The sequence below is a fragment of the Carex rostrata genome, chromosome 4 (genome assembly GCF_964058835.1).
Source record: "Carex rostrata chromosome 4, lpCarRost1.2, whole genome shotgun sequence".
Classification (NCBI taxonomy): domain Eukaryota; kingdom Viridiplantae; phylum Streptophyta; class Magnoliopsida; order Poales; family Cyperaceae; genus Carex; species Carex rostrata.
The window spans coordinates 11773779-11845867 of record NC_135921.1 but is presented as its reverse complement, the minus strand read 5'-3'; the positions used below and the strand labels follow the sequence as shown (position 1 = coordinate 11845867).

At 34.4% G+C, this 72089-nt stretch overlaps 3 protein-coding genes and 1 pseudogene across 6 annotated transcripts; 1 reads left to right on the top strand and 3 right to left on the bottom strand.

Annotated features, from left to right (window-relative positions):
• Nucleotides 1-21547: 21547 nt before the first annotated feature.
• On the bottom strand, nucleotides 21548-23424 carry LOC144553248 (EPD1-interacting receptor-like cytoplasmic serine/threonine-protein kinase 5A; annotated as a pseudogene).
• A 1404-nt stretch (nucleotides 23425-24828) lies between these two features.
• LOC144553383 (serine/threonine-protein kinase RIPK-like) lies at nucleotides 24829-42168 on the bottom strand. Of its 3 annotated transcripts, none has more exons than XM_078301519.1 (5): nucleotides 41752-42165; nucleotides 26903-27041; nucleotides 26675-26811; nucleotides 25808-25931; nucleotides 24829-25712 (listed from the first exon to the last, which is right to left on the bottom strand). In XM_078301519.1, the coding sequence occupies exons 1-5, from the start codon at nucleotides 42115-42117 to the stop codon at nucleotides 25117-25119; spliced, it is 1362 nt and encodes a 453-aa protein (XP_078157645.1). In that variant the 5' UTR covers nucleotides 42118-42165; the 3' UTR covers nucleotides 24829-25116. The 3 variants fall into 3 exon arrangements, with proteins under 3 accessions (XP_078157645.1, XP_078157646.1, XP_078157647.1); XM_078301520.1 differs by lacking the exon at nucleotides 41752-42165 and adding an exon at nucleotides 27366-27798; XM_078301521.1 differs by lacking the exons at nucleotides 24829-25712; nucleotides 25808-25931; nucleotides 26675-26811; nucleotides 26903-27041 and adding exons at nucleotides 39805-40430; nucleotides 40521-40644; nucleotides 41190-41326; nucleotides 41419-41557 and having other exon boundaries at nucleotides 41752-42168.
• Nucleotides 42169-48204: 6036 nt separating this feature from the next.
• OVA2 (tRNA synthetase class I (I, L, M and V) family protein) lies at nucleotides 48205-58367 on the top strand. Its single transcript, XM_078301508.1, has 21 exons — nucleotides 48205-48602; nucleotides 48775-48929; nucleotides 49305-49406; nucleotides 49491-49560; nucleotides 49654-49766; nucleotides 49910-49978; nucleotides 50102-50209; nucleotides 50368-50518; nucleotides 50802-51039; nucleotides 52693-52979; nucleotides 53518-53654; nucleotides 54015-54162; nucleotides 54266-54397; nucleotides 54482-54610; nucleotides 54721-54848; nucleotides 54954-55118; nucleotides 55204-55329; nucleotides 55755-55828; nucleotides 55919-56168; nucleotides 56881-57060; nucleotides 57979-58367. Exons 1-21 carry the CDS (start codon nucleotides 48329-48331, stop codon nucleotides 58213-58215), a joined length of 3273 nt encoding a protein of 1090 aa, XP_078157634.1. The 5' UTR covers nucleotides 48205-48328; the 3' UTR covers nucleotides 58216-58367.
• A 623-nt stretch (nucleotides 58368-58990) lies between these two features.
• Nucleotides 58991-64447, bottom strand: LOC144553379 (protein FIP1-like). Of its 2 annotated transcripts, none has more exons than XM_078301515.1 (14): nucleotides 64290-64447; nucleotides 63997-64088; nucleotides 63538-63642; nucleotides 62909-62958; nucleotides 62729-62795; nucleotides 62315-62387; nucleotides 61716-61771; nucleotides 61325-61421; nucleotides 61130-61214; nucleotides 60246-60308; nucleotides 60110-60169; nucleotides 59889-59981; nucleotides 59712-59774; nucleotides 58991-59394 (listed from the first exon to the last, which is right to left on the bottom strand). In XM_078301515.1, exons 1-14 carry the CDS (start codon nucleotides 64334-64336, stop codon nucleotides 59320-59322), a joined length of 1026 nt encoding a protein of 341 aa, XP_078157641.1. In that variant the 5' UTR covers nucleotides 64337-64447; the 3' UTR covers nucleotides 58991-59319. The 2 variants fall into 2 exon arrangements, with proteins under 2 accessions (XP_078157641.1, XP_078157642.1); XM_078301516.1 differs by having other exon boundaries at nucleotides 64208-64344.
• Nucleotides 64448-72089: the final 7642 nt, after the last annotated feature.

Sequence of the window (72089 nt, the reverse complement as noted above, 5' to 3'; positions counted from 1 at the left end):
TATATTATACATAAGAAATAGTAATGAAGCACGTGCTTTGTTCTTTATTATTTAGACAAAAGCTTGAGATTGATTTTTCTTTGTTCGAGGAATGATTAATGAATTAAGTTCTAGTGAAGAAGTAGAGATAGATGCATCAAAATATATGAAAAAACTGTCAATGAGAGCGCTAATTTTATTTTATTTTTATTTTAAATTTTTCTATTTTTAGAAAAATATTTATTGCTTTTTAATTGTTTTTCTTTTTTGCTTTCTAGTAACTTCTATTCTAGCTAATCGTACACCTATTGCTTTTTAATTGTTTTTCTTTTTTGCTTTTTACCTCTGTTCCAGAGTTAGAGCTACTACATTCAAAAAATGAGGATCAATTGATCTCCATTTAATTTTTATTATTTTATTTTTATACACGATTTTCTATGTAGTATAGAATAAAATACTATATATATAGTAATATTGACTCTCATTTTCAATATGAAAATTTTATATGATTGATCTCATTTATATTTGATCCTTATAACTTGAAAGTCTGACTCTGCTCCTGTGCTTTTCTATCCATCTCTCTTATTCAGGTAATTGGATACTCCAAAATAAATTAGATAAGCCAGGTGTCATTGTCTCAAGTTAAAGCCATGAAGGCATGAATGTCCCATGAAGCGCCAAAAAAATGGTAAGTTCAGAACCCAATATAAGAGCTTTTTGTATACCAATAATTAAAGCAGCATGCCAGCATACTACTCTTAGTACATAGAGGTCAAATTGACAGCAGAGCGAGAGCGGGTCAATAGGAAATTGGGCTCCTACCAACTTGGCTGTTGATTGCTAAGCTGTATGATTGTGCAGTGCACCCCAACTCGGAGTAAATATTTTAACGAGGACGGTTCAAATGCCTCCATGTTTTTGTGCCTTCATCATGTCTCCATCTCTTTCTATCATTTTCAAAGTTCAAACAGTCGATCCGAACCGCTCAACCTAACATCCATACTAAAATATGTTTGGAGACCAAATTTTATATTTTTAGGAATTTTTTTACTATTTTTTTAGATAGGTACAAAATCAGTAAATCTGAACCATCTAAAAACAGTATTTTTGTATCTATCTAAAAAAATAGTAAAAAAATTCCTAAAAATATAAAATTTGGTCTCCAAACATATTTTAGTATGGAGGTTAGGTTGAGCGGTTCGGATCGACTATTTGAACTTTGAAAATGATGGAGAGAGATGGAGGCACAAAAACATGGAGGCATTTGAACCCTCCTCTATTTTAACAGAGTAGTTTTGGCTTCATGCAGTACAAAGACTATATAATCAAAACGGCACTGTATATGGTTCGTGCGCTGCATGAAGACAAAAATACTCTGTTAAAAGTTTTACCCACATCTCTCTCTCTCTCCCAACAACAAACAAAATAATAATTTTGTCTAATTCAAGATTTATTTTCTTTATTTGGAAATGTACCAACCTAGTAACCTATCCGCTTTTGTCATACTGTACGCAATTAATATATAGCTCAATAATGAATTAATGATATTAGTCTTTTTCAGAGAGAGAGTCAATGAATTTATCATTGAGGAGATCAAATAAAAAAAAATTAATGATGCATTTTGTTTTATTTGAATAAATATTTCATGACATATAATTATACTGATGATCAATTAAATATATTCTATTTAAGAGAATTATGTTTAATAGATACATGATGTCATATAAGCATAAAATCTAGTGCTAAATAACCGAATATAAAAATAAATATCTAGCCAAAATATATATATATAGAGGTAGGCTAAGATCAAAGTGGTATTTCCTGAGCTTTGATGCTACCAATTCGTTTTTCAATTTTCAAAGTTCAAAACGTCGATCCGAACCGTTCAAGTTGATCTCTATATTAAAATGTGCTTGGAGCCTTGGAGACCAAATTTTACATTTTTCTGAATTTTTTTACTATTTATTAAGCCACTTTGAAAATCGCTGATCCAACGGTAGCTTCTGATTTTACTGTTTTGTTAAGCCACCGTTGGATCAGCGATTTTCAAAGTGGCTTAATAAATAGTAAAAAAATTCAGAAAAATGTAAAATTTGGTCTCCAAGGCTCCAAGCACATTTTAATATAGAGATCAACTTGAACGGTTCGGATCGACGTTTTGAACTTTGAAAATTGAAAAACGAATTGGTAGCACCAAAACTCAGGAACTACCCCTTTGATCTTAGCCAACCCCTCTCTCTCTCTCTCTATATATATATAAAGAGAGAGAGAGAGAGAGAGAATGGCTCAGCTCAAATCGTTTGTTCTTGGACTCAGGAACAAACGACTCGGTTCTCCGATTTCTGAAGTTCAAACGGCCGATCCAAACCGTTAGATGTTTAATCTATATTAAAATGTGCTTAGAGACAAAATTTTATATATTTTGAAATTTTTTTACTATTTATTAAGATGGTTTGAAAATCGTTGTTTTTATTAAAATTATGCACCATAAAAAACAACAACTTTCAAACCATCTTAATAAATAGTAAAACAATTCCAAAAAATATAAAATTTTATCTCGAAGTACATTTTAATATAGATTAAACATCTAACGGTTTGGATCGGCCATTTGAACTTCAGAAATCGGAGAACCGAGTCGTTTGTTCCTGAGTCCAGGAACAAACGATTTGAGCTTAGCCATTCTCTCTCTCTCTATATATATATATATAGAGAGAGAGAGAGAGAGAGAGAGTAAAGCTAGGGTGTGACGTGCTCACCAAGAGGGTTTGGTGAGCACAACTCCAAAAGTATATCGGATTGACTTCAAATGCTAAATCTAAACCGTTGAAATCCATGTACTTAATGAGTCATCATGTAGATACAAAATTTTGAATGTTTTGAGTTTATTTGCTACAAGGTCAAGTAGTCAAAGAAATGAACTTTTTATAAATTAATTTATAAGTTGTTTTATATATTTAATTTTTATCATTTATTTGACCGCTTGACCTTCTAGCAAATAAATTCGAAACTTTTAAAATTTTGTATGTACATGTATCACTCATAAAGTACATGAATTTCAACGGTTTGAATTTAACATTTGAAATCGATCTGATATACTTTTGAAGTTGTGCTCACCAAACTCTCTTGATGAGCACGTCACACCCTAGCTTTACTCGAGGAGAATTGAGGTCCGTCTATTTACCATTTTAGCGAAATCGTTTATTATTTGCAAGAATTACGTGTGTTATTACGCCTTGTTAGAAAGCAACAAATAATCATTAATTGCATTTTAATTTTTCAAATTTGTATTCAAGTTTTGGAATCATATAATATTTGTCAATTCAGTGAGCTGTAAGTCAAAACAGTGCTGGTCATATGTTTTATCCAGTTTCAAGCGACACCGTGCAAGAAACTTCGTATTTTGTCTGGTCTGATTAGACATTTAGCGACAGAAAAGAATATGTTTCATTTGTTCGACATTCGTTCATGAGATTGGTTTGTTTACTATTCTTTATTTCTTGGCTGCGGATTTCTGTAAGGCAGCAAGTGTCCGTTTACACCGTGTAACGAGTCGTTAGGTGTAAGCTGACATAATTAATGAGTATAGTGACAAACGAATAGTTCGAATTTGGCGGTATAATTCGATACAACAAAGAAGCAAAAAAAAAAAAAAACCCAAACCTGCCCACCAGAATTTTTTTTATTTTTATTTTTGCTTTTTTCGCGCTTTTCTTGAGAATAATTCGTTATTCACATTTTATTCATGAATAAAACGTATTATACGGTTTTTTATGAAGTTCTGTTCAAAAATATAAAACAAAACAAATAAAACACGAATTATTCGCGAATTAAACCCGTATATTATTACTATGTTAATGAGAGCAGCGTGTAGATAGTGGTCATTAGCTGCATTTTCTTGTTAGCGGCCGGAGAAGATTAATATTTTTAAGAAAGGTGGTTTTTGTTTGTTCTTTCTTTAAAAGAATTATAGTATTCCGTGAAATCATAGTTGTTGAAATTTTATATTTAAGATGAATCATTCATTTATTAAAGAACAAAGTAGTAAAAAAATAATATTGTAGTACTACAAAGCAAATTCTTCCTTTTGTAGTACTGCAAAGCAAATTCTTTCTTTTTGAGTCATTGTTATTAATGTTATACCAAATTTATAAACAAAAAAAAAAGAAATTTGTCAATATTCATTTAAATTTAATAAAAAAGAAGTTTATTCGTATAACTGTTTATCTTTCTAGCGCACACTGATTGATTTTTACAATTACGTACTTACATAAGAGTAACTTTATATAATGATTATGGAGTTTATTAATTATATCTGATTGTAAGAGTGATCCTATGGTACTTTGCAAACCGTTCAATATAGTCTTCATATGAAAAATGTTGTTGGAGATCGGATTTTACTCTCTTTTTTTTTAAGAATTTTTTAGATAAGTTGAAAATCATCACTTTTGGATAGTTTAGAATTTTTAAATTATATAATTTCCTATTTATTTAAAAAAATATAAAATTTAATTATAAGTACATTTTCATATGAAAAATATGTTAAACAGTACATATCAACTGTTTAAACTTTAAAACCAAAAATATAAATATGATATGTGCTATACAAAGTATCATAGCCTCACTCTTGCTTATAATAAGTGGAATTAATTTTTCCACCCACCACACCACTAGGTTTTTTTTATCTCAGCCCGTAGGTACCGAATATTTTATTTCTCATAGGCTAACTCCAAAAGTCCTGTGTAGAGACAGGATCAGATCCAAACTATGCCCTTTCCAAATGGGAACGAAATCCGGTGCTCTTCAATTTTCTACTGTTTTTCTGCTCTTCTTTCTACCTCTCTCCCACGTGATTATTTTTCTCTCTCTCATATTCTTTGAAGAGAGACACAGAGAGAAAAAAATAAGCAGCAAACTACTTTTCTAACTAGAAAAGCAACGGATACGGCCGATCCTTTCCAATGTGCCATAACCAATGTGCTACCAGTGTTGGCCACTAGTTACATATATACAACTATACATGCTGCCTAAAATGTTTCAAATAATATTCGGTACCTAAGTAAATGTTGGTCGCTAAGAAATGAATTTGGCAGCTGTTTTTGCTAATTAATCAGTATACACGAACATTTAATTATGTCTTTTATGTCTGGTCTGTAGTTAAGCAGACTACATTTAATTATGCCTTTTATGGCTTGGACCAATAGATACATAGTGACATGATTCGTGTTTAATTCGCGTATAAAATATTTTTTTTGACGTTTCCGAACATAATTCCAAATAAGACGTAAAAAAAAAGTATAATACGTTTTATTCGCGAATAAAACACGAGTCACGTGTTATTTGCGAAAACAAATCAATTTTTTTTTGGCTTACTTATTGTACCGAATTATTTCCGAATTATACCCGAATTATATCTGAATCACAAATTTTTTAGCTCGTCTAACCGAACCCGAACTTTTCATTTGTCACTATGATAGATACTATAAAATCAATGAATATTGAATGAAAATTCTTTTATTTGAAGTTTAAACTACTGGATAGATTTGTATAGTTGACTTGTATTAGTATGAATTATTCAACGGCGTCAGAAGAACAAACTCTTTTTATGGGAATTTCTTCGAAGAGAAGTAAATTAATCAAACAAAAAAAATAATAGAATTATAAATTAATTATTAAATCGATGAATAATGAACGAAAATTCTTTTATTAGAAATTTACACTACTAGCTAGATTTGTATCATTGACTTGTATTAATTTGAATTATTCAACGCGCCAGAAGAAGTAAATTCTGGGTATTTCTTGTACGAAAAGAAATTAAATTAATCAAGCAAAAATAATAATACAATTTAAATTTAGAAAGTCAACTTTACTCAACGGTTTCATTTAGACACAATTCTCAAATAAAATACCATATACGGAAATATATATATATAGATGAGCTATGGTGAGCTATAGAGTAAAAGGGGTTTTTTACTCCATAGCAAAAAAATTCCATTTTGAAAATTCAAACAACCGATCCAAACCGTTCATCTTGTTCTCCATATTGAAATGTGATTGGAGACCAAAATTTACATTTTTTGGAATTTTTTTACTATTTATTAAGCCACTTTGAAAATCGCCGATCCGGTGGTCCAGAAATTTTTACTGTTCACACGGATTTTCAGATTTTTCAAAGTGGCTTAGTAAATAGTAAAGAAAATTCCAAAAAATATAAAAATTAGTTTCCAAGCATATTTTATTATGGAAATCACATCTAACGGTTTGGATTGACGATTTGGACTTTCAAAATGAAAAAATAGAGTGGAGTACAAATGCGTTTTACTCCGCGTCTCACCGTAGCACATCTCATATATATATATATATATATAGAGGAGGGTTAAAATGCATCCTCCTTTTTGTGCTTCTACTGTGCACCCTCCCCTCATATCTTTATTTTTAAAGTTCAAATAGTCGATTCGAACCTTCTAACGTGTTCTCCATATTAAAATATGCTTGGAGACCAAATTTTATATTTTTTTTTGAATTTTTTTACTATTTTTTCAGAATTTTTGATTTTTGATTAAACTAAACAATAATGAAAAATTCAACAAAGTGATGATTTTCAAAAATTATGAAAAAATAGTAAAAAAATTCCAAAAAAGGTAAAATTTGATCTCTAAGCACATTTTAATATGAAAAACACGTTGGAAGCTTGAATCAACTATTTGAACTTAGAAAATGAAGATATGAGATAGGATCAACTTTTTGCAACATCAAGTTCACTCTTTCGCCCAGAGAGAAAAATCGAGCAAAACCTAGCAGCAGCCGCCTTTCATTACTCCTTCATTTGATCTTTCTTATTTTTTTTTAGATCTCAATCTGACACAATAGTATACTCCCTCTCTCGTCTCTATCTCCTTGAACGGAGAAGACAATGAGAGAGGGGAGACGAGCCAAGCGGAGCCGATAGTGCGGTATTGTCGGAGCTTGGAGCGATGCGGTGAGTTGATCCGTCCGTCGAAGCACTGCGATGGGTAGATCCGACTGTTGGAGCGTGGCGGTGAGTAGATCTAGTCGTTCGAGCATCGTGATGAGTAGATCGAACCATCGGAGTGCGGCGATGAGTAGACCTAACCATCAGAGTGTGGCGATGAGTAGATCCGGCCGTTGGAGTGCGACGGTGAGTAGATTCGGCTGTCGAAGCGCTGTGCTGAGTAGATCGGACCGTCGAGTGCGGCGGCGAGTGTCAAAGCGCGGTGGTGAGTAGATCGGATCGTCGGAGTGCGACGATTATCGGCCAAAAATGAATCAAATTATAGAGAATTAGAGAATAATGTATTAGGGTGTTTAGGAGTGTAAATAATTAGGATTAGATGGTGAGAGTAGTTTAGATAAATTAATGAGAATAAAAGGTTTAGATTTAGAAATTAGAGTCATTTGACTCGTTGTAAATAAGTGTTTTATCAATAAAATTGTTAGTTGACATTTAAAGTTACTAACCTTAAAAAAAAAAGAAAATAAAGATATGAGAGAAGGGTGCACGTTAGGAGCACAAAATAGATGGTGCATTTTTTATATATATAGAGGTAGGCTAATATACAATCGATTGTTCCTGAGGTCCCGTACAACCAAGTTATTTTCTAATTTTTAAAGTTCAAATGATCGATCCAATCCGTTCATCTTGTTCTCCATATTAATATGTACTTGGAGACCAAATTTTACATTTTTATGAATTTTTGTACTATTTATTAAGCCGTTTTGAAAATCGCTGATCCAACGGTGGCTTCTGATTTTACTATTTTGTTAAGCCACCGTTGGATCAGCGGTTTTCAAAGTGGCTTAATAAATAGTAAAAAAATTTAGAAAAATGTAAAATTTGGTCTCCAAGCACATATTAATATGGAGAACAAGATGAATGGTTTGGATCGATCATTTGGACTTTAAATATTGGAAAATGACTTGGTTGTACGGGACCTCAGGAACAATCGATTGTACAGTCCAATATCTTTTTAAATACTATTTTTAAAAATTAAACCTGCGATTTCTCTGGAAGCTTTACATTATCTTCTTATTTGTGTGTTTATCTAGTCGTCTAATTTTTCTTCCTTGTCACTTAAGAAAAGTGATTATTAAATAGAGAATTAAAAAATGCAGAGTAATTTGTCAGACTTAGAGAATAATAAGATGAAATTTCAATGCACTATATATACTTGCTCGCAATTATTAACCGGAAGAAATGGATGATTTTTTTTTCCGCTATAGTGTAATATTTTTTTTTGGAAGAATACTAAAACAGGTTAGACCTAATAAGACCTTGCTATATTTTTTGTATGAGCTAATTGATCTCAAGGAATGGCTTGGATAAGACAAAAATCAACAATCTATAATTTATAAAGAATATTAGGTATCTTAAGCTCTTAACTATTGCATGTCAACTACCGTTCTATCTGCTCTATTCCCTTTTCAAATGACTTATCTATTTGTTCTTATATTTACTTATTTTGAAGAAATATGTATTTGACGTTCTAATATATAAAAAAAATAGCTCTTAAAGTAATAATAATAAAAAAATTGTCTTCTTTGTAGAAATTTTCACACAACTAATTGTATTGCTTTTAATTATACATATTTTTTTGTATTTCGAAAATGTTTGTGTTTAAAACTTGGAATGCCTTTTCTTTTTTTATAGAGATAATTTCATTAATTTTTTTTTAAAAATATCTTAAGTAAAGTATATTTTTAAAATGAATAAATACTAATGTTAATACCTAAGTGTTAATCATAATTATATAAAGTTTCTTTTTGATGGACTGGTTTTCGTACATACTTATCAGTAAAAGGGGTGGACTTATATACATTGAATGAGGATCAATTAGCCCTTATTTTTTTTAATTTTTTTTTTATATAATTTAGAATAAAATGTCATGGATACTGTAAATTGATTCCTATTCTTAGTATGAAAATTTTATATGATTGAAGTCCATTATACATTTATTCTGACTCTGCTCTTGAATATAAAGGGTAATTTATTTGGAATATGAATATATAAGTACAAAACAAGTTAAGTGTGATTATTAACTTGAGCAACTAACTATAGTATGAATTTTGCACAAGCAATTAATTAATGAGCCCCAACGAGTCTAATTTCCAACAACCAAATTAGACATGTTGTATCAGTCACATGACAGTTATAAATGCTTCCCATTCTCAAGTAGCTCTCAACAAAACTATGCCACACATTATGGAAAAGATTCAGGTGTAGTGTTGTTTTCATCTCTCTTATCAATGACTATTTTTAACAATGATTTTGCAGCTATGCTAATATATATTTAGAAGAATATAGTGCGCGCGCAGTTTTGTGCCACACATTTCAGAAAATATTCATATTGTATTGTTCATTTAATCTCTCTCATGCAATGACTGTTTTTAACAATAATTTTATAGGTATGTTAATATATATGTATTAAGAATGCTGTGCGTAATTTTGTTCTGAAATTTAAGGAGACTTTTCTACTATGCTTTTTTTTTTTCTTCTTAATTTTACTTCTTTATCCTTTGTAATTTGATTTGAATATTAGTGAAAACGCCTACTGGCTTCGAGTAAAAAGAAAAAAAGATGAGTCTGAAACTGACCAGAGAGTAATTGTCCAAGAAGCTGTAATGGTCAAATCCACCATTAGTGTTTATTTTACTAATCTGGTAAAAGTAAACGCAACAGGTAAGAAAAAGTGTACAAAACCAACTAATCGGAGGAAATATTTGAGTTGGTGACAAGCTGGCACCAGCACAACCTTGATCAGTTGATTGTAAAAGCCTTGACAATTGACAATCTCCTTTCCCTTTATTTCTTTTTGAAATCGTATAATTGAAGATGAACCTAATGTTTTGAAGAAATACGATGGAATTCAGTTTGACCAATCGGTAAAAGACAGCACAGCAAGAGTTTATGCGAGCAAGAGTGCTTAGAATGAGTACTGAACCTTTATACAAAGACCGACCGGAACTGCCGCAATTAAAAGAAATAAAAAAGGGGAGAAATGGAAGCTGCTCATGCCTATGCTGCAATACAGAACGAAGGCGCACCTCGCTATGGGCCTCATCTGGCGGTTCAGCAAGGTGAGCAACAATTTCATATGGGCCTTTCTTCCAATAATTCTAACCTGTTGGCCCAATTCATACTCCGCCTCGCTATGGGCCTCATCTTGGAACTCGGCCCAATTTAATCATGTTCTACAATTGGCCCGCTTGTCTCTAGGCCACAATCCCATCGACCGGATTTGTAGAGAAGAAACATCTCCGTTAGGGAACCAGTGTCCGATAATGCAAATCTAACGGATTTGATTTTATCCGATTCTTAGACCCGTTAACCACTAAAATTTCCAATCCCCAATTGTTCAACAGCATGATGGGTCTTGGGTTGTTGATTAGAAGCAAGTAGTTAGATATAATTTGTGGAGTATTTTAATATTGTGTACTCGGAAAGTAATTACGAAGGATGCTTCAGAATTTTGGGAAGTATTTTGTGAAGTCACTAGCTTGAGGAGGAGTTGAAAAAGGCCACCTTAACGATGATGTTTGAAGTCATTAGCTAACTTGAGAAAAAGAGTTAACAAAAAGGTTTTAAATGCAAAGTTCATCTCTGCAAGTCTAATATGAGGGTGAGTGTTGAAGATTATGGTAGACTTTGTTGCGGTTAGCCCAATGAGTAATTTTATCGAACATCTTGCGGGCATACACCAATATCTAACAAAATGGATAAATATGAAAGTTAAACAAGGAGCTCAAACAAGCAATCAAGCATAAAAAATATAAAAGAGAGACACAAGATTTACGTGAAAACCCTTGCGGGAAAAAACCACGGGAGCACACGGTGCAAACTTCACTAGATCAAAAGAGTTTTACAAGTACAAGGAGATTAACAAGCCAATAACACTCTCTAACACTCTCTTACAATATCATACACTAATTTGAGATTTCCTAGTGTATTTAGATGAATTTAATCAAGAGAGCAAGAAACCCTACAAATAAGCTTGGAGAAGAAAAGAAACGGCTTGGGTTCGGTTTTGTTCTCGTTATCACCCTCTCTGTCTCCGCTTTTTGTATTAATTTCCGAAAGAAAATTAATTTCCTCAAGTCATGATATGGGCCGAAGGCCCATAATTTATTTTGGTTTTATACGGCAACAATCTCCCACTTGAAGACAAAGCTCCTACTTGACCTCACAAGTACCACACCGCGCTCCAACATCCGAGTTACTCAACCAACCCGGAACGCCTCCGGCAAAAGACTACCTTATCCGGAGGCACCACCTTCGTGAACATATCTGCAATATTTTCCTTCGTGTGAACCTTTTCCACGATCAATTGCAAACGATCAAGTACATCACGAATGAAGTGGTATCGCACATCTATGTGCTTTGTTCTTGAGTGATATGCCGCATTCTTCGCAAGATGTATGGCACCTTGATTATCACAATGTACCACATACTCATTTTACTTCAATCCAAATTGTCCAAGCAAACCCTTCAACCAAATCATCTCTTTGGCCGCTTCGGTCAATGCAACGTATTCCGCCACGATGGAAGACAAGGCAACAATGTCTTGCAAACGAGACATCCAACTAACGGCTCCACCACCGATAGTAAAATCCCATTGTAGATTTTCTTGTCTTTTTACAACCCGCATGATCGGCATCAACATACCCTTCAATTGCTAAATGAGATCCTCCAAAACAAAGTTCCAAGTTTTTAGTGCCTTTCAAGTACCTAAGTATCCACTTCACCGCTTGCCAATGTTCCCATCCCAGGTTAGACATATACCGAGAGGCAACTCCCACTGCTTGTGTAATGTCCGGCCGTGTGCACACCATAGCATACATCAAGCTACCAACGGCCGATAGATACGAGACATTTTTCATTCTCGTCCTCTCTTCTTTATTCTTTGGAGAATTCTCTTTAGACAATTTAAAATGCCCGGCTAGAGGTGTAGTCACCGGTTTGCAACCGGTCATGTCAAATCTTTCAAGGACTTTCTCAACATACTCCGTTTGACTTAACCAAAGTTTTCCTTTCTCCCGATTCCTTTGAATTCATATACCCAATATTTTCCTTGCTTCACCAAGATCTTTAGTAGCAAACCTTTTGGACATTTCAAGCTTAAGAGATTTGATTTCATTATGATCATTGGTTGCTATCAACATGTCATCAACATAAAGCAATAACAAGGTAAAAGTTTCATTCGCATTTTCTTTCATGTAGACACAATGATCAAAGTCGCTTCTTTTATAACCCTCTTCTTGCATAAAGATATCAAATTTCTTGTACCATTGTCGAGAGGCTTGCTTCAAACCATACAATAACTTTTTCAATCTACACACAAGATTAGGATTTGATTCTTCAACAAAACCCTCCGGTTGTAACATGTAAATCTCTTCATCCAAGTCACCATGCAAGAAAGCGGTTTTAATATCAAGTTGCACAAGCTCCAAATCCAAATTATCCACCAAAGATAAAACAACTCTTATTGAACTATGCTTCACAACAGGAGAAAAAATTTCATTAAGTCAATACCATGTTTTTGTCCATAACCCTTCACTACTAACCTAGTCTTATGCCACTTTGAACCATCGGCTTCATTTTTCAACACAAATACCCACCTATTTTTCAATGCTTTCTTTCCCTTTGGAAGTTCCACCAACTCCCAAGTTTCATTTAGATGCAACGAATTCATTTTATCTCCCATTGCTCCTAGCCACTTGGCTTTATCCGGGCAATTAATAGCCTCATGAAATGAGTCGGGTTCACCCGCATCTGTAAACAAAGCATAATATAGAGAAGGGGAATACCTTTGTATAGGTTGAGGAACTCGATTTGATCTCCTCAACTCTTGCACCAGAGTAATAGTGTGCTCATTTTCGCTTATGCCTTCATCCTCATGCGCCTCCACCGGCTTACTCTCATCCTTATGATTATCACCACCATCTTGAGGACATGTCACCATTCTAGGTGCAACACTTGCATCAACATGCTCCTCCACATGTCGATATTCATTTTGCTCATTTTCATGATTTTCCATGAACATCTCATTTTCACGGAATATGACATCTCGGTTTCTTATTGTCTTCTTTTCAATAGGATCCCAAACCCTATAACCTAAATCATCACCGCCATAACCAACAAATACACACTTCCGTGACTTGACATCAAGCTTATTCCTCTTCACATTTGGAATTTTTACATAAGCTTCACAACCAAAAATTCGCAAGTGATCATAAGAAATTTTCTTACCACTCCACAAAGTTTTCGGTATGCCACCGTCTAATGCCACGCTTGGTGATTGGTTGATTAGATAAACGCAGTGTTGGCCGCCTCGGTCCAAAATGATTTTGGAAGACCCGAGTGAGACAACATACTTCTAATCCGCTCCACAATGATCCAGTTCATTCTTTCAATGACCCCATTTTCTTGCGGTGTATATGGAACCATCTTCACTCTTCGAATGCCATTTCTCGTACAAAAAATTTCAAATTCATTAGAGCAAAATTCACCACCATTATCCGTCTGTAAACATTTGATGGTCTTTTCAATCTCATTTTCAACACGGGTTTTAAACTTTTTAAAAGTTTCAAAAACTTGATCTTTTGAGGCCAAGGGATAAATCCAATACTTTCTAGAAAAATCATCTAAAAAGGTAACAAAATAAGATGCTTCACCAAGAGATTTGACATTAAACGGGCCACACACATCGCAATAAACCAATTCCAATGAGGTGATAGATAGATGGTGAAGTTCCTTAGAGAAAGATCCATGAGTCCTAAGTTCCATCAGACTATTGTGCACATGCTTCTGAGTTCTGACAAGAAAAACGATTTCTTGTAAAATTGGTTGACTAATCGCATTAGCATAGCATAGATATATAAGCCCGTGCTCTCTCTCTCTCTCCCCTTGTGTTGTGTTATATTCTATTCTTTGTTGCCTTTTTCCCCTGTCGTGCATTTTTTGTATTTTTCTCCTTTGGTCTGCTGCTGCTTTTATGTTAAAGCTGTACTGTGGGCCCTCCCCCTGTCATGCCTTTTGTCGTTTCCTCTTTTCATAAGCAGCAGTACGGATTGCAATGCATGCAGTACGGATTGTTCAAATTATTGTATCCATATAATTAAAATTGCGACGCATGGTTACACCTATATATGATTATCTTCCCTAGCTAGGTCTTTTGTTTGACCATATACAGTTCATATACAGTTGCTTGTTATCATATGAACTTTATGATATATATATATATATATATATATATATATATGAGTAAGGCTACACTCTACTTTGTAAATCAAACAGCCCCTTTTGCTTTGCATTTCAGACCATTGGATATGCTTTCAAAATCGTGCAGATCACTCGCTGATGAACAAATTTTTTCGCTGGAATCAGCGTCTAGTGGCTGGAGGTGTCCAGTTTTCCCCTCCAGCCCGTCCCCATCTCTCTCAGTGCTCTCCCCACTCCATAATTCCTGAAAACCAAAAAACTCTCAACCCCGTCCCCTTTTGCTGACCACCCCTTTCCGTCGCTCTCTCATGTCTCGCATAGGACTCAGGATCTTGCACAAGCACTCTCGAACTCTAAACATAGAAGCTTTCCTTCACCCTTTGACCCTTCTCGTGGCATCGGGCGAACATATCTCTCTGTCTCGATCTCGAGACTACAATCAGGTCTCTCTCTCTCTCTCTCCAATTTTAGACAACTTTCTATATATTTTTGAAGAAAGAGGAAAATTGAAATTGGGGGGAACCGGGAGGAATTTCTGATTTGGCCACTGTCAGACACTGTAGCATATGATTCTTGTTGTACAGAAATTTAGAAATTGAAAAAATGCTAAAAATTGAATCAGTGAACCAATTTGGATGAAAATTAAAATTCAGTGATAATAATCACATAAACATGAATGGCCGAAAAAGGAATAGAGAATAAAATTTTGTGGCCTCACATAAAAGTTGTCCTAATTTTGTTGTTGCAATATGTGGATGTGTAGTGGTGGGCTAAGACTGAAACTTGCTGACTGGTACGAACTCTCAAATACCAGTAACATAAATGTAGGCTGTTTATGACTAGTGTATTGTGAATTCTCCTATAATGCTTTTCACATTAATTCCAGCTGATAAAACTTCAACATTATTTGCAAACTTTGCAGCTATATCTCAAGAATAACAAAGTCATTACGTGATTCGTGTGAAGTTGTGAGGAGGAAACATTTGGTATAGAGAGTATTTTCTACATTGATAGAAGAGATAATTTTGTATCGTTATATTTAATTGTTAATTGATTAGAAGATATAGTTTTGTATAGTAATACTAAATTGTATTGAGAATTTATGCTTGTATGAAATGATCAAATTTCTTTATAATTAAATTTGGTGTTTGTCTGATTAAATTTGTTGCTTTTAGTCTTCTTTATCTTCGTTAATTAAGAGACATAATTTCTACATGCTTATTTTATCTTCTTTATCTTCTTTTATTTTGTTCTATTAGCATATCAATATCAAAATGCTTACATCAGAGTCAAATTCCTTGCAACAAAGAGGAGTCACTAGATTGTTAACTTTTATCTTCAATTTTATTCCATTGCAAACTGGACCTGTTATTCACTCTCATTGATTATATAAATTAACCATTTGAACGCATGATAGACTCGGCTCTTCATCCAAAAACTATTCAACTATGATCTGATTAGCTACGAATAAACAACAACTCATGAGACATAATTTGCAATGTACATAGGTTGATCTTAATTAGCAAGGCATTTGCCAGGAAGAACAGGCAACAAATAGCAAGGTATCAATTTTAACAATAGTCCAATGATCAAGAAATAAGAATGTAACAAAATGACATAGTCTAAAGTCTAAACAAAGAACAATTTATAAATGACTTTATCATATTCGTAAATTTCGGCCAGCTTTTGAACACTACTCTCCTCATCATCAACCGCCTTTCGTTTGCCATTTCCATTATTTTTCAGCTATCACAATGAACAAAAACAACAAACTTGTGAGATGCAAAAATATGTAAGCAAAATATAAAAGTAAACAAAATTAAGATAATGAAACAGTGAGCAAAATTATGAATTCAAGCTTACGATATGCTTGTCAAACTTGAGATTATGAAATAGTGAGCTTATGGAACTGTAAAATAAAATCAAGCTTGTCAGATGCATTGAAATTTTAACAGAAAAGCCCTCGAATATTTTCTACAAGCATTTCATTCATAGTTTTTGGGTATTTATGAACAAGCCTAATTCCATTATTCAAAGCCAGGACAAAATAATGAAACCATCGCACTTTCAAAACTGGACTACTTCCTTAATGATTTACTTTAATTTCAAAATTTAACAAACCTAATTCCATTATTCAAAGTCAGTGCGACAATACTCTGATTTGAAGGACTACATTTGAAAAATATAAAAGTCACTTGATGCCCGCACAAGAGAGAGAGAGAGAGAGAGGAGAGAGAGAACTTGCTGGAGAAAGAGAATAGCGACTAGAACGTTGTGTCGAGAGGAAAGGAGCACCGAGAGAAGGTGCCGTCGAAAGTTGCAGTGATTAGGTTTGCGCGACGGAGATATGTCGCGTGAGAGAGAAAGAAGGGTGTCGGGCTAGGATTCGGGGAGAGATTACTCCACTGGACGGGTCCAGTTAATGGACTGCCAAATGCAATGAATTCATTGACGATTTTTAGATCAGATCCGATTGATCTGCACGATTTTGAAAACAAATCGAATGGTCTGATATGCAAAGCAAAAAGGGCTGTTTGCTTTGCAAAGTAGAGTAGCCTTACTCTCTCTCTCTCTATATATATATATGAGGAGGGATCAAGTTACACCTATAAGTAAAAACATAACCTGTTGTAGATTTTCTTGTCTCTTTACAACTCGCATGATCGGCATCAACATACCATTCAATTGCTAAATGAGATCCTCCAAAACAAAGTTGCAAGCTTTTAGTGCCTTTCAAGTACCTAAGTATCCACTTCACCGCTTGCCAATGTTACCATCCCAGGTTAGACATATACCGAGAGACGACTCCCACTGCTTGTGCAATGTCCGGCCATGTGCACACCATAGCATACATCAAGCTACCAACGGCCGATACATACGGGACATTTTTCATTCTCGTCCTCTCTTCTACATTCTTTGGAGAATTCTCTTTAGACAATTTAAAATGCTCGGCTAGAGGTGTAGTCACTGGTTTTTGCAACCGGTTATGTCAAATCTTTCAAGGACTTTCTCAACATACTCCGTTTGACTTAACCAATGGTGGGCCCTCCCTCTATCATGCCTTTTGCCGTTTCCTCTTTTCTCAACATACTCCGTTTGCAACCGGTCATGCCCGGCTAAAGCTGTACTGTGGGCCCTCCCCCCGTCATGCCTTTTGTCGTTTCCTCTTTTCAAAAGCAGTAGTACGGATTGCCATGCATACAGTACGGATTGTTCAAATTATTGTATCCATATAATTAAAATTGCGACGCATGGTTACAATGAACACAAAATTCAAGAGATGAACACTTAAAAGAAGGAATAAAAATTTCATTTTGTAACACTTTCATACCTCTTTTACTTAGATGACCAAGTCGGTTGTGCCACACTTGCATATCCGCATGCTCACTTGTCGTAGCCACAACACTTCTTCGAGATGCTCCATGAAGAATGTACAAACTCCCATTATTTTGCACTTTCATTAATGTCATGCAACCTTTTGATATCTTACATGATCCCTTGCCAAAAGTCACAATAAAACCGTCGTCATCAAGTTGACCCGCTGAGATTAAATTCTTGGTAATTTCAGGTACATGCCTCACATTGCTCAACTTATATCACCTCGCACCGGCTTGCTCAAGTTCAATATCGCCAATTCTGACAATCTTACATGGTCGATCATCACCAAGATAGACATTTCCACCATCTACCTCTTTATAATTGACAAAATAAGAACGATCCGAGCATATGTGGAATGAGGCATGCGAATCCAACACCCAAACATCCATGTTTGAACTTGCGGTACAAGCAACACTTAATGTCACCGCATCTCCTTTTTCATCGGAAACTATACCTGCTTCACAATCATGTTTCTTATCATTTTGCTTGCCTTTCAAGAGATAACAGTCATTTTTCATGTGGCCCTCCTTGCAATGCCAACAAGAATATTTTCGACCTCGAGATTTTGATCTTCCCTTACTTTGAGATGCACCATTTCTACCTGAGAAATTGTCCCTAGTAACCAGCCTCCCCCTTTCACCAACCGTCAATGTCTCACTAGGCTCGGTTTCTAATTGGGTTGTGGCTTTCCTAGTTTCCTCATTCAACAATGAAGCAACAATATCACTCAACTTGAATTTGTTGCCCATTGTGTTCGCAATGGTAGTAACAAGAGTATCCCAACTAGTAGGCAAAGAACTCAAAAGCAATAAGCATAATACCTCTTCATCAAGGTTTACCTTCAAGGACTTCAATTGAGCCGCAATCGAATTGAACTCGCTCACATGCGTTCTCATTGATATGCCATCCTTCATCTTCAAGAGAAATAACTATTTCATAGCATGCATCTTGTTTACACCCGAAAGGTTGCTCATATGATTGCTCCAATGTGGTCCAAAGCTCATGTGCAGTCTTACATTGGCAGACATCAAACAAGATCGATAGTGAAATACACGGCCTTATAGCCGCCAAACATTTCTGATCAAGCAACTCCCATTCATGATCCTCCATATGCATGGGTTGTGCACTACTACCAATCAATGATAAATCCAACTCTCTTGACACCAAGTAATCCTCTATCAATATTTTCCATATAGCCCAATTGCTACCATTCAACTTCTCAAATTCCATAGCCTTCTCCATTCTTCATGTGTAATCACGATACAAGCTCAAATTAAACCAACTCAAGCTTCAATCACTCCTACGCCAAAGCACAACTTTGCTCTGATACCAATTGTTGTGGTTAGCCCAAGGAGTAATTTTATCGAACACCTTGCGGACATACACCAATATCCAACCAAATGGAGAAATATGGAAGTTAAACAAGGAGCCAACTCAAACAAGCAATCAAGCACAAAAAATATAAAAGAGAGACACAAGATTTACGTGAAAACTCTTGCGGGAAAAAACCACGGGAGCACACAGCGCAAACTTCACTAGATCAAAAGAGTTTTACAAGTATAAGGAGATTAACAAGCCAATAATACTCAATCTAACACTCTCTTACAATATCATACACTAATTTGAGATTTCCTAGTGTATTTAGATGGATTTAATCAAGAGAGCAAGAAACCCTAGAAATAAGGTTGGAGAAGAAAAGAAACGGCTTGGGTTCGGTTCTGTTCTCGTTATCACCCTCTCTGTCTCCGTTTCTTGTATTAATTTTCGAAAGGAAATTAATTTCCTCAAGTCACAATATGGACCGAAGGCCCATAATTCATTTTGGCTTCATACGGCAACAAACTTGGAGATACAATATAGTTGGAGACACTTAGCAGCAAATGCTATATGTAATTAATCTTACCAATATTAACTTCAAAGATTATAGTATCAATCACATTAATATCCAATTAATTTGGATCATTCTGCTGGATTAGATTTTGTGTAATAAGAAAGCCTAACCACTATACTAGAATTATCATTAGGAAATATCAATAACTACTAAGTTGTCTATATAAATACTTGCATAGTTGCATCTTGCATGTAATGAAAAATGACAATGAATCAAAAAAATCAATTCAATCTCAAATTCTAACAATAGATTGCCGAGAGCACATGAGTTCTTCTGCAATCATGGTGTTCTGTTGTCTCTTGATCCTTTCAGGTAACCAAATTTCCATCATCTCCCGACATTTTTAAAAATACCCAATTAGCTAAATCTTTTAATAATAATAACCAAGTTTGAGCCAATTTAATAAAAATGTCCAAACCGTGAAAAATTTCCACGGTTTGAGTTTTTTTTTTTTTTTTGTAAAACAGAATTTTTTATTTTTTGTATTGAAATATTAGAAATGTTGAATATATTTCTTTGAAAGTAGATGGAATACAATATAATTTGATTTATTAGAAAGAATGTAACAAATAGCCCAATCAACATTTTTTAGACCGGATTTTTCGCGGCTGTAAGAAAAATTAATATATTTCTTTATGTGTTATTGGAAAAAAATAAAAATGCTTGGATTCCGAGTTTTTGATCCCGGTTCAAAACTCACTTCTAGGTAATACAGAAAATATTGTGATCCTTCTAGTACATTTAATTTCTAAAAAGTTGTATCTATTTTGAGAATTCTTTTTGAATAACAATCATTAAATAACTTAAAGTTTTTGTTTTTTTTTTCAAAAATAGATATAACTTTTTAAATATTAAATGTACTAGAAGGATGACAATATTTTTTGTATTACTTAGAAGTGACTTTTGAACCGGGATCAATAACTTCGAATCTAAGCATTTTTTTTTTCAGTAACACATAAAGAAAAATATTAATTTTTCTTACAGCCGCGAAAAATCCGGTCTGAAAAATGTTGATCGGGTTATTTGTTGCAATCTTTCTAAAAAATCAAATTATATTTATTTCATCTATTTTGAAAGAAATTTATTCAACATTTCTAATATTTCAATACAAAAAATAAAAAATATAAAAAATTTCAGTTTTGCAAAAAAAAAAAAACGGTTTCAATGTAACCGGATGAATTCATTAAAACCGGTTTTGGCAGCTGTTTTTTTTTTTTTTTACAAAATAGAATTTTTTTATTAAAATATTAGAAATTTTTAATATATTTCTTTGAAAATAGATAGAATACAATATAATTTGATTTATTAGAAAGACTGCAACAAATAACCCAATCAACATTTTCCATGCCAGATTTTTCGCGGCTGTAAGAAAAATTAATATATTTCTTTATGTGTTATTGTAAAAAAATAAAAATGCTTGGATTCTAAATTATTGATCCCGATTTAAAAGTCACTTCTAGGTAATACATAAAATATTGTGATCCTTCTAGTACATTTAATTTCTAAAAAGTTGTATCTATTTGAGAATTCTTTTTGAATAACAATAATTAAATAACTTAAAGTTTTTGTTTTTTTTAAAATAGATACAACTTTTTAGAAATTAAATGTATTAGAAGGATCACAATATTTTATGTATTACCTTGAAGTGACTTTTGAACCGGGATCAAGAACTCAGAATCCAAGCATTTTTATTTTTTGCCAATAACACATAAAGAAATATATTAATTTTTCTTACAGCCGCGAAAAATCCGGTCTGAAAAATGTTGATTGGATTATTTGTTACATTCTTTCTAATAAATCAAATTATATTATATTCCATCTACTTTCAAAGAAATATATTCAACATTTCTAATATTTCAATATAAAAAATTAAAAATTTAAAAAATTTCTGTTTTGCAAAAAAAAAAAAAAAACTCAAACCGTGGAAAATTTCTACGGTTTGGAATTAAAATTTCAAGCCGTAAAATTTTTTCATGGTTTGGAAATTTTTATTAAATTGGCTCAAACATCATTATTATTATTAAAAGATTTAGCTAATTGGATATTTTTAAAAATGTCGGCATCATCTCCCTTCATTTTATCACAATCCTCATCTGCCTAGGGTACCATAAAAACAAAAGATCCCATAGGTAAATCTTTTATCTGTAAAAGAGGTTCCAACGCATCAACCACCTCTTTCATCTGAGGTCTCGGTTTCGTTTTGCTACTCAAGCACAAGTAGGCCAATAAGGCTGCCTTTTGTGCAGCCTCTGTGGAGTAACTACCCTGTAGATTTGGGTCCATAATTTTGTGAAACTTGTTGGGTGTATTCAAATAAGGTCTCGCCCAATCAACTAAGTTTTGTTTGTCGGTGCGCCGGTTCCAGTCCATGCAACTTCTATCCGTTAATAGCTCCAACAGAACCATTCCAAAGTTGTACACATCACTTTTAGCCGAGACATGTCCTGAAAATTGTATAGGAATAGTTAAGTTCCAAGTTTTAATAATGTTTGTAGGTAAATTTTCATACCAAACACGATGAACTCAGGAGCACCATAGCCATCGAATCCAAGAAGACATTCGGAGACATATGTAGCATCACCTTGCAGGTCATCTCTTGCCAAACCAAAGTCTAGCTTAGCTGTGTAATCCTGAAAATTGAAGCAAATAAATTTTAGTCAATTGTGATTGTAGTATCTATAATTTCTCCGTTTTCTGTTATAGTGTTATGTGAATCTAATTTTATTCTAGAAGTTGCTAAGTCTGGCCAAAAGTCAAACTTTGTAACTCATAGAAACAAATAAAAGTAGTTATAACAACACTGTTTTTTTTTTTTTGTCAAAAGATGAAATATTGAAATCCAAATAATTGAGTATATATATACTAATAGTAATAACTGAAGAAATTCAGATCGTGATTTTTAATTCTCACCTAGTCCAGCAGTATATATATGAAGGCTTGAAATCACAGTAAATAAGAGGCTTCTCGGCATCATGGAGATAAGCAAGTCCCTTGGCTGCTTCTACTGCTCTTAAGTCTTTGCGACCATGAAAGAGGTTTAATCAGACCTGCACCAATCCCCAAATTAAATTATAACATTCAGAGTTTCAGACATAATTAAATCCAAAATTAACAAAATTATAGAAAATAAATGAATTCCACTTGCTCTCGAATAGATCATTTTCTAAGCTGCCGCGTGGCATGTGTTCATAAAGCAGCATCCTGTGTTGCTCACAGCAATAACCAATTAATTTCACCAAATTGGGATGTCTATATTGAACCAGACATATAACTTCAGCCTTCAAAACAAAATTACAGGAAACACAAATTGGTCACATATATTACATAGGAAAACAGAAGTAAAAAAAGCTATTTAATTAATAAACCAAATATCCCATTCATGATAAAAGTTCATAAGGTTGTATGAATAACTAACTGTATCTCAGGTTATGGTATCATGCAAGTCAAGTCCATACCGGTCCGGTACCAAGTGAATTTCTACCTTTTCTATTTTTGCCTGTGGGGTTATATGTCTAGAATGTTTAATTGATATCAGGCCAGTTGAAGGTACATTTTGCAACAAAGGCATGAAAAATTTCACTCACTGTCCATTCCCTGTGATCTTTTGTTTTATGTATATTTTTGAGGTACTTGACCACCATGTGTTGTGCCTCCAAACCGGGTCTGAGATTTTCAGGCAAGAACCCTTTGTAGACAGGTCCGAACCTGCCAGATCTATGATGTTGCTATTGGACAAGTTGTGGGTAACGGTTTTCATCTTGGCAAAGGTGAATTCGTGAAAGTTTAAAGACAAGTCTTGCGGGGAAAATGGAATGTCAGAAATGGAATTGCTTGAACTGGCGGAGGTTGAGTCCTTGTGCCTTTTCGTTTCCTTATCAATGGAGCTCTGATGAGAATTTCTCGTGCAACCCATGAAACATGACTTCCAGGAACTCATTGCCATGTTCTCTAATCACTTTAAATTACGGTTGTGTGTGTGCACGAGAGGGAGAGACAGAGGGAGGGAGAGAGAAGAAGAGATTCATAATAAACTTAAATTGGCTGAATTTTTCAACGCGCCAAAAGAAATACATTTTATTATGAGCATTTCTTGGAAGAAAAGAAATTGAATCGAATAAAATGATGATATAATTTCGGACCTTCCAATTTTATGAAAAAAAAAATTAAAAACATAAATCATTGATCTGAAAGGTAGATCAAGATCAGGAATTAAAACTCTTTGTTTAAAGTTCATCCAACTATTTTGAAGATTTCAAAATTAAGATCCCAATTTATTTCAGCGAGTCTGAACTCAGAACCTGTACCTGACAAACGGTGTACAAAGGATAATCAAAACGGGCCTTCATAATACACAGTTAAAATGGGCCATCTGCATTTTTCGGCCCATATATTACCAATTTACATCTGCTTTATTCAACCCAAAAACCGGAGCTTGCTTCTGTAATCAGCTTTTACTAATTTCTTTGATTTCCCAGGACCCGGCCCATGGTTTTGAAAGACGGTAAAGTTTGCTGCAGCGCGCGCTCGCGCACGCGCACGCGCACGCGTATATTTAAAAAGTGGCAAAGCTATCAGTTTTATTAGAAATTAATTGTTCAAATCATACCACAATCCAGTACTATAAGGATATTATGTCACACATAATTCCAACTAACATCACCTAACATCAGCATGACATTCAATTGCCCACAAACAACCACAGAATTATAAATACCAAGTCTTAGCAACTGCACACAGGCAATATAAAACACAATGTTACGACCTCTTCCACCAGACAAGACTTACACGTTATATATATATATATGTGAGAACTAAATGCAAATTATGCAAATGTTGATTACCATTAGAACCCCTTGAAGTACATCAATGTTTTACAAGTGAAATAATAGAACCACCTAACCGTTTTACATTGACCTTCTTTAAATATTATCATATTTCTTTCTAACCAAATTGTCAATAAAAATGTTCTTATAATCAATTCATCAGTAATTTTATTATCTTTGAAAGGTGTACACCTATCCAAACCCCAATAACCCCTTACTGTAATGCAATTAAATTGAAAATTATTATAATTAGCTAGCCAAATCCATAAACATTAATAGATAGAGCAATTAACGAACAAAAAATCTATTGTTTCAAGTTATTCCACTTTTAAGTAATTTCTTTTATTGAACCGACCAAAGACAAGTCCTAATTTTTAAAACGAATATCCTTGATAAGTAATTTCTGTGATTGAACCGATCAAAGCCAAGCCCTAATTTTTACACGAATTGGTGCCTACCATGTAACTAAAAATCTGAACTTTTTAACTCCCCTAAACTCAAGACACTAATTCATAATAAGAATGCACAGTAGAAATAAATCTTTCAAATCATAACTGATACTACAATACATATGCACACGGCAATCGTTCCTATCAAACCAACAGTTCTCAACCATGCTATATTAAAATTTTGAAGATATTCTCTGTACAACTGTACCGTGACATACAATAACAGAAAAAAAAGTCAGTCGCACGACAACAGTACATACACTCTCACAAATTTTATTTGACGGACAACTCCCTGACAATATATACACCCTCATACCTATGTACATCCATTTTTTTACCCGAGTTCACAATCATTCTTACAGGCTAAATTGACGTCTCACTTCCCAAACTTTCCCTAGAGCGATGGTGTCTACTACCCCTGTGATGATGTCGTCTCAGAGAATCCTCACTCAAATCCTTTTCTTCTCTTTGAAGGCCACCTTCAGCACGAACTACCGAGTGTACGTGCCTTCTTCTTCTTCTTCTGCGATCATGGCGTTCTCTTCTCTCTTGATCCATTCCGGCAACCAAGTTTTCATCATCGGCCTTCATATTATCACAATCCTCATCCACCTCAGGCACACTAAAAACAAAAGTTCCCATAGGTAACTCTTTTATCCGTAAAAGAGGTTCCAACACATCGACCACCTCTTTCATCCGGGGTCTTGGGTTTGGTTTGTTACTCAAGCACAGGTACGCCACTAAGGCTGCCTTTTGTGCGGCCTCTGTGGAGTAATTATCCTGTAGATTTGGGTCCATAATTTTGTGAAACTTGTCAGGCCTCTTCAAATAAGGTCTCGCCCAATCAACTAAGTTTCGTTCGCGGGCACGCCGGTTCTCGTCTAGGCAACGTCTACCCGTTAACAGCTCCAACAGAACCACTCCAAAGCTATATACATCACTTTTAGCCGTGAGATGTCCTGAAAATAGTATAGGAATAGATAAATTACAAGTCTCCACTAAAAGTATATATACTCAACAGAAAAAGCGAATGTTTGTAGGTGCATTTTCATACCAGTCATGAAGTAGTCAGGAGCAGCATAGCCATGTGTTCCCATAACACGCGTTGAGACATGTGTAGCATCACCTTGCGGGCCATCTTTTGCCAAACCAAAGTCTGAAAGCTTAGCTGTGTAATCCTGCAAATTGAAGCAATAAAGTTTAATCAAATTGTGATTTTGGCATCTATTATTGCTACTTAATTTTTTCATTATGTGAATCTAATTTTATTCTAAAAGTTGCTAAGTCTAGGGGCGGATCAAGTAAGCCAAGGGTGCTTAGCCACCTGGTGATTTTAAAAAAATTAATCATGTATATTGAAATTAATTGAAGTTTTATTTTTATTTTTTATATAGTTCAGCCCTCTTCATTAAAATGTTAAAAAAAAATTGAAAATTTTTTTTATATAGTTCAAACCACCGGTTAGAATTTGTTGAGAATTGATATTGTATCAAGGGTGTTTTGGCAAAAGAGTAATTAGAGAATAGTTAGGGTTCTCTATGTAATATGTACTAACTATATATCCCAATTTGGGAATCAATGAAATTAGGTTTTGAATTACAATTGAATTTCATTTTGTGGTTGTGGAGACTTTAGTTCGAATTCCAGTGGCCACATATACATACTATGCATTTTTATATCTCAGCCTCCCAATCAAAATTTTCTAATTCCACCTCTGATGAAGCCTCATGGCCAAAAGTCAAACTTTATAACTCATAGTAGGTGACGGCTAAAAGGTAAACCTCATAGAAGGAAATACGAGTAGTTATGAGTTATGACAACAATCCATTTTTTCCAAAGATGAATCATGAATATTAAAATCCAAATAATTGAGTATATACTAATAACTGAAGACATTCAGATGGTGATTTATAATTCATACAGAGTCAAGCAGTATATTTGAAGCCTTGAAATCACGGTAAATAAGAGGCTTATCGGCATCATGGAGAAATGCAAGTCCCTTGGCTGCTTCTACTGCAATCTTAAGTCTTTGCAACCATGAAAAAGGTTCAATCAGACCTGCACCAATCCAAACCAAATTAAATTTAGCATTCAGACATAATTAAACCCAAACTTAACAAAACTATATGAAAAAAATGAATCAAGTTACTTTTCATGAATAGATGATTTTCTAAGCTGCCACGTGGCATGTATTCGTATACCAGCATCCTGTGCTTCTTCTCACAGCAATAACCAATTAATTTTACCAAATTGGGATGTCTATATTGACCCAGACATCTAACTTCAGCCTTCAAAACAAAATTAAAAAGAATCACAATTAGTCCCATTTATTACAGAGAAAAACAGTTAGTAAAAAAGCTAAAAAAACCAAAATATCCCGTTCAGGCTAAGTTGAATTCATTTTTTTTCTACTGTTAAATTTGGGTTTAATTATGTAAAAAACAGAAGTATGGTAAATTTCCCGTTGATGGTATATATTTATAAGGTTGAATGAATAACTGTTTCTCAGTTTGTGTTACAACAAGTGGATTTCTTCAATTTTTCCCTTTCTGTCTGTGGGGTTTGATGTCTGGAATGTTTAATTGATGTCAAACATGAAAAATCTCACTCACCATCCATTCCTTGTGACCTTGATTTCCTTCTTGATCAAGGTACTTGATCGCCACGTGTTGCGCCTCCAAACCGGGTCTGAGTTTATCGGGCAAGAACCCTTTATAGACAGGTCCGAACCCGCCTGACCCTAAGAAGTTCCTACTGGAGAAGTACTGGGTAACGGAATTCATTTCGGCAAAGGTGAATTCGTGAAGTTTCGATCGGGCGAGTAAACTTGGATACAAGTCTTGCTGAGGAATTGGAATGTTGGAATTGCTTGGACGGCCGGAGCTTGAGTCCTTGAGCCTTTTCGGATAAAAGTATCCCGTGCAACGCATGAAAAATGACTTCCAGGAACTCATTGCCATGTTCACAAACCGCTTTAGATTACGGCGTGCGCACCAGTCACCATGAGGGAGAGAGGATACTCATTCCGTTTATATAGGGAGAGAAGAAAGATGCTTCACAGCTAGAAAATCCGAAGTCCAAACTCGGGTCTCGTGAAAGAAATGACGGAAGTGCCCCTTGACGGGGCAAAGAAAGAGAAAAGAAATGAAAATAGGGAGGAATGGTCATGGAGGACTCGTATCCTCTGCATTAACTTAAAAAGGAATCTTTTGTATTAATAAATCTGAACCGTCCGATAAGTTCCAAGATTCGTGTAAACTAGATCCACACTAATATTAAAGACTCCTATGTTTTAGGCCGGAGCCGGATGGGCTCCGTTTACAATCAGACGGCCCATATGTATTAACTCAAAAGATACTCTTTTGAGTTAACGCAGACGATGCGGACTAGGTCACGTATGGGTCACCAATCCTCTGAGATATCTCATATTTTGCGTGACTTTTTGGAAAATCTCAACCGTTCCAATACGTTCTGCGAGAATCTCAAAGCTCAAATAATACTGGCCCACTGCGTCACCCCGAATAGACACCGGACACGTCGGTCACGCAAAATATGAGATATCTCAGAGGATACGCACTCTCATTCCGCCGATCCCGGGGGAAGGAAGCTGAAATGAAGAAAGTGCCCCTTGACGGGGCAAAGAAAGAGAGACGAAATGAAACTAGCGATGGGTCATGGGGTCATCCTCCGTGGTGGTGAGGAACAGAGGAAGCTTAAATGAAATGACGAAAGTGCCCGTTAACGGGGGAAAGAAACCGAACTCCTAGAGGGGATGGTGACGAAAGTGCCCATTTTTATTTAAACTGCATAAATCCCTTTTCTTCTCCTTTTTTATTGAAACTGCATAAATGATAAATCCTGTTATTGGTTGGTCAATCTAGTTCCTATTTTTATATATCGGATTGACTTTGATTATGTACAATTTAAACCGCTTGATTTGGGCCCTTGTTTCAGATGAACATTTGGTTGTTTGCCGACATTTTTATTTTTACCCAATTAAAAAATTATTTTAATAATAATAACCAAGGTTTATCAAAAATTTTAAAAATACCCAATCCGTGGAATTTTTCCACGGACCCAACTTTCTTTTTTTAAAAAAAAAAAAAAAAACAGAAATTTGTATTTATTTTTTGTATTGAAATATTAGAAATATTGGATATATTTCTTTGAAAATAGATGGAATACAATATAATTTGATTTATTAGAAAGACTGCAATAAATAACCCGGATCAATATTTTTCAGGTCGGATTTTTCGCGGCTATAAGAAAAATTAATATATTTCTTTATGTATTATTGGAAAAAAAATAAAAATGCTTAGATTCCGAGTTATTGATCCCGGTTCAAAAGTCACTTCTATGTAATCTATAAAATATTATGATCTTTCTAGTACATTTAATTTATTAAAAGTTATATCTATTTTGAAAAAAAAAAAAAAACTTTAATTTATTTAATAATTATTATTCAAAAATAATTCTCAAAATAGATAAAACTTTTAATAAATTAAATGTACTAGAAAGATCATAATATTTTCTAGATTACATAGAAGTGACTTTTGAACCGGGATCAATAACTCGGAATCTAAGCATTTTTATTTTTTTCCAATAACACATAAAGAAATATATTAATTTTTCTTACAGCCGCGAAAAATCCGACCTGAAAAATATTGATCCGGGTTATTTGTTGCAGTCTTTCTAATAAATCAAATTATATTGTATTTCATCTATTTTCAAAGAAATATATCCAATATTTCTAATATTTCAATACAAAAAATAAAAAATAAATACAAATTTCTGTTTTAAAAAAAAAGAAAAAAAAGAAAAAAGTTGGGCCCGTGGAATTTTTCCACGGGTGGGAATTAAAATTCCAACCCGTGAAAAAATTCCACGGGTTGGGTATTTTTAAAATTTTTGATAAACCTTGGTTATTATTATTAAAATAATTTTTTAATTGGGTAAAAATAAAAATGTCGGGTTGTTTGCTTCTTGCTTTAAAATTAAAAAAAACTTGTGTTTACCACTTCCAAATTCCGGCCATTTTTATTAATATCCTTAAAAAAAAATTTAAAAATAACCCTATATTTAATTTTTTTTATTAAAAATGCCCAAACCGCCAGGCCCACAGGCGGCCCAAAACACAAGCGGACCGCCCGTGGCTGGGGCGCTCCATACCAACTAGCGGAGCGCCCCATGGTCTTTTTATTTTTATTTTTTTTATTTTTAGAGATCTTAGTATTTTGATTTGAATAATTTTGTGAAAAAAAGTTTTCTTATTTAGAGTGTATGCCAAACAATAAAATATTTGATATATTTACGAAGCGATGTCGTAAATTTTTATAACTTTGATAATTTCTATTTTTATTTTTTTGGTGAACTTTGATTTTATTTGTCAGTTGGATATCACAAGTCTAAATATAACACTAATAAGGACTTGGCCTTTATTATGGTTTTTATAATATATGTATAACACACACACACACACACACACACACACACACAGACACAGACACAGACACATACACATACATATAGATATACATATACTAGTATTTTGATTTAAATAATTTTGTGAAGAAAAAGTTCTCTTGTTTAGAGTGTATGCCAAAAAATAAAACATTTGGATATATTTATGAAGTGATGTCGTAAATTCATATAATATGCAATAATTTTTTTTCTACGAAATTGATTTGCAGTGGTTCGTATAAAAGTTATACAAATTCAATTAATTTTATGTATAAATATTTTCTTATAATTTTGAACGAAAATTTTAACTGAGAATTTTTATTTTTTATTATGTATGCACACATATGTTGATGAATGTCATTTGGAGATGCAATATGTTGGAGATCTTTAACCAAGAGACATCATGTTATGGATCACATGCATACTCTTTTTTTGATATGTTGGATCTAATACGTCTTAGTTTGTATGAAATTTCGGTCCAAACTAGATCATAACCAAGCATTTTGGCAATTTGAGTCCAACTTTGGGCCAAAGCTTGATCATGTGGTTACTAAGTGGTAAGGATATAACTTTTATACAAACATTGTATTGGATCCTGAGAAGTATATGTTATGTTTAATTACATGAGATTGCATGTACAAAAGGCTTTGTATATATATATGTTGCATGAATTGTAATCTTCTACCTTTTTTTGTTACTAACTAATATCAAATTATAATTGTAGTATGGACCAAATCAAAAGTGTATGTGTATATGTATACTAATATTATTTGTTAGTTGGATATCACAAGTCTAAATATAACACTAATTAAGGACTTGGCCTTTATTCAAAATAGTAGTTTAGAGCTACTAAAATAATGTGTATATATGTAGCTTTGTATATGTATATGTTGGGTTTTGACGGTTCAAACCCATTGATTAAGTTTGTTGGGTTTTGACGGTTCAAACCCAATTTATTTGCTTAAGCTGCGGAAAGAGTAAAACAAAATTTTTTACATCTAACTTAAGCTACGGATTAAATGAATCAAGAAGATCTGTTTAATCCTATTTACAGATCTACTCCATAATTGATTTTCTAAAGCTTTAATCTATTTACCAATTAAATAGATTAATATAACAATTTATACATTGTTTTCAAATCACAGTTGGAATGCAGACCGAGCGAGAAGAGCTACATCGGGAATGACTCGTCTCGGAGCATCAGACGTCTGATGCCTCTATCGGTTATCCACCAGGACTAACCAGAGAGCGGTTTATTTCTTTTGCCAGAAATACTATAAATCACGGAATTCTACAAAAATACTATTCACAGAGAAAAAGACGAAAACCCGTAAACACGAATTTTCGGTTACTCAGTTTCACAACTAAGCAAAACTGACATACCGCGAAATTTGGGAAAACACTGTTCATCAATCCCGTAAATATACTTCACAACAACCCGCAAGATTATACGTCAACTACGTATAACTTTTTTTTCTCAACCAAAACACTATTTGGGAGAGAAACCGAGGAAGAGAGAAAATACCGATTCGTTTCGACACAAAACGATATGAGTGAATTAGTGGTTTTTCTCTCTACATGCACCCCTCTATTTATAGCCTCTAAAATGGTGTGAAAAGACCAAAATACCCCTATGACAAGGCATGCCACCTAGGGGGTGAGGTGTCATGTGGATAGGATTGATGACGTGTCATCTGGATAGGATCGATGACGTGTCATGCGGATAAGGACGAATCTGAAAAGACCCGAATGCCCTCGGCCCGAATACAAATAATATTCGTATAATTATTCTGAACAATTATATTTCTTGCGGTTGTTGTTTCGGTAACTTTTATACAACGTAACGTGTACGTTTATAAATTAACCGTTGTTTCTGCTTGTCATTTTTATATGACATTTATAATTTAATTATATCACGTATAATTAATTATAACCATCTTACTATTGATCATAACCAATTTATAATCAATCACAATAAGATTCTCCGATTAACTCCTATATGGTGTGACCCAATAGGATCTGTGTTATGTTGGTAAATAGAATTAAAACTGTTTTAATTTCTATAATCATGAGCGGCATCTGGCAGTATATATCATGACCATCCAATTACACAGATGATGCTGTACTGTACAATATCACGATCCAGTAAACAATTTACTTGTGTCAGTTCTTCTGTCTCATAGCTATCAGATCAGTTTCAAGGTAGATGTGTGTCATCTTTGCTAACTGAATCTTTTCTTGATCTTGAGCAGATTATCAAATATAATTACTTTTGTAATTATACCGCATGCAGATAATCTAACTCTACCAAAGGGCCCAGTGATGCTATAGCTCGTATAGAGATACGAGGGACAAATAGTATTATTGGTAAACTATCACTTCCTCAGCTAAGCTATACATATGGAAAAGCTACCGATATGACTGCTTTTTACGGACAACGTTAGATAACAATCACACATATATATTTCTCAGTGGGAACGATAAATACCTCATACTTTATAACCAGTCACTGAATGAAAACATAAATGACACGAACACAATTCTATTTAATGTTTCATTCGTGTCAAGTGGTTTGTAAAACTTAACAATCAAATACCATGTTCCTAGAACATGTATCTATGTGATTAAAATGACATCTCGTGTCAAGTGGTTTGTAAAACTTAACCATCTTTTAATCAACATACTAACCTTACAGCGGTAATTAGTGTTCCTGCTAATTACCTTGGTCAGTGACCTTTTAAGAGTATATATCATCTATATTATGGAGTTTCACAATTTCAGTAATGAACTCGAAATGATCCATAAATGCAATAATACTCAAGGCAACAAAATGATATAAACATTCAATTCATGAACAAAGCTTTATGATAATTTATCATATTATTGACTTCTAGATTATTACAAACTAAAAGTATATGTATCTGTGTGTGTGTGTGTGTGTGTGTGTGTGTGTGTGTGTGTTATACATATTTTATAAAAACCATAATAAAGGCCAAGTCCTTATTAGTGTTATATTTAGACTTGTGATATCCAACTGACAAATAAAATCAAAGTTCACCAAAAAAATAAAAAAAAAATCAAAGTTATAAAAATTTACGACATCACTTCGTAAATATATCAAATATTTTATTTTTTGGCATACACTCTAAATAAGAAAACTTTTTTTTTCACAAAATTATTCAAATCAAAATACTAAGATATCTAAAAAAAAAAAAAAAAAGACCATGGGGCGCTCCGCTAGTTGGTATGGAGCGCCCCAGCCACAGGCGGTCTGCTTGTGTTTTGGGCCGCCCGTGGGCCTGGCGGTTGGGACATTTTTAATAAAAAATTAAATGTAAGGTTATTTTTAAAATTAAGTTTTTTTTAAGGATATTAATAAAAATGGCCGTCCAAATTCAGGTGTTTTTGCTAATTAATCAGTATTATCCTGCTTGGGACCAATAGATTCCATTAAATCAATGAACAATGAATGAAATTTCCTTTATTTGAAGCTTAAACTACTAGATAGATTTATATAATTCACTTATATTAGTCTGAATTATTCAACGCGTAATAAGAAATAAATTATGTTTATGGACATTCATGGAAGAAAAGCATCAATCAAACAAAATGATAATACAATTATATATTACAAGTCAAAATCATTAGACGGTTTCTCGACTAAGAATATCATATACGGAAATATTAAATTAATTATATTTATATTTGTCTAAAGTTGTTAGCTTGTTGTTCAATCAAATGTTCACAACTGTAACGTGACTAACAATAAAATTAAATCTGTCACACCACAAGAATATATACACCCTCACATTTTTTTTTTTGGTCAGACAACTCCTCGACAGTAGATACGCCCTCACATCTATATATGTACATCCACTATTTTACCCGGTCGAGTTCACAACATCCACAAGAAAAAGATCTCTTTTTGGCATCTCCAACTCCAAAACATCCTTCCTAATTAACATGAATCAAATTCAAAACACCACATCTCCATCATTCTTACAGGCTAAATTGACGCCTCACTTCCACAACTTTCCCTAGAGCAATGGTGTCTATACCTGTGATGATGCCGTCTCAGAGAATCCTCACTCAAATCCTTTGCTTCTCTACGAAGGCCACCTTCAGCATGGACTGCCGAGTGCACATGCCTTCTTCTTCTGCGATCACGGTGTTCTCTTCTCTCTTGATCCTCCGGTAACCAAGTTTCCATCATGGCCCTTCATATTATCACAATCCTCATCCACCTCAGGCACAGTAAGAACAAAAGTTCCCATAGGTAACTGATCTTTTATCTGTAAAAGAGGTTCCAACACATCGACCACCTCTTTCATCTTCGGTCTTGGTTTTGGTATGCTACTCAAGCACATGTACGCCACTAAGGCTGCCTTTTGTGCAGCCTCTGTGGAGTAATTACCCTGTAGATCTGGGTACATAATTTTGTGAAACTTGTTGGCCCTCTTCAAATTAATAAGGTCTCGCCCAATGAACTAAGTTCCGTTTGCGGGCGCACAGGCTCTTGTCTAGGCAACGTCTACCCGTTAACAGCTCCAACAGAACCACTCCAAAGCTGTATACATCACTTTTAGCCGTGAGATGCCCTGAAATAGTATAGGAGTAGATAAGTTACAACTCTCAACTAAAAGTATATATACTCAACAGAACAAGGGAATGTTTGTAGGTGCATTCTCATACCAGTCATTAAGTAGTCAGGAGCAGCATAGCCGTGTGTTCCCATAGGACATGTTGAGATATGTTCATCACCTTGAGGACCATCTTTTGCCAAACCAAAGTCTGAAAGCTTAGCTGTGTAATCCTGCAAATTGAAGCAATAAAGTTTAGTCAAATTGTGATTTTGGCATCTATAATTGCTACTTAATTTTTTTCCATTATGCAAATCTAATTTTATTCTATAATTTGCTAAGTGTAGGGGCAGATCAAGTAAGCCAGGGCTGCTTAGCCACCCGGTGATTTAAAAAATTTAATCATGTATATTGAAATTTTATTGAAGTATCATTTTTTTCTTTTGAATATTTTTTATATAGGTCAACCCTCTTCAAAAATGTTTAAAAAAAATTGAATTTTTTTTATATAGTTCAAGCCAGTGGTTAGAATTTCATTTTGTGGTTATGGAGACTTCAGTTCGAATTCCAGTGGCCACATATACATACTATGCATTTTATATTTCAGCCTCCCAATCTAAATTTTCTAATTCCACCCCTGATGAAGTCTGATGGCCAAAAGACAAACTTTATAAAGTAAACCTCATAAAAGGAAATAAAAGTAGTGCTTACTTTATAAAGTAAACTTTTCTAATTCTACCCATATGAAGTCTAATGGCCTATATTATGTACATATTTAATTTGATTTTTATCACGAAATAACATCAAATATCTTGTATTTTGAATATAAAGTTAATAGAATACACATATGATCAAGTTACTGCGTTTGTCTGATTTTAACTTGCAGGAAATAAAGAAAAATGAAGAAAATCGAAGAAATATGCTCAGTGCGGACACACGATTTGCGATATGGCCGCACTAAGTGCTTAGATGGATTTATGGATGCGCATCAATTTTAAAAAGGTATAATAAGTTATGCATCAAAATCTGTGCGAATGCACAGATCTTGATACAGCCACACAGAAAAAGTCACTGTAGTAGCCAGTGCTGACGCACTGTAGCCATCAGCCAAAAATGGAGCCTGAACTTAAAATGACCATAACTTTTGACTCGTAACTCCGTCTTGGACATATGACCATTTTTCGGAAAGCTAGCGAGAAGATCTACAACATGATAAACTAAAAAAAGAAATTTTGGATCCAGTGCAGACGCACTCAGTACTTAGACGAATTTTCAACACCTCAACACTTCACAGAAAAAAAAAGTCCGAGCCTAGTGCAGCCCGGGGCATCCGCACTGGACCCGCAGATAGCCAAAAAATGTGTTTTCGACAGTTTTTCTATTTCTGGCGCACCAAGGACGCGTTTTAACAGCCAAATGTGGACAAGACAATCTGGGAAACAATCCAAATATAGCACCCACTAACCCCACCTTCTAGCCTCTAAATTGGACATGGTCTTTGGCTATAAAAGAGGGTTATTTTTCATTCAAGCCAACACACACTTAGCGTAAAATTCTGCAGCCAAGGAAGTTTTTTAAGGAGAGAGAAGAAGAAGATCCGAGCAAGAAGTCGGCAAGATTGAGGGTTTTGATCCAAGAAAGGGTGTAATAATTTCCTTATTTAATTTTTTCTTATTTTTGTCAATTTTTGTAATGGATCTCACCAAAATATATTTAAAGGCATAAAGAGTATAAAATAATCACAATTTCCTATCTCCAAAATACTCATCAAGCTTTTTGGCGCCGTTGCCAGGAGTATAGTTAAATATTAAGCTTTTACTTTATAAATTTATTTCAGATTTTCTTTCACTCTTTGTTTTGGAAACTAAACTTAATTCTTTTTCAGCATTCTATGAGTCTAGGGAGAACTCTTTTTCCCACTATTTTTGAGGACGAAGAAGACGACATTCACAACATGAAAATTCCAGTTGGTGAGCGAACCGCACACATCCACAAACGAGTTATTGAGCTATTTTGCAATGTGCAACGAAAATGAACAGGTTGACATCATGGCGTGGTGGAGGAGGAATCAAAGGGCCTATCCAATGCTGGCAATGATGGCCCGCGACGTATTTGCCCTGCCCGTGTTAACCGTCCCTTCTGAAAGTTGTTTTAGTTCGGCGAACAGGATTCTCTCCGATAAACGCAGTAAGTTAGATGCAAATGTTTTTGAGAGACTTATGTTATTGAAAGATTGGATTGATGTTGATGAGCGCAAGCAACATCGAGATGAAGCATCATTATTCGAAGTCAACACTGAAGAAAGAGGTACCGAGCCGCGGCCAGAGGCTAATTCGGATTTAGACGGTGCGGAAGAGAGCGAACAATGGTATATGAATCCAAACTTCTAGATAGGTAGTGTCGGTATAAATTTCTAACCTCTTTTGATTTTTATAGTTATTTTTAAAATTATAAATTTCTAAATATTTCAATTAGTTTTTAAATTATTAATTTTAAAGAAGAATTACTAACAAAAAAAAAGTTAGAACGCCGCCTATGTTATTTTACATAGCCGGTCCCAAGCCCGGAATAAAGGAGGAGGATAACTTTTATTTTTTAATCTATTGTTTTAAAACAATTCATAATTATTTTTAAAGTAATTGATTTAAGAAATTTTTTATTTATATTTTATTATTTTAAAGTAGTTGATTTAAGATATTTTTTTATTTATATTTTATTTAACCTATTCAAAATAAATGAACGTTTAAAAAATATATTATCAATTTAAAATGAATGTTTAGAAAATATATTATCAATTTAAAATGTAAACTAAAAATTTCGAGATATAAATAAATTATGAAACTATATAATTAGAATGAGAATTTGAAAATAAAATAAAATAACTCGTGTAAAGAAATAAATAAATAGATTTGTACTTAGCTGAATAAATGTACAAATTTTCGCACGAATAATTTTTATATATAAGTTACAAATTTTATTTATTTATATACACTATTTGATATTGAACTATTCAGCTTTTTAAAATCGAATTATAAACACGTAATAATATTCGTACGACACTGTAAAAAAAAAAAAAAAAAAAGGAAAAAAACAGAAACAAAAAAATCAGAAACAAAAAACAGAAACAAAAAACAGAAAAAAAAAAAACGGGTACGGGTATACCCGGACCGGCTTACCCGTGAACCCAGACCGCCGTGCCCCCGAACCCGTGACGGACACGGGTATAAAACGGATTGGGTAGGATTTTTGAAAAAAATACCCGTGATGCCCGGTCCGTTATACCCGTCACCCGCCACGGGTTTGGCCTGGCCCGGCCCACCCTACCCGTTAGCAGAACACTAGATGGAGGGAACAAAGAGAAGAGCAGGAAGGGAAAGAAAATAAGTCCCTGATCGGACCTCATCATAGTTGTTTTCTTGCTCCAGAATAAAAAAAAAAAAAAAAATAGAGGGAACGAAGAGAAACAGAGGGGAGAGAGGGTGAACCACATATATAAAAATAAATGGTTTGTTTACTCTCAAATCAGAATGTCGAGGAGGTGAACGGCTTCTCTTCCTTTACCATTACAATTTTCTTAAAGTTATAAAAGTTTCTTGTGCTTTTCTTTTAAGATTTTCACATGGCTAATAATATTGTTTTTAATTGTACATTTTTTCGTGTTTAAAAAAAAGCGTGTTTAAAATTTCTAATCATAATTTTTTTTACAGAAATTCAGTGTTTTTTTTTCTATAAATAAATTTATTTTCTTAGACAGAGACGGAATACGGAGAACAAAAACAACGTTAATTTTTGTAGTTCATAACTACTCTAAAATAGGTTAGGCATTTCTCGCTTGAATTATGCCCTCAGATGAGGCTGCATCATGCCGTTGAGAAAGGTGTAGGTCCGATGCCCATCGGACCTAGTTTGGTTTTGATGGACAGATATACCGTCTAATTTGCTTCAGGATTTGTGCGCATGAATATTAAAGCAGACGCGGAAGTTCTGACGCGAATCCTAAAGTCAATCTGACAGTGAGTGAACCCGTTGGAACCAAAGTAGGTCCGATGCCCATCGAACCTACTCTGTTTCCCATGCCGTCATATCCTCTCATAGTAATCAAATATAACAATAATTGAAGTATATTTAAAAAATGAATAACATACTAATATGTTAATGCATAAGTTAATTGTTAAAAATCGATACCACAATCCGGTACTACAAGGATATCACACCTACCTGAAATTATTTCTAACAAATTCAAACTAACATCACCTAACGTAACAATTACCAAAATTGCACAACATTCAATTTCCTACGAACAACCACAGAAGTCTTAAAAACTGCAAATAGATAATATAAAACTTAAATTTAAGAGCATCTCCATCCCAACAGCTTTAATTGATTTATAAATAACTGATAATTACTAAACAGAAATCAAGTCTCTCTTAATTTATAAACCTCCACATCACTGAAATTGAAATTAGAGTTGCTATTAAGGTCCCGTCAGCAATTAAAGAAGTCAACAATTTCACCAGCATGAAGTTTATGAAAGTTTATAAACAATTTATTAATAAGAAATTTTTCTGCATAGTTTCTAAATAAGAAATTCTCGTACATTTATGAAATCGAAATAGAAATTGTCACCACAAATTAGAAACTCTAATAATTCCAGAAATAGAGATGTTCTTATAATGTTGTGGCCTCCAGATAGATATTCTCTGCACAACTGTAACGTGACTAACAATAAAAATAAATAGATGTCACACCACAACAATATATACACCCTCACATTTTTTTTTTGTCGGACAACTCCTCGACAATATATTCCCCCTCACATCTATGTACATCCACTATTTTACCCGATCGAGTTCACAACATTCACAAGAAAAAGATTTCTTTTTGGCATCTCCCAACTCCAAAACATCCCGTGTTAACATCTCCATCCTTTTTTTTAATAATTAATACCCTAAACAAGACATGTTAGTTTCTGTGAAGGAATAAGATGGGAGTTACAAGGCCACGGATCAAGTTCAAAACACCACATCTCCATGACCCCATACTTCTTACAGGCTAAATTGACGCCTCACTTCCCCAACTTTCCCTAGAGCAATGGTGTCTATACCTGTGATGATGCTGTCTCAGAGAATCCTCACTCAAATCCTTTGCTTCTCTACAAAGGCCACCTTCAGCATGGACTGCCGAGTGCACATGCCTTCTTCTTCTGTGATCACGGTGTTCTCTTCTCTCTTGATCCTCCGGTAACCAAGTTTCCATCATGGCCCTTCATATTATCACAATCCTCATCCACCTCAGGCACAGTAAGAACAAAAGTTCCCATAGGTAACTCTTTTATCTGCAAAAGAGGTTCCAACACATCGACCACCTCTTTCATCTTGGGTCTCGGTTTTGGTATGCTACTCAAGCACAGGTACGCCACTATGGCTGCTTTTTGTGCAGCCTCTGTGGAGTAATTACCCTGTAGATTTGGGTCCATAATTTTGTGAAACTTGTCGGGCCTCTTCAAATAAGGTCTCGCCCAATCAACTAAGTTCCGTTCGCGGGCGCGCCGGTTCTCGTCTAGGCAACGTCTACCCGTTAACAGCTCCAACAGAACCACTCCAAAGCTGTATACATCACTTTTAGCCGTGAGATGTCCTGAAATATAGGAGTGGATAAGTTACAAGTCTCACTAAAAGTATATATACTCAACAGAAAAAGTGAACGTTTGTAGGTGCATTTTCCTACCAGTCATGAAGTAGTCAGGAGCAGCATAGCCGTGTGTTCCCATAACACGCGTCGATACATGTGTAGCATCACCTTGCGGACCATCTTTTGCCAAACCAAAGTCTGAAAGCTTAGCTGTGTAATCCTGCAAATTGAAGCAATAAAGTTTAATCAATTTGTGATTTTGGCATCCATTATAGCTACTTAATTTTTTCCATTATGCGAATCCAATTTTATTCTATAAGTTGCTAAGTCTAGGGGAGGATCAAGTCAAGCCAGGGTTACTTATGCACCCAGTGATTTTAAATTTTTTAATCATGTATATTGAAATTAAATTGATTTTTTAAATGTTTATATAGTTCAACCCTTTTCATAGAATGTTAAAAAAAATTGAAACTTTTTTTTTTATATAGTTCATGACTTCAAGTCAGTGGTTATAATTTCAAAGACTTCGGTTTGAAGTCTCCCAATCTAAATTTTCTAATTCCAACCCTGACCAAGTCTGATGGCCAAAAGTCAAACTTTATAACTCATAGTAGGTGACGGCCAAAAAGTAAACCTCATATATAGAAGGAAATAATAGTTATAACAACACTCCGTTTTTTCCAAAGTTAGTTGAATATTAAAATCCAAATAATTGAGTATATACTAATAACTGAAGAAATTCAGATGGTGATTTTTGATTCATACCGAGTCAAGCAGTATATTTGAGGCCTTGAAATCACGGTAAATAAGAGGCTTCTCGGCATCATGGAGAAATGCAAGTCCCTTGGCTGCTTCCACCGCAATCTTAAGTCTTTGCAACCATGAAAAAGGTTCAATCAGACCTGAACCAATCCAAACCAAATTAAATTTAGCATTCAGACATAATTAAACCCAAAATTAACAAAACTATAGGGAAAAAATGAATTCAACTTACTCTTCATGAATAGAAGATTTTCTAAGCTACCACCTGGCATGTATTCATAAACAAGCATCCTGTGCTGCTGCTCACAGCAATAACCAATTAATTTTACCAAATTGGGATGTCGATATTGACCCAGACAATTAACTTCAGCCTTCAAAACAAAATGATAAGGAATTGCAATTAGTCACACATATATTATATTGAATTTCTTCACCGGTCCGGTACCAAGTGAATTTCTTCACTTTTTCCGTTTCTGTCTAAGGGGTTTGATGTCTAGAATGTTAAATTGATGCCCGGTCAGATACAGGTACATTTTGCAACAAAGACATGAAAAACCTCACTCACCAGCCATTCATTGTGACCTTGATTTCCTTCTTGATCAAGGTACTTGACCGCCACGTGTTGCGCCTCCAAACCGGGTCTGAGTTTATCGGGCAAGAACCCTTTGTAGACGGGTCCGAACCCGCCAGCCCCTAAGAAGTTTCTATTGGTGAAAACGATTTTCATTTCGGCGAAGGTGAATTCGTGAAGGTTTGATCGGGCGAGTGCCCTTCGATACAAGTCTTTCGAAGAAAATGGAATGTCGGAAATGAAATTGCTTGAAAAGGCGGAGCTTGGGTCCTCGGGTCTTTTCCCCTCTTTCTCAGTCGAGCTCTGATAAAAGTATCCCGTGCAGCCCATGAAAAATGATTTCCAGGAACTCGTTGCCATGTCTCAAATCGCTTGCACGAGAAGGAACGACGCAGGTAGGGAGAGAGAAGAAGAGATGCTTTATAGGGAGAGAATCAGACTATCCGGGATGCTCTACAGACTACAGCTAGTGGATCGAAAGTCCAAACTCGGGTCATGGGACTGGAGAAATGACGAAAATGCCCTTAACGGGGCTCAGAGAAACGAAGTTTGAAGTAAAATATGGTCATAACGGCCATTTAATCGGTTTAATTCGTAGTCATACGAATACACTTAACGGATGCATGTTTGTGTATGAAAAATGATTAATCGACTGTTTTATTATTTAATTATTTATTTATTCTTGTTAATTTTCGTTTATTTTTGTTTATGCTAGTAAATATTTGTTTTTGAGATTTTTTTTTTCTATGATAGTGTGATAATAAGTTTTATAAATCATGTTTTGTAGTTTTATTTGTATTTGAACATACATTCAATGTTTTTTATATATGTTTTTTTTCTTCTGACTTACTTTGAAATTGATTAATTCTTCTGTTATTTATATACCACATATTTTTCTTACTTACTGATATAATGTTTTCAATTAGTACGATATGTTCATTTATGAAACTAAGTTGTCATCATAAATTAAATTTAGTGATTTATGTTTGAATGTTATATTTCTTTTAAATAATATGTTATTAGTAATTGAAAATGCTTAATTCTTGAATTTATTTTTTCATTAAATAAATGTGTTACTTACACATGAAAATTCTTATGCTTTTAGAAAACATAAACGTAATGTTATGTTATAATAATGGAACTAAGTTAAATTAAGTTTATTTAATAAGTTTAATGAGTTAAATAAATTATGATATATATACATAAATTTAATAAAAATATTAAATTATTCATATAATTCCGATTAATTGACCGCATACCGATTAATCACTTGACGGTATTTCATCCATCTGACGACCGCATACCGTTATTTACAACACTCGGTTAAACTAGGGATGGGATCCTGTTCTTCTACATTTTTATTGAAACTGCACGAATCATGTTGTGGTTGGTCAACCTAATTTACATCAGGTTATCCAGATTGTTAGTCTTTTATAGGTCGGATTGACTTTGATGCTGATAAGTGTGTTTTGGATTTCGAGTCTTCCAGACATGATTTTGCTTTTAGGACGTGTTCGGCGTTCTAAGTGGGAATAGGAATATGAATATCAACTGAAAAATTACTGTTTACATGGGAAAAAAATCAGTTTGAATGAATTTTCTTTTTTCCACGTGAATAGTATCACGCCGAACAGACCCTTAGAGAGCCACTTGAATAATTTTCAACCCACCACTCCATTAGCTACATGATTTCGCTTTTAGAGAGCCACTTGAATAATTTTCCACCCACCATTCCATTAGCTACATTCATGCTGCAAAGAAAATCCAAAATTTAGGTTAGCTACATAATAATTCGTATCTAAAATGAAAATCTGGATCCTCCCATTTGCTTTAAAATTCATACGAACTAGATCCACACTAATATTAAAGGGCATCTGAATTATATACTGTAATCGAATTGGCTCCGTTTAAAATCAAACGGTGAGTTAACTCAAAAGATACTCTTTGGAGTTGATGCAGATGATGCGGACTCGTTGCATAAACGCCTTTCATGCCTGACTGATGTAGAAGCAGAATATGTGTTTATTAGTATCGGACTGTGCATTGCATTATTATAAGAGCAGGGTATATCTCATATAAAATGACATATTGTCATAAAAAATTTAAAATAAATGATAATTAATATTTTTAAAATAACATTTACATGTAAATAATATTTTTCAAAGAACATATTAAATAATATATTAACTGACATATATTATGTTGATTTTTGACATATTTTTATAAAAAAAAATCTAAAATAAAATAACATATTAAATGACAAATAAAAATAAAAAGAAATGAAAATATGACCAATCAATTATCGATCAATTTAAAAAAAAATTAAATAACATCTAAAAAAAGAAAGAAATCCAATCAGAAAGATGATACAATTTGCATGTAGAAAGTACGTATGATAGGTATGCGTCTAAATAAATTTAGACTTTTACACGTAAACAAATATAAAAGAAAATGCATGGAATCCGAATTTTTGATCGGAGGATTGATATTCAATTCAAAATTTTATCTTTTAATAAAAAACATTGACAGATCAGGACAACTACATGCTTAATATAATAATTGAGATATGTGACTCTTACATAAAGTTTAAACTACTATATAGATTTGTATAATTCACTTGTATTAGTCTGATTGTTCAACGCGTAATAAGAAATAAATTATGTTTTTGGACATTTCATACAAAAAAAGCATCTATCAAACAAAATGATGATACAATTATATATTACAAGTCAACTTCAGGACGGTTTCTCGACTAAAGTGGTTAGTTAATAGTTAGTCGTCTAATTAACTTTCTTCTTTTTTTTTTCTTTTTTTTTTTGGGGAGAGGACTTCCCCTCCCCTCCTGTGTCTGGTAAAACAAAACAAAGAAGTGATTATTGAATAAAGAAAGCATAGTGCAGAAAACGCGGAGCCATGTGGAATTCGTATCCTCTGCATCAATGTTATCAAAATTGGATCGGAAATCGACCCAGTAAAGCTCCCGATCAACGATTCATTGGTCTTTGAAATTAACTCAAAACTTCTAGTCTTTGAAATGTTTACAGATTCTAAATTAATGATTACAAGAGATTACTTACAATATTTAATCTTGACTGGTTATTTTGGACTGGTTATTTTGTGATTCCGTTTGAAGCTATGCCTTGAGAACGAGATTGATCAAAATTCTAGCGTGTGAAGAAATGAAATGAGACAGCCTAACTGACAGGTGAGATTGAAGGAGAAAGGAGAGCCAAATTATCAGTTCCTTCCATCTTAGCGTGAGAAGAAAAGGCAAGAAAATATGAGGCAAAATTACATGAAATTTGATTTCAACCCAAGTTTTGCTTCCGTTTTCTTCAGCAGTTATGTAAAAGACCGGCCAGTTAAATCAGATTCAAGCGGTCTACTAACATAAGCGATAATCAATAAGAACCGAACCAGATTGGTGACTGGGTCCGGTTTTTTTCAGTCCAACCGACCGGTCCGGTCTAGTTCTGATAACATTGCTCTGCATGAATATTAAAGAGAAAGAAACCGTGCATTCTATCGATCAGATTGGTCCGAATTCTGATAAGACAGATCAGATATATTAACTCAAAGTTTGAGTTAATGCATAGAATACGGATTCGAGTCATCTGTTATTCTAAGAGAATAATAAGATGAAGGAAATAATCCGTTTTTATTAAAATTTCAATGCACTGAACTTGCTCAGCAATTATTAATCAAAAGAAGAAACATATGATTTTTTTGTTCGCTTATATTGTAATTTTTTTTTTTTTTGAAAAATACTGAAATAGGTCATACATAACAAGACCTTGCTTTTTCTTTTTGTTATGAGCTGATTGATCTAAAGACTCCTCTTTTAACTAAACTATCCTTGACAAGTTAATTCTTTTAGTTGGAGTACCACCAAAAAACAAGTCTAGTTTTTGATGGAATTATTGCATGTCAAAGGCTTAAATAGCGTTTATCGTGTCATAACAGAATGGCTAAAAAAACATAATAGCGCACTATAGCAGCGTCATAGCTTTTATGGTTCGAAAATACTATAGCGGCGCTATTTAGAACCTTAATGTCTGTCATTTAATATTAAAGAATGCACAGTAAAATGAAATTGGTCTCCTAAAACGGATGTACCTTGCATTGTTACACATATAAGAGGCTCGCAGATTGGGCCACAAGATTCCTTTTCATGGCAGACATGTTGGTTTTAATATACTTAATTCTCTCCTCATTGCCAATCTATTTCATGTCCGTACTTAAGTTGCCGCAGTGGATGATTTTTTTTTTTAACAAAAAGATATAAATGCACGTCCATTAATATAAAAGGTCTTAAAAAACAGAACATAATGTTTAAAAAAAAAAACAATGTTGAACTATACACAAGACACTAAACACATGTGTTTGCAACAACAAGATATCAGGCAACCACAGCTGTGCTTCAGTGGGTGATAGTGAGTTCGATAAGATTAGGCGAACGTTTCTATGACATGGCGTCGCAAATCAACATAAAGGCTACAATCTAGTAAACTGGAATTCAGTGTGTGAACCAAAAGCGATTGAGGATTTGGAAGTATTGGATTTGTGATCGTTAATTATACATTATTACTAATAAAATGGTGGTTTGCATCGGGCCACAGACTCTGGAAATCGCTATTGAGGCAAACGATTAGGGGCAGATTCAGGATTTTCGCCAGGGGGCAAAAAAATATTGAATCGGGTTTAAATAATTTATCAAATTTAAACCCATTAACTAATTGAGTACTTTATTAAAAAAAATATTTTGACTTATATTTTCCAATATTCTAACTTATAATTTCTGATCCTATAACTTATCATTAATATTACCAATCATAATTCAAGAAATTTATTTTAATTTTAACACTAAATTTAACTCGAATTATAAGTCAAACATCTAGAAGGGGGCAAAAAAATTTCCAGCAATCTTATTTCTTTTTGTGTCTAAGAGAATAGGGGTAAGTAGTAGCCACTATGATATAACAATCGTTTCCGGGGGCGGATCTACTGTAGCACGGGGGGTCCCTGGATTTCAAGTTTTAGTGGTGATTTATTAGTACCGATCAATTTTGTCTCTTGTTCTTCAACTGCTCAACACAATGGAGACCCGGGGATAAATTCGTTAGTTCTTTGTGGGATCATGATTGGGGTGCCGGTTTTATGAGATACTGGCTGCCAAACCTGTACTCATGACAGTGACATGTCTTTAAATCGAGCGGCCATATAGCACGACATGGTGACTTTATTTAGATCCAATCTCTCAATTTTGACACAACAGGAACTTCATACGTTGCACAACTTCTTGGCCACGATCCACCTACACCTGGGCACCAGAGATGAGATACTTTGGAGGTGGAATGCCACAGGTGAACTAATAGTTAAGCCAGCGTACACGGCACTAAAAGGCGGGCCTATAATCAAAACAAACATCATATGGAAGGGAGGCTCCACCGAGGATGAAGATCTTTACATGATTGGTGATTCGAAACATTATTTTGACACAGGATAATCTACAAAAACAGAGGTATACACTAGTTAACATGTGTCATTTGTGCAGATCGGCTGCAAAGTTTGTTCCAGGAATGCCCCTATATGTAATAATTATACGACATGTAATGGCGCACAAACCGGCTCAGGGTGGCCGCAATACCAACAATAGAAGTAATAAACGTAGATAAGACGTGATTATATATGCCTAATAGAAAGAGAGTCAATTAATCACCATTTATTTTCAAAAGTTTTGTAATTATACATAATTTTCTATATAGTTTAGGATAAAATATTATAGATAATGTAAAATTAATCTCTATACTTAGTATAAACTTTTTAATAATTAATTTCTATAGTTTAAAAGATCATATGTAAAGAGAAAAATTTCTCTCAATTTTCAATCATTTAATAATTAAAAATAGTGCTTCCAAGTTTATTTATTACCAAACATAAAATCCAAATTAGGCATCAAGCAAGTCAAATTCTGCCAGAGAATGCGTCTTTCTATTTCTTAAATTCTCATTTTATTATTCTGAAATCACAATTCGTTAGAAAGGGTATTAATTTGGGTTTCAAGTCTACTCTAGACTCTAGTTAATTAGTTTTTGAAGAGTTCAGCTATTATAACATCGGTGTTATATAACATTAATTTCAAAATTGATTGAATAGATTTCAAATGAAAAATCAAAACCGTTCAAACCGATTTACTTTATGAGTGATGCGTTTACATGCAAATTTTTTATATTTTCGAATTATTTTAATATCAAATCAAGCGATAAAAAATATTAAAAAATAAATGTATTAAAAGTAACTTAAAAACTAACACATTTAACCACTTGGAAAATTTTCTATAAAGTTCCACTGTTGGATTTGGTTTTTCAATTGTGTGGATCCGTATTAATTTTTTGACCCGATATATCCAAGAAAGGCAAGGGAGACTCACAAGTGAACAAAAAACCCTCACGCTTCCCGGCCCCTTATCCCCCGCCAACACAGCTCCAGGTAAGCATCCATTTTGCACTCTATCCCCTTCGTATTCTTACCGCTCACCTGGCGCTGGCGGTGATCCTACCCCATTATTCCCATGGAAGCCGGTTCCCTCTTCCGCTTCGCCGCTGCGTCGGGTCGGTTCACCACCGGGGAAGCCAAGATAGCGGCTTCCCAAGCTTCCTTTTTGTGCAACTCTTACTCTCATCACTACACTTGGCTTCCTTTCTTCCAGACTTGCTCCCAGAAGCGTGCTTTTCTCAGACCGATTGGGAAGAGGTGCTTTGGTACTGATTCCACTGGGGAGTTCTTTTCTACTTCGAAGCGAAGGTCGCGTGGTCCCGTAATGGCAGCCAAAAAGGCCGTTGAAGGTACGCCTATGTCGGTTTTATTTTTCTCACTCTACTTGCTGGTGTATTAGAAGTTCCTATTGCATTTTAAATTTTCAATTGGTTATCTCAATTCAAAATAAAGATGGGAAGAAAGAATTAAGCTGTGCTTCAGCATTGGTTTGACTTCGCTTCTTTTAACCTACTTGTTAAGGTGGGAAGAAAGAAACAGGGAAATACAAGCACACAGTCGATCTACCTAAAACCACATTTGGGTTGAGAGCAAATGCAGTGGTACGGGAGCCAGAACTACAGAAGCTCTGGGAGGAGAACCAGGTTCTTAAAAGGATCTCAGAGAGAAATACTGGAGTAAGTACATCTTAACTAATTTAAAAAAAAATCTTAAATTGGTATTTCTGGTATATTCAATTTGGGTATTGACATACATGGCACCTTACCTGTGATACAGTGGTTTGGGTGTGAGTACTGGTATTACAGTAAATATAAGACCCGCTTTGCTAGCTGCCAATATAAATTTTTTCATAAATGTCTTGACTGGGTGGTAGATAAAATGACATCTTGAATGTGATCCTTGCCTCTTATATTGACTCGAGCAGCTTCTTTATGAAAGTCTTTATCAATATGGCACTAAATTATTCCATGATAAAATTATGATACTATACATGTGCATGCATCATGATAACAGAGTATTTTCTGAAAGGTGAATGCTTATTTCTTGAGCAGGATAGGTTTACTCTACATGATGGACCTCCTTATGCCAACGGAGATCTACACATGGGTCATGCCTTGAATAAAATCATAAAAGATATAATAAACCGCTACAAGGTAATTTGAGTATATTATAGCTTTATTTTGAATAGGTAATATTATAGCTTATATTCTAAAAATTGAAATTTTTTCATGCTACAGCTCCTTCAAAATCATAAAGTTTCTTATGTTCCGGGATGGGATTGTCATGGCCTACCCATTGAACAAAAAGGCATGTGCTGGTTTATTTAAACTTTTGAATATGATCATGAAGAAGTTTCTTCTAGGAGGTTTGAACTTGACAGCCTTATTTTTTTTTTGTCAGTTTTGAAGTTATTGGATGAAGAAGCTAGGAAGGAGCTCACGCCTTTAAAGCTGAGAAAAAAAGCAGCAAAGTTTGCCAGGGACACTGTTAAAAATCAGATGAAAAGTTTCAAGGTACTATTTTCTCTAACCTTTTTTTAAATACATTTTTGTTAACATATCCAAGGGAATTCTTCTATTTAAACTGTTAATAATTTGTATGTTTTTAGACTCTTGTTTCATTTTGTTAACGACATTGCTATTTTTTATTGCCACAGCGGTTTGGAATTTGGGCTGATTGGGATAATCCGTATCTAACTCTTTCCCCAGAGTATGAAGCCGCACAGGTTCTTCTCTTTTCTGATTTTTTTATTTTTATTTTGACCATGCAAAATGTAATCAGAAGCTAATTGCAGGACAATAAAACAAGGATTTTGAGAATGCTATTCTGATTCTTTTTATTGTGTTAGATAGAGGTGTTAGGTCAGATGGCAATGAAAGGCTATATCTATAGGGGGCTCAAGCCTGTCCATTGGAGTCCGTCTTCAGTAACTGCTTTGGCAGAGGCTGAGTTAGAGGTAATCTAAATTATTTCAATTTAAAAATAATGAAAATATTTTAACTGCAGTTGTAGCAAATTACTTGCCTGTTCTTCTTTTTTCCAGAAAAGTCAAAATTCATTTAATTTAGTGTGCTTATTTCTCTCTGCATTTCACACCATCAACTCCTTTTGCAGTATAATGAGAATCACGTTTCCAAAAGCATATATGCTATTTTTAAAATTACTGCTCTTCCCCCGGCTAGTGCTCTGTTATTTGAGGAATTTCTTTCAGACATTTACCTGGCTGTATGGACAACTACACCTTGGACTATGCCTGCAAATGCCGGTAAGTTGGTAGCTTGTTGCTTTCTTTCATATAAAATTCTTTTATTCATCCCCAAAATATATCCAAAATTTAAATTTACTGTTTAAAAATATGATATGATTCACATTCTTTCCATAATTACTGATTTGACTTTTTGGGCAATTGATGCTTGACGTAGGGAATTGATTTAGAGATTATGGATGAGTTGAAGTTTATATAGTAGCGTGTTTATTGCTTCAAATAAAATATTTCCTGACTTCTTCATGTTCCCTTACTCATAATCTCTTGTTATGTTTGTTTTCAGCTGTTGCAGTGAATCCCAAGCTTACTTATGTGGTCGCTGAATTGCTACTTAACCCAGAAAACACATCAGAAGTACTGGGTGGTGGCAAAAAATTAAAAATTGGAAATGTATTAAAATCCGAAGAAAAGAAGCTATTTCTCATAGTGGCATCAGAACTTGTACCTAAACTTGAGTCCAAGTGGGGAGTGAAGATTTCAGTTAGAAAAACTTTCCCTGGATCAGCTTTAGAGCACATCAGGTACTCCAGTCTATCCAAAAAAGAAAAGATAAATAAATGAAAAAAAAATATAGAGAAATAGTACAGAAACAAGTTAAAGTCAGGTGATTTTCATGGGTGCCTCTGAATAGTCTTATCGTGTTTACTCCTGCAAACCTCAAATAATACAGATGACCCTGCCAATACTATATTATAGTTAATACTTGGTTGTTAATTATTTTCAATGGTAAAAGGATTCCTTTTGTAAATATATTTCAGTCATGAACCAAGGTAAAGTAATATTTAATTTATAAAACATTTGTTGACAAGTATGAACTATTCATGATGCTTTACTAGTTTTGCTGGGTATCTGTCTTAATTTTCTGTTTTTTAAGGTGTGTCCATGGTATTTATTTCTTGTAGTGTTATACAGGTTATTATGAGGTTTTATAGGGCTAGACAAGAATTTTACCAATGATATTAGGAGCCGTTCTGGAATATTTCATTTTTTATGTCTATTATGTGTACTATGGAAACTGAGGAATATCTTGCATGATCTTTTTAAACATAGAATTATGTGTAGTCTTGTAAAATATGTAAAATAACCTCTGCAGCGGCTCTTTTCCCAGATTGCTTGAAATGATGCCCAAACTAAGTTGTTTAATCGTTGTTTGTTTCCATTGATGAGGAACAAATCAGGGTTAGTTGGTGTATTAATTTTAAGAAACTAAGAGAGCGGTATATGTAGTCTTATGTTTCGGAGGGTCTTTTGTGAGTTTCTCATTTGGAGGGGCATATAAATGTTGATTTAGGATCATAACCCCCCCCCCCCCACACACACACACACACACACACACACACACACAAATCAAAAAATAAATAAAATAGAAAGAACCAAAGAGTGAAATTAGAATTGGCATGGCATGCATAGGTCGGTGACAACATGGTATGTATGATATTTAGAATGGTGTCTGGTATGTGCGTCGCCAACAGTCCCTAATAAGTTTTATGGAAAGATCATCATTCTTTTTTTTATGTTCAGGTACATTAATCCCATAGATGAGATTCAATCCTCACTGTTAATTTTCATAACTGAGGAAGAATTTTGATCTTTTGAAGCTTGAACCTCAGTTTACATATTACATTTATATAGCATCGCAGTTGAGACTGCACGTAAAAAAAATAAAGAATTAGACCTACCTGAGTCAGGGGCTTTTTTCTTTCCTTCCTCTGGCAAATGGGACTTACCTACTCCTATTGGTGTATGGATCTCAGTCGGGACACTTGGTGCTTTTTAGCAAAATAAAGTGTACCTGCCCACTCAATTATCAGTAGAAGTTCTTTCTTTTGTCAAAGTAATGAGGGCTAATTTTTGTTTATTTTTAAGAATTGAATAGAGTCAATTAAGCAATATATGCATTATAGCTGGATTTTTGGAGATGCATATAAGATGTTTTTTCATATTCTAGGGGTATACATGATGTTCTGATATTTTGTAGGGCCATAGACAAGAAATTATTACAATAAAATGAAATAAGTGCCAAATCAACTAAAGAAAAGAAAAAGAAAAAAAATAGAAGGTAAAAAGTGAAATAGGATTGATACTTGACTGGGAGGGGTTAGTAATGACTGGTATATATCACACATAGTTATTCACAAGTTAATTTACGACCATCTCTATTTCCAAACATTCAGGTATATTCATCCTGTAAATGGAACTGAGTGTCCTGTTGTACTAGGGGGAGATTACATAAATACCGAATCAGGTACAGGTCTTGTGCACACAGCACCTGGTCACGGTCAAGATGATTATGTGACTGGTATGAAGTATGGGCTGAAATGGATATCTCCAGTTGACGACGAAGGAAAATTCACTCATGAAGCTGGCCCTTTTCAGGGCTTGAATGTTTTAGAAGATGGTAACAAAGCTGTGGTCGGGTACCTTGATGAACAGTTGTCTCTTCTCATAGAAGAACCATATAGTAAGTAAAATGTTTGTTCTCTTTATTTTTGTGAAATACCAAAAATATGCATCCTTAACGGGATCATCCTGTTTGCTGTGCCCGATGGTGAATGTAGCATTACTATTATTATTGATTCCATTGTTACTATTAGTAGAACTACTATTACTATTACTACTACTATTATTAATTTTATTACTATTTTATTACTATCTACCCTGACTTTATGATTATGATTGGGTTTCATTTCTAGCCTACCCCAACTTGTTTGGGATTAAAGGCTTGGTTGTACTATCGGTTAATTTCAATTTGTAGTAACTCTGTTATACCGAGTCCTACAGGATTTTCTTCTAAGGTTAGTTGGTGCATGGCCAAACAAACAATATATAAGGTAATAATAATTACATCCGTCGGAGAATCTGAAAATAAGAACTCTAAATACTCTTATCCTTTATCAGCAAGTACCTACTTAGTATGTTCCATCTTATTATTAAATTTCGACTTCCTTACACAGAGATGTAAATTGTTTTTTAAACTTCTGTTATGGGAATCAATGCAGAGCACAAGTACCCATATGACTGGAGAACAGATAAGCCAACAATTTTCAGGGCTACTGAACAATGGTTTGCATCAGTGGATGGTTTCCGTGATGCTGCTTTAGAGGCCATTAAACAAGTCAAGTGGGTTCCTCCTAAGGTACCTTTAATTTTTTGGGGAAGTACAATATTAAGTCATTTTAGCCTACCCCAACTTGTTTGGGACTAAAGGCTTGATTGTTGTTGACAATATTAAGTCATTTTAGATAAGATCTAATTTAAGAAAAAGGGGCCTCTCAAATCTTCTTTATCTGCAACAATACCAGAAGGGTCCTGATTGTGCTTATTGGTCCCAATTGTGCTTATTATTTCTCTCAAGTCTTCTTTATCTGCAATAATACCAGAAGGGTCCTGATTGTGCTTATTATGCAAAATATTCTGTTTCTGGTATTTATGCAAATATCGATGCACAAAGTGCATATATGAACTCTGTCAAAACTTGTACTTTTCTTTTTTTTAGGCAGTTAATAGAATCCTTGCCATGGCATCTGGCCGATCTGATTGGTGCATTTCAAGACAGAGGCCATGGGGGGTTCCAATCCCCGTTTTCTATCATGTCGAGTCAAAAGAGCCTCTCATAACCCAAGAAACTATTGACCATATAAAGAGTATGCATCCTTTTCATTTTATGTTAATTCTATTTTCCTGTCCAATGTCAGATCCTTTATGAATCTGGAGTTGGTTTTGATATACCTGAACATTCGTGTGCAGATATATTTGCTGAGAAAGGAAGCGATGCATGGTGGTACATGTCAACTGAAGAACTTCTACCAGAGAAGTACCGGAACATGGCTTCCAACTATCAAAAGGGAACTGATACTATGGATGTATGGTTTGATTCAGGTAATGTACTTTATAAAACCTGTCATTCTTCTTTTCTTATTCTTTAACAGGTCCTGTTATAATTTTTGTTCTTCTTGGTATTAGGCTCATCCTGGGCTGCAGTATTATCAAAAAGAGAGGGGCTAGGTTTTCCGGCAAACTTGTATCTGGAAGGTTCTGATCAACACCGTGGTTGGTTCCAGAGTTCTTTACTAACCAGTGTTGCCACTACAGGTACGTTAAGTTTGTATTTCTATGAGAGAAAAACGGGTGACTATTATCTAGGGTATCACATTTTTTTTTTTTGATTGGGAGGTATCACATCCAATACAACTGTCTTTCAGGAAAAGCTCCTTATAAAGGTGTCATAACTCATGGATTTGTTCTGGATGAGAAGGGTTTTAAGATGAGCAAATCACGGGGAAATGTTGTCGATCCTATTGCAGTAATCAATGGAGGGAAGAATGCCAAAGTTTGTTTTTAAATACAAAGAAATGAGTCATACTTTAATAATATCTACTGAAACAACTGATAATGGGTGTTTAAGTAATCAATTGTGGACCCCACTAACTGGCAGGAGGAGCCGGGCTACGGGGCCGATGTTCTGAGGTTGTGGGTGTCAAGTGTAGATTACACAGGAGACGTGCTGATTGGACCGCACATTCTACGACAGATGTCTGACATTTATAGAAAGCTCCGTGGGACCATGCGTTTCTTGCTCTCGAATCTCCATGACTGGAAAGTACGTGCCATTCTCAAAAAAAAAAATTCATCCTTTTTTTAATTCTGTTCCTGGAATAAATTCTTCCATGCCTTTTTCCATGTAGCCAGAGAGTGCTGTCAGTTACGAGGATCTTCCTATAATAGACAAGCATCAACTTTACCAGCTTGAAAATATCGTTAATTCTGTGAAGGACAGTTATGAAAGCTATGAGCTCTACAAAATATTTCAGGTACATTTTTTCCTTTAATACACAGAGTTAATTTAATCTGTTTAGAAAAAAAGCAGCTTGGGGCCAATTGCACTTATATTGATTTAGAGTTCCTGTGTCTCCTCACAAAACATTAAAAATATCATGCAAGACACTGTAAAAGGGAGAAATATCAAAGGTTCCTCTATAAACACACAATATTATATGTGCCCCTTCAAACAACTCCTTTCCCTCATTTATTTATGGTGAGATATAATGATGTGGGAGGGGCATCTCGAAGGATGGTTTGGTTGTAGTGGACATGGTGACATTCAATTAGAATTTGTTACATCTTGGGATTTTTATGATGCATTTTATTTTGGAGGGTTAACTGTGATAGTTCGATGCTGTGAAAGGTGCAGCACAAGTTACTATTTTTTCCTAATTTAGTTCTATTACGGTTTCAGGTCATACAACGTTTTGCAATTGTTGATCTTTCTAATTTCTACTTTGATGTGGCCAAAGATCGGCTCTATGTGGGGTATGTGCATTGACTAACCTTTTTTTATGTGCCTATTTTCTATATTTAATGCTTTTCTCTTTTCTCATGCACTACTACCTCTCCAATTAGTGGTTCGACGAGCTTTACAAGGCGTAGTTGTCAGACAGTGCTCCTGGAGCACTTAATTTCACTCGTAAGTGTGGTTGCTCCTATTTTACCGCATTTAGCAGAAGATGTGTGGCAAAATCTCCCTTTCCAGCATGTAATGGAAGATGGTTCAGTTGCAAAATTCGTTTTTGAGTTGAAATGGCCTCGTTTGAACGGTAGATGGCTGAATATGTCTGCTGATGATGTTGATTTCCTGGGTACTATTTTGGAGGTATGCTTTTTTTTTGTTGTTGAAATCAGTTCTTTTACTTGTGTTTGTCATGGCACAAGCTGGTACAGTTGACTTTTTCCAGTGTGATTCCTGTCTTATAGAAATGTCACGTAGCTTTAATAAAATTTTGATTCTAACACCGTTAACCTCCACTTGCTACCTTGCTGTATGTATCTTCTAGCACTACCGAGATATATAATATGTTTTTCCCCCCTTTTATTACAACGGGGAAGGGGGGACTGTGTGGCAACAACCAGGGGGATCTCCCCTAGAGTGCTACAACAAAACATACCATTAAATCATTTTACTAAAAATGTTATTACAACTCTATCATACTCAAGGCTACTAAAACTTATGCCACTAATACAAATATTACCAGCACTCTATAAAATATGCTAACTACTAAGTCTCGTCTTAGAGGAAAAAATAAACAGTTGTCACTTGCTTCCAGACTTGTGCTAATACCTATTTTATAGTAGCCATTGTTGGTGTTTGGATCCATTCTCCTTTAGCAGACTTAGCACAGTCAGTGCTGAAGAGTTTACATGCTTAGAGTCAAGATTAGACTTGATTGATCCCAAATTGGACTTGGACCTTGCACAAGTCCTCTATCCTTCATTTCTTTTTAACAAAATTTCATAGAATATTTTATATGAAGTTGGTGCTGCAGTTCAACCTTTTATTGTTTATGTTTTTGGTCCTTTTGATGCAGTTGAGATCTGAAGTGAATAAAGTTTTGGAAAATGCTCGTATTGGTAAGCTCATTGGCTCGAGCCTGGACGCAAAAGTGTTTCTCCATGCCACAGATGGTGCCACAATAGCAAAGTTAGAGAAAATGTGCATGGCTTCTAATGATGCAGATTCTTTGCACCGCATATTCATAACCTCCAAGGTAAAATCTGAATCTTGATTATTTTTTCCTATGTAAATCTTTTATGTTTACACAAATGCCCGTCAGAAACAATCTCTATACATTATTAAGACGGCTGTTGGGGGCCACACACCTAAGAGAAGGTACCAAAGGTTGAACCCAATTTAAAAGAAAGGTACATTTAGAGGTGCTTTTGGCAAGTGCATTCTAAGGGGCATCAAGGTACCAAAAGGAGGAGTTTTAAGGTGCTTTAAGGTGAAGTTAAGTTGAAGCAGCTCCATAGGTGCTTTAAAATTAAACAACATAATTTCTTATTTTTGACATCTTACTTCCTTGCTAATAAAGTCATGAGGACATTTTGGTCATTTTATTTAGTATTACTTCATCTACTTCAATATCACGAGACACCAATGCTTAAAGTAATTTAGTATCTATTTCACTTTGCTGCATTTCACTTACCAAGACAAGGTTAACAGTACACTGTATTAGAAATTATGGCTGAACAAGGTATAATTGCGAGAATTGTATGTTTGGCCAGTAGATTTCCTAAATTGAAAAGCGGTAATTCTCGAGATTGTAATGCTATCAAATTGGGGCCAAAAGTATTATCATTTGGCTTTTTTAGATTATGATCTGTAGTTTGCTAGTCACTTCCAAGGTTCACATGCCCCATTTAGATTATTGAAAGTTCTTTTGGAAAAAAAAAGAGGCATAATTGCCCGTTATATTAATATGAAACTGTTAACTTACATGTCCTTTATCTAAGTTTATTGGAAGTTAATTTGCACTTCAGAGCAGCTATTGAATTTCTTAATGGGGTTTCTAATGTATATGAGCATATCGTAAAATTTTGTTTAATATCTGAACATAAAGGGAAAACTAAGGAGGTTCTCTAGAGTTTTGCCCTTTATATTACATTCTAACATATCGGCTTTGCAGGTTGAGATCATAAATTCGCCTACTCATGAAGAGGCAGCATATTCTGGAAGCTACAGTGATTCCAGAGCTGGAGAAATATGGATTGGTGTGGCAAGAGCTGATGGTGCAAAATGCGAGAGGTGCTGGAATTATTCTACCCAAGTTGGATCTTTTGTTGATCACCCCACACTATGTGCACGTTGCTACAGTGTACTTGATGTGCAACGGCCTCTTCCAGCTGCTGCTGCTGTGAATTAATGACTGTTTATAGAAAGGAAGTTTTGGTCAATTATACAAACTCAAAATTTTGAAGAATTTTCTGTTCTCATTCTTCTTAGTTCTGTTACTTATTCCTTACCATTTTTGCTAACGATTACAAATGACAGCACATTTTAATTTCTGGTGCAAAACAATAATGCAATGACTATTGCGTGTATTTTGTTTGGTCTTGTGCGACTTTGAAGTGTTCAGGCTCTATTTCTTGGTTTATAAAGGGTAGATATAGTTGGCTTCTTGCCCCTCTCTCCTTGCATGTCATTTTTCCTTTCAATTAGGAAACATATGTTGTCTTTCATTCTTTGCAATAGTTCTGAAATAAAATAGTTCAATTTTGACTTTCAAATTTGTTTGTAGTTTTTTGGTCTAATTTTCTTTTTCTTGTTTAATGTGAATTTTTTATAGTTCACTTGTGGATTTTGACTTGTGACCACAATTACAGAATCCGCTGGAGTGACGAATGACCATTAAACTTGCATAATGAATAAATTAGATGTACAGGGTATTAGTTATAGGTTGCTTTGTTGATGTTTTTTATTTCTCAACACTATCCGTAGTTTGTATTTCGTAAACAAAATGCTGATTGAGTTTCACGTCTAAAGCATGTCTAAGTCATCACTCTAAAAAAAAAAAAGAGTCATTATCCACAAGTTACACCAGAACAGCAATTATACCATAGGTTAGAGTAGCTACTTTTAAGTCACATCCAGGGAACAAATTAGGCCATTTGAAATACTATGTATATCATGTATCAAGCTACTGGAAAAGATCATGGCCAGATGTCATTACGATTCAACAAAGCGCCAAAAAGATATAGTTAAATTCTAACATTCCATCCTATTATACACTTGAAGAAAAACCAAAAAACAAACACAATCAGAAGTATCTCCTCTCTTTACATAATGAAAACACACGGCAATTTTTCAAGACAATTGATCTAACTAAACCAGTGCACATTATCAGCCTCTTGTTTGCTGAAGCAAACAGTAGAGTCGAGCGAACCATCGTGATTTCTTTGAGGCCAATGATTCCTTTTGAAACATAGAAGCCAAAATTTCAATAATAAAAAATTGGCCTTTCTGCAATCTATTGACTCCTTGGAGTTGAATTCTTTCGAAGCAACGCATTTGATGATCGTTCTGCTTCTAGTGCCCGCTCAAGCTATGCAAATATAATTGTATTAAATTAACATCCATAGCTTATGGTAAGAAAGGGAAAATACTCGTTATACCGATATTGAACCTGATCAGTATGATACCAAACAGGTTAGTTGCAAAGAAAACCAAAACCAACCAGATATAAAAACTGGGCAACACTGACAATTGGACCAGGCATAATGTAATCTATCTGGTCAAAGGTTTGCGTAATAGAACTGCTTCTAAAGTGTCGATTGGTCATGTTGATAGATTCAGTAAGTTCGAATTGAAATTTGATTAAAGTCAACTTAAACTCGTAATATGCCAATCTGATAAGTATACCTTAGCAGCTCGAGCACTCCATTCTCCAAGTATGCCTCTAAGTCTCTCATTTTCGTCCACATACTACAATATATTTAAACTCTGTTAACCTTTAGCAGGAAGTTTTCCCATTTCCACATTTTACATTTTACATTTTATTTTCTTTAATTAACTTTCAGATACGAAAGTAGTTATAACCTGGTTGTTAAGTGAACGAATGCGCATGTTCTCAGCATCCCTTTCAGCAATTACGCTACGTGCAACACGTAGGTCTGACTGGACTTGATTCATCTGCAATAGTAATTTGATCATGTCAAATACTATAGTTTAAGCCAAAAGTCATTACAACTACAGATAGATGATTTTTTTTTTAATTTTATCTTGTTCTTGTATTTTGTAATTGAGGAATATGACATCACCTCAGCAGATAAAGCACGGAGTTCTTGATCTCTAGATGCTAAAAGATGAGCCAGGTCAACCTTCATTTGACAAAAAATAAAAATAAAAAGATGAAACAAGTAATAACAAAGAAGATAACTAATTAAAAGTAAGAACCTGAGGGGCATTTCCATCATAAGATCTTTGGTACTTGCTCAAGCATTCTTGCAAGCGAAGGACCTGTATGAGATAGAATAAAATTAAAATTGGTATCTTAACTAGAGATCTAATTAGTAGAAATTACTATAAATGTTACTTTAATAAATCAAAGTAAGCTATTCTAATTAACAATAAATTAAGAAAATAATTATTTTTTGGTATACTGTTTTTTTATATGGCAAACAAATATATCTCGTATACGTATATATATATGTGGGTTCCAACTCCATTCTGGTATACTAGAAAAAAGGAGAAGTAATAAATTAATATAAATTAAAAGTACAGATTTATATGGACATAAATTTCATAATAAATCCTGCCGCTTTTTGGGGTACAGGATTTGGAATTGAATCCATGTCTGGTTGCAAGTATATTTGTGAACCTCTAGCAAATAAGGAAATGATCTATCTAACAGTAAGAATTTAATAAGAGTGAGGCATGGTACTATGCATACCGCATATTGGTCCGTACTATGGATATATATTTCTGTTTTCAAAGTCAAAATAGTTATCTGAATAGTTCAACATGATTTTCATATGAAAATGTACTTGTAGATCAAATTTTACATTTTTTTTTGAAATTTTTTAGATAGGTAGAAAATCGCTTGATCTAAAGATTCTAGACCATTCAAAAGTTGTGAGTTTCTACTCATCTAAAAAAATAGTACTTTTTTTACGAAAATGTAAAATTTAGTATGTGAGTACATTTTCATTTGGAGATCATGTTGAACTGTTCAGATCAACTATTTGGACTTTGAAAACGAAGATATTAATCCATAGTAATATCTTACGGACCAATCTGAGCTATGCATAGTAGCACAGCCTCACTCGATTTAATAATACCTCCTCGCTTAGGTAATGAAGGTTTTCCCTTTGGTACTGGAGTAACGCCATTTGTTGGTCAGAAAGACCACCGGCATCATAATATCTGTAATAGGATATAGAATATTTGATGAAAGATCTTAAAAATAGTATCACAGTAAAACTGAATTAAACAAATAAATAAAAGAGTAGCATTTCCAAACTTTATGTTGTCACCTCAGACCCTCCAAAGCACTGGATGGCTGTATTGCAGAGTAAAGGGACCTCAGTATGTCAGGTTCACCATTCAATGAATTGTATTTGTGAATGCAACCTTCAAAAACAGCATATATAAAAAGAAAACAAATGCTCATATTGATCCTCGGAATCTTTAATATAAATAATTAATGACCACGCATGCATTTAGGGTGGGCAATCTTACAACTATATTGGTTTGTAAGCATAATTTTGCACTTTTTTTTCAAATTACCAAGAAAATAAAGGAATATAATTCATTTTCTTTGAGTTAGGACACGGCAAGTGCCCCACCCTGCCAAAGGTAGTTTACAAGTAGCAGGTACTGTAAACCATGATTTCAAATATATAAAAAAAGGACAGGCTGTTTTACCTATATATAAACTCATAATACATCCAGCACATAAAGCCTCTGCCACAACAGCAATCCTGCAGATATTTAAAATAGTAAAACCATAAACGTAATTCAAGAAAATGAGTAGCTCTTTTTTGCTAATATACCAATGTTAGCACTTCGCCAAAAATGTTTAGGGTTCCAAATCATGCATTTTAAACTCCCAACAAGCAATCCAAGCCACCCAATGAAAATTACACATCGAAATTTAGAATAATAACAAGTTTCATATTTTTTTTTTATTTTGATTTTCTTATCCCATCCAACGGATGGGGAGTAAAAGAGGGATATTGAACGGCACAAAATAAATTATTTGTTACTTGATGATAAAATGATGCTTAAATGCAATGAAATTTCATCCATAACTATTTCAATATGTATCAATCATGCCTAACTTATAAGATTGCTTATTTGATTTTCTATGTAGAGTTTTTACAATATGATCTATTTCTAACTAATGATTTATAGCAATTTTTAACTAATCCGATGGATTTCATCACATTGTGGCTTGGATCACTCATTTGGATTGTTAGCATTTCAAGTGAAGTGTTACCGTCAAAACTCCAAGATTACCTTACCTTAGCATTAAAGAAAGAGAGACTACATGCAGATAATGCTCCCAAACTAAGATTAGTAGCATCAGGGCATTGCCTGAAATTAAAAAAAAAATATACATAAAAAGCACTTCAGTGTCGACTAAAATTAATATAAATGAAAGATGAATCTGCTGTTGATCTTCTGTTGGTCCCTACACTACTGCACTCTGTCCAATATGTCCCTTCCCTGAACCGTATATGATGGGATTACATCTTATAAAGCATGAATGCCATGTCATCACCAGAGAGTCATGTCCACCTGATCACCTACAGACAATGTTAGTGCCATGCTGGCAGCATGTCACAGGCACTCAGGTCCAACAATGAGGGGCTTGATTGAACAAGTGCAATGATTCAGGGGGTCAAAAGTAAACTATCATTTAAATGTATACATACCGCAAGAGATGGTCACAAATGGAAAGCGAGCAATACGCTTGAGTTTCTGGCTAAAAGCATAATAGCCCTGTTTTACAATAGGTCAGATTAATTAAGGAAAGTACTATATTATACAGCTGTAGAACATTATCAGAAATTAGTGAAAAGAAAATCATAAAATAATTATAATGATTGTAGTACCTGTAAGCGCACTTTTCTAACCTGGTAAACCCAGTACTGCTGAAACACAGCTGCAAGATAACATACTCCAACTTAACTCTCAATAAAACTCAGCAAGAATAAGGAAAGACACCATACATATATGAAGTAATTATAATAATGTTATGAGTTCTACTATCTTTGGAGTAGAACTAGGGTGTTCTTAAGTTCACAAAGCCCCTTTGTGAACTCAACTCTAAAACCTATCAGATTAGCTTCAAACGACGAATCCAAACCGTTGAAACCCATCTACCTTACGAGTGATGAGTCTACATATGAAAATTTTAAACTTTCGAATTAATTTAGTATAAAGTCAAGTGGACAAAATTAGAAGATTTATTTATTAATTTTAATGCATTCATTTTTTTGAACATTTTTTTACCACTTGACTCTCTGCAAAATTAATTCGAAAATTTAAAATTTTCGCATGTAGACGCATCACTCGTAAGGTAGATGGATTTCAATGGTTCGGATTAGTCGTTTGAAGCCAATTTGATAGGTTTTAGAGTTGAGTTCACAAAAGGGGCTTGGTGAACTCAGGAACACCCTAGTTCTATTTTATCTTTTGCATATAAAATAGCAAAAAAAAGGAATTGGGTTTAGTTGCAAACCTGTAATAACCAGGAGAAGTACATTACAACTACAGATCAGTGCCGGAATCAACCTAGGTACATAAAAGAAAACCCATGGAGATGCTACTGTTACAGCAGCATAACCTGCCTATGGAATAAGAAATGAGCTGATTAACTTGCAAATCATTTAATAACACCATCAACCAGCACAAACCAATTCAATTAAAAAAACACCTTCCTTGTTTCAAGCTTATAGCATGACCTAGTGTTAATTGAGACCAACTTGGGTTTTAAGTTAAAAGGTTGATTGTCAATTGGGGGTTTTTGTACCATTCTGGTATTGTATTATCGAGGTTAAGTACCAGAAAGCACCTATGCAAATTTCATGTCCTTTCATCATTATTAAACCAATACAGTGACTTTTGTTTCTAAAAAAAATGATCGAGGATAATACTGGGGTAGTGCTATGTAAAATTAATTTGTATGAGACTAAGTTACTTGCCAATAGCAAACAATAAATGAGGGCACCGAGTATACTCCTGGGCTGTCTATTACCAGATAGCGAAGCCTCTCTCAGTACATCAAGAAATCTGCAATAATTGAAACAAAATGCAAAAAAAAAAAAAAAAAAAAAAATCACAAAATTACACAATCAAAAGACAAGACCTCTTAAATATCTAACAATTGCAGATTTATGACAGCAAATTACAGCATTTGCAAATCTAAAAGGTGATCAGTTGCATCAAAATTATCGAAAGTTAATCCCCAATGGAAGAAGGTGAGGTTCGTACGGGCTGCTTTCGTCTGTGACGGAGGTGCTTGTTCTCTCGTGCGACATCACTCCTCTCAACTACCAAATCTCTCTCTCTCTAGTGAGAATGAAATTGAATTCGATTTCTCTTTGTTTGATCGGTTGAATTGAGCCGAAGCACTGTAACAACGTTGATTCACGCCGGAGATGGTGATAAAAGCGTTAATTAAGAATTCGCATCCTCTGAGATATCTCAACTTTTGCGTGTTTCACTGGAAAATCTCAACCGTTCAAATGCGTTCTACACGACTCTCAAAGCACAAATAATAGGGCCCCCTGCGCTACCTCCGAATAGGCATCCGACACGTCGGTCACGCAAAAAATGAGGTCTCGCAGAGGATACTCGTTAATTAATGGGTAGTGCTCATTATTGCGATGATCTCACGTTGATTTCTCTTTAACCGTTTGCTCGATAGCCGACGAGTCCGGATTATCTGAACTAACTCAAATTTTGAGTTTAGATCCGGGCCGTGTCTTTAATATTTGTGCTCAAGTAGATTGAACGGTCTGGATCTAATTTAAAATAGTTTGAGTTGACTCAGGTGATATGAATTCACAGCTGACTGGTAAATTTTTAACATGCAATTTTAATCAGAAGTCAATTTATATTTTTAATATTTTAATATTTTTTCATAAACACTTTTACAGAAATAGATGGAGTATCTTAGAATTCGACTCTACATAAAGAATCACAAAACATTTTTATTGACCGAGATCTAAAGTTTGAACATGAATCAATAACTCGGATTTAAACTTTTTAATTTTTTTTCAAGCAACACATTAAGGAGTATTTTTATTTTTTTCTGACTTAAAAAATTCAGTTTGAAAAATATTTCGCGATCCTTATAGTATATAATAATATACTAGTATTGTGCCTGTGCGTTGCAACAGAAACATATTACTGAATTGAATAGATTGTAAAAGCTAATTTGTTGCAACTACTATTCTAAAATATACATACAAATAAAAAATTTGATAAAAAGATTGTCTTACCATGCAACGACTCACTAGCATCATGAGGAGCTGATGAAGCTAATCTATTTGCAGTGGAGTCTCTAAAACTAATAAAACATTTGTCCTCGCAAGAGCATTCGGTATTGAATTATTACTACTATCTCATGTTTTGAGTTGCTTATTTGCACAGTTTTTCATTAGAAGAGTTTGCTTCTTTTCCCGACTCATTTCTTGATATGCCCTATTGTACCTTCTCTGACCAAAGTAGCTAGCACATTTCTTAACAATTGAGAACCTGCCTTTAGTCTAGTGGCAAAGACATATGGCTCCCATGTGGAAGGTCATGAATTCGAAACCCACAATGTGGGAAAATCTTCTGTATTAATACAAATGGATTTGAAATATATTGGATGGCTTGACCTCCAACCCATATTTAAAAAAAAAAAAACATTTCTCAACAATTTTGTACATAGAATGAGGCTTAAACCATATGATCAAGTCTCTGTGATGTATTTGTGTATTTTTACAAATCCTCCAAAGTTCTTAGGCATTCATTTCATTAATTTTGAGCTTGAGTACCAACTGTTATTGACAAGTTTGCCCTTTGCTGGTATGCTGATTTGTCTTTTTTAGTGTGATCAATTGATTCATCCAAATTGGGAGTTCTTTATATGGGAGTGACCAGAAATGCTCATAATGTATGTATATTTAATTTCAGAATTTATGAGGATTGACAGTTATGATGAAAAGCTGGTTTTGTAACTGTCAGACAAGAAACCAACAATAGTTTTGACTACGTTTCTCAATTTCAATATATGAAATTCAAACAGTTACCTTAAATCACAGAAAATTATAATTTGTAACCAGTGTGTTCATGTGTTGCCTATATGCTTACGCAATGGCTTAATCAAATTTGATCTAGAGACCTTTTTGTTTGACATTCACATATAATTAAGAAAAAAAATTAAATAAAAATAAAAGACACAAATGAAAAAAGAGAGGAGATTTTAATAACAAATAATAATAAATGAAACAGCAATAAATGAAAAAAAACGTATCAAATATAATATGAAAAAAATTCTCTCCAGATCGGAAATATATGAAACCTCCATTATTAATTGAAAGGTAGCAAGAAGAACAAGGAAATAGTGAAAGACATGTAACAAAACGAACTGCAAAGGTCCGTAACATAAACACAAAAAAGAGAATCATGACATAAATTGAGAAGTTGAGGCATACAACAAAACTAACTGGAAAAGGGGTGATGATATTAAAACAACTCAATTTTATATTAATACAACATCATCAAAATATTTTACTATATAGACAATTCTATCCTTCATTAAGTGTTTCTTTAAAAATTAATTCTTTCTCATATATAAATACATAATTATTTTTCCTTAAAAGTTATGTTTTATAAAGTATGTTATTTTATTAAAATATATTTTTTCTGTCATATATTATTTTAAAATTTGTTCCTTAAAAGTTACTATAAAATATGTTTATAAACTTTATATTATCGTATAATAAGTATTCATTATTTATTTTAATCAAATCGTTAAAAAAAAATTAAGGAAAATAACAGTGAACTAATTTTATTATATTATTAAAATCTATCAACATTGTATATATCGATTTATTTTGTAAACTTCACAATTTTTCTTTTAACAATCTACTATAAAAAAAATAATTTTGTCTATTAACATTTTATCTTCTTTTTTTACACAATAACACTAAGAAAACTACATGATTACTTATATAAAAAAACATATTGATTGCAGATTATCATGAATAATTTGACATTCAACTTATGATTAAAATAAAAAATTAGATGTACAACAAAACACTACAAAATAACAAATTTATTTGGTCGCAAGCCGCAAGTTGTTAGCATACATAGCCTTTAGCACCATGTAAATCACGAAAAACAAGAAGCATATCATCACAATTTTCAAACTTGAAATTAAGAAGTTGATTGCTTTCATTTTCATAATTCAAAACTTGATTTTCAATGTTTTCTTCTAACGGGTTAGGGGATTGATCCATCTCTTCAATTAACAAAAATAAATTAATTACAAAATATCAATAAAAAAATTTCTAAATTAAAATAGACTAATAGATTATAAGTATCAAAATTAAGAGAGAAAAATATAAAAATTAAAAAAATATTTGAGTTGGAATATATCACATATTAAAGTGAGTGTATCTTAATGTAAAAAAAATTAAATTTACAAAGAAAAAAAGTTAAATATGTATTTTGACTTGAGTGCTTAAAACTTTAATTGAATTGAATGTTCTCTTGTGTAAATTATACAACTATATTTCTATGAGAAAATGGAAGATCAATGAAATTATGTAGCTTTTGATCTAACATGAATGCAAAATATAAAAAAAAGGAAAAAAAATCTAGCAATTATGGAAACCAAATAATTTAATGATCACTATATTAATTACATTATGAAAAAATATGATAGTTAGGAAGACATTTAATGAGGGTTAAAATTGTCTATACATTAAATTTTTATAAAGATGTTGTGTTAATATAAATGTGTGGGGTGTCGATATGCCTATCCCTGGAAAAGCCTGTAAACGTAAATACAAAAAAAAAAAAAAAATAGGCAAACATGACATAGATTGACAAGGTGTTAAATTATTACTTACAAGTATATCAATTCAAGGAAAGAAGTTTTTATTTAGGCAGGATAATTTTGTCACGGAGGTTGTTGAAGTTCAAATTTTCAAATCTCTATCAAATGCAAGCAACAGATTAAGAAATTGTGAAAGCATATTAGTAGCTCTAATAAAATATTATTTCTCATCTTCACACATGAATGTAGCATTTCAGAAAATTTGATTTTCTCTATAGATTCGAAAAGATTGAATAATTTATATTTTTATTGTCGAAAATACAGAGGAAATAATTTAATTGCAAAGAATCGGAGAAATAAGGAAATAAGTGAATTGCAGGAATCAAATAAGGAAATAATTGAATTGTAAGGAGAAATAAAGAAATGGATCGCTAAGGATACATTCAATTTTAATTGTGATAACCATGTAGTAGTCTGTGTGGAGAGTATGTTTTTAACTAAATTTAGATTTCTATGCATAAAACATATGTATTTAATAAAAAAAAACAAATTATATAATTGGAGGACTGATATTTAATCTAAAAATTAATCTTTCAATCTTAGCGGTTGACGGATTAGGACAACTACGTGCATATGAGAATGGAGATTTCATCTATTTTAGTTTGTAATTACATATAATTTTTAAGATAATCCATCAATTTTTAAAATTAACAATACTTTTTAATATCGTTGGAACGAAAGGTTTAATAAGCATTTATCGTATTATAACGAAACGGCTAAAAAAACAACGCTATGCTCATATTACACTGTTATAATGTCGATAACGCTATAAATTTTATGGTCCGAAAAAGCTACAGCATGCTATTTAGAATCCGGGTTGAAACTTGGAACTCAAACCGACCAAATTTTTTGAGAAACTGCATAGTGGTAGCCGGTAGGAGCACGATTTGAAGAATCGAATGAATCTGTTCACGTCTTGTTGCGCAATATAATATAATTTGTTGCTTATTGTTGAAGGGAAGTTGATCGAATGCATGATTTCATAGGTTGCTTCAGAAAACAAGCTACAAGGCACCACGTGCATTCATATATAGTTCATGACCCATACAATACATTCACCTTGGGTATAAGAAAATAATATTCTTCCCATATTACTATTTGTTGTGGAATCATATTAGAGTGATTATTATGATTCGAAGTATTGTGTAAAATACTGCAGATGTGATACAAATATTAATGAGGATTCAAAACTTCGTTACTATGTAGATTGCTAAGTGTTAACTTATCCGCTACACGAATTACTGCAGAATATCTAGTACACAAAGAAAGAACCCAGGGTGGGACCCGAGATCAGTTTGTTAACAGCTTCAACGGTTCACGGTTGGACCACTTCATGTATGATCTGTCAGACTGTCACGCAACCTTTTTTTAATAAACAGTTTTGAAAATAACATCGGTCCGAAAGTTAAGTATTTTCATTCAAAAATTGTTAGTACCTCAAATATGCATTCATCAAAATTATTCCTTGAGAAAAAATATACAAGATTCATCAAAATAAAGTATTAATTGAAAACTATAGTAGATCTGAATGCATTGAATAATTAAGTCTGGAGCATCATAAAATGTCTGGATCATCCATATCACATTTGTAACTGTGATGTGGCTATCAGGCCAAATAACTTTCTCCTCTTCTCCTCTCCTCCTCCACCCCCTACCGTCCCTTCTCCTCTCCTCTTCCCTTCACCCCCTGGCGCCCTTCCACTCTCCCCTAACCTCTCCATTACTAACCCACTTGGCAATGCCGTAACTATGGCAGACCCCTTCCCGCTGACAACCCAAATACAAAGGCAGTACTGTTTCCTATCACCACTAAACGAGCATTACAGACTCCTCCCAGATCTACATGCCTCTGTTCTGCTAAAGTCTCTAAGCTTCACTACATTTCCACCTGTTCACCAACTAGCCACTGCACTAACTTCGCACTATAGAGGCTACCCGGCAAATTGGTCCTTCTCAGTACTTGATCAGGACCTCCTCCTGAGAGTTCTAGAATGGATATCTATTGAAGAGTTACTCCTAGATGATGTCTATTGGGAGAGAACTCTATTCTTCAATGTCTTGCCATGGTAGACCCTAACCAGCTCAGCTCTCCTGCCCCCAAAAACTAGAATAAAGATCACCATCCGTGGCTATCCAGTAGACTATTGCCACCCTCACTACTATCGCCAAGCGACAACAGCTATGGGATGCCTCACGGGTGTTGACCCGGACTGTCTGCAAGGCAACAACCGGAACAATGTGAAACTCCTACTTGACTGTCACGGCCTTAGCCTGATACCACAAAGGCTGGTCATTGGGCACAACAGCAGTTGGTCGGAGTGCCCCATTGATCTAGAAGTCCTGTCGGGAGCTGTGGTACCCCCCACCACCTCCACCACCACCTCCACCACCACCGGAACCCAACCCAAACGGGCAGTATGAGGATGAACAGAATCAACCGGAACCTGAACCTGATCAGCCTGATGACGGTCCCGATTGGCATAGGGACCCAAGCACAGAGGCGGCACCGGCGGCTACTGAAGACTAGTGCAAAGATAAATATGAAATACCGGGTCTAGGGAAACACCAGCTAACAGACAATATCGTAAGCAGACATTATCGTAAGCAGACATAATAGAAGGGGCACGGAGTCCTCACTCCAGGGGGGAAATGAGCTGTTACATTGGGATCAATGCCCCGCTCTCCCCAGGGATTAGCTACAACCATGCATGCACAGTATCAGTGATGGCGAAACCATCATAAACCATCAAAACACACCTCAACCGCACATCTACACCAAAAGCTACCCTAGCCCCTTGGAGCGGATCTCAAGCCCAAATAGCCCTGCTCCGCAAAAGTCCAAAAGTGCATCATGCACATACCCAAGCACGTGCCTGTTATGTCCAGGAAACCCTGACCAAATAAAACAAAGAATGGAACAATCCAAAACAAATGAAAGGCATACAAACCCCCCAGCCACCTTTTCAAAAAGCAACCAATCCATTCTTGGGCCTCACCCTCTCTCACAGCAAGACACGTACCCCGTTAAACCAACTAAAACCTTAAACCCTAATCCCCCCACCTCGTAAACCCTAATCCGAATCACTTCCCCACCAAGACATCGGCCCCCATCACACTCATACAACAGCTCACCTGTAATGGATGACCTTACCCCTGAGGATGAACAATTGATCCAAAAGTTCATTGGCCTAAATACCGAAGAGCACTGCGGCCCGATAGTGAATCTACCAGAGGAGGCGGCCTCGAGCACGGACTGGAGCTGCACTATTACTGCCAAGGTTATCATTAACAAACCAGTTCAGGATGCTGCCTTCCAAACAAAAGTGGTTAAAGCGTGGGGTATTGATCCGGCAATAAGGTTTCGCTCTCTAGGATATAATGCCTATCAGGTAGAGTTCCTGAGTGAAAAAGATACCACCAATGCACTTGTAGGCGGCCCATGGATGTTCCGGGGTGATCTTGTGGCCACAAGGAAGGCTTCCTCCCCCAGCAACTCCAACCCGGACCTTATAACCACGGCAGAATTGTGGGTCTAGCTTTTCAATGCACATATAAACCTCATAGACGAGGGAGTAGAGGCTATGGTGGGACCAGTCGGGGTTCCTATCTCCTTGCCCATTGAGGGTTTTATTGGAGGCAGACAGTTCGTGAAGGTCAAAACGCTGGTGTTTGGAGCACCCTAGTAGTGTCTCTATATGGCAAGATAATAGGGCATTTACAACCCTAATACAACACTCCAATTGAAGGTGTTTGGAGCAAGCTAGTAGTGTCTTTATATGGCATGATAATAGGGCATTTACAACCCCAATACAACACCGCAATTGAAGGAGTTTCGAGCACTCTAGTAGTGTCTCTATATGACATGATAATAGAGCACATACAACTTCAATTCGAGTGTTGGAGCAAGCTAGTAGTGTCTCTATATGACATGATAATAGGGCATTTACAACCCCAATACAACACCGCAATTGAAGGAGTTTTGAGCACTCTAGTAGTGTCTCTATATGGCATGATAATAGAGCAAAAAAATATGGCATTTACAACCCAAATACAGCACTCTAATTGAAAGAGTTTGGGGCTCTCTAATAATCTCCATATGGAAAGATAATAGGGCATTTACAATCCAGATACAACACCGCAATTGAATGTGTTTGGCGCACCCTAGTAGTGTCTCCAGA

Excerpts from the sequence above, each read along its gene's own strand:
- OVA2 (XM_078301508.1), top strand. The coding sequence starts at position 48,329 with ATGGAAGCCGGTTCCCTCTTCCGCTTCGCCGCTGCGTCGGGTCGGTTC. Across the intron at positions 49,979-50,101 it reads CAGAGTATGAAGCCGCACAG|ATAGAGGTGTTAGGTCAGAT; the intron begins GTTCTTCTCTTT and ends TTATTGTGTTAG. Across the intron at positions 55,330-55,754 it reads AGCTCTACAAAATATTTCAG|GTCATACAACGTTTTGCAAT; the intron begins GTACATTTTTTC and ends TTACGGTTTCAG.
- LOC144553379 (XM_078301515.1), bottom strand. The coding sequence starts at position 64,336 with ATGTCGCACGAGAGAACAAGCACCTCCGTCACAGACGAAAGCAGCCC. Across the intron at positions 63,643-63,996 it reads TTATTGTTTGCTATTGGCAA|GTTATGCTGCTGTAACAGTA; the intron begins GTAACTTAGTCT and ends TTCCATAGGCAG. Across the intron at positions 59,775-59,888 it reads TTCGTTCACTTAACAACCAG|TATGTGGACGAAAATGAGAG; the intron begins GTTATAACTACT and ends AATATATTGTAG.
- LOC144553383 (XM_078301519.1), bottom strand. The coding sequence starts at position 42,117 with ATGGCAACGAGTTCCTGGAAATCATTTTTCATGGGCTGCACGGGATAC. Across the intron at positions 27,042-41,751 it reads AAGGTCACAATGAATGGCTG|GCTGAAGTTAGATGTCTGGG; the intron begins GTGAGTGAGGTT and ends TTTGTTTTGAAG. Across the intron at positions 25,713-25,807 it reads TCCTGACTACTTCATGACTG|GACATCTCACGGCTAAAAGT; the intron begins GTATGAAAATGC and ends TACTATTTTCAG.